This window comes from Cygnus atratus, chromosome 4 (assembly GCF_013377495.2).
Source record: "Cygnus atratus isolate AKBS03 ecotype Queensland, Australia chromosome 4, CAtr_DNAZoo_HiC_assembly, whole genome shotgun sequence".
NCBI classification, from domain to species: Eukaryota; Metazoa; Chordata; class Aves; order Anseriformes; family Anatidae; genus Cygnus; species Cygnus atratus.
The window spans coordinates 57,358,747-57,430,835 of NC_066365.1; the positions used below are offsets into that span (position 1 = coordinate 57,358,747).

General features: G+C 37.6%; 1 long non-coding RNA gene across 1 annotated transcript; it reads right to left on the bottom strand.

Annotated features, from left to right (window-relative positions):
• Window positions 1-33,482: 33,482 nt before the first annotated feature.
• Window positions 33,483-38,115, bottom strand: LOC118251540 (uncharacterized). The gene is made up of 3 exons (XR_004779854.2): window positions 38,038-38,115; window positions 36,099-36,164; window positions 33,483-34,970 (listed from the first exon to the last, which is right to left on the bottom strand). It is a non-coding gene; the product is annotated as an uncharacterized LOC118251540 (long non-coding RNA).
• Window positions 38,116-72,089: the final 33,974 nt, after the last annotated feature.

Consider the following 72,089-nt stretch of genomic DNA (forward strand, 5'->3'; position numbering starts at 1 on the left):
GCATGTAAGCCTGCAGATACTTACAGAAATAAGATACTTTCCAGAGACGGGAATTAGGCAAGTTGATGAAGACTTACAAATTTTGTTGTAAAGAAATATTAAGATGGAAGTTTGAGGAACCTAAACATATTATACTATTTGAATCTTGCTCTTCTTGCAAATATATCTTAGAAATATATGAATACAGAATATATGAAATAATAAATAATGTTTAGTTATGAAGTCACTTTTTTATGAAAAAACAAGCTTTAGGAGAAAAAGTATGGGTTCAAACAGGAACGTGTGTCCTTTTAGATATATATCTGAATGTCCCAAAAGAGGACCAAAGTCTGTGTAACTGAAACTACATAATAGATATAATAGGAATAATAATATCCATACTAACATTCATCTGCAGAATACATTTTGTTCACACTTCAAAGTTCATCAATAATTAGGTAAGGCTTTAAAAGGGTTGATAGTTTTGCTACTTATAATTAAGGACTGTTGCCCCTCTTACCTTTACAAAATACTGAACAGTGAAATAATTTGGAATTATATTCCTTATCAAAAGTGTGGACTAAAGCAATAAAATTGTGTTTAGTTAATATTTTCAGGACACTTTCAGTAGATCTCTTCTAAATACTTTCAAGTATGTTGATATATTTAGAAAGGAAGTTTAAGTAAGCAAGAAAAATGTATTACAATTGTTAACTGAACCAAAGATTTTTTTATATTCTTTAAATACCTAACTTAATTGTGCACCTTTTTTTTTTTTTTTTTTTTTCAATGTGCTAGACAGCTTCAGGAGAAAAAAAGGCAAAAGAGTAGTTACTAGTGCTGCAATTTGTATGTGCTTCTCTAGAGGCTTGTTAAGTAGAGGCGTACAAAAAAAGGAAAAAATTGTAACTATTGCAAAATAATTTTTCAGGTAATAAACATTGTATAAACCTTCAGAGAAATATGTGTTGATGTAACTGCAACACAGGAATGCATTTTTTTGTCTTATATAAATTAGAGGATTTCAGAACAAAATTTCCATATTGAGATTAGGAATTTAGCAGCTTAACTGTATGTTTAGTGTACTAATCTTAATTTGAAATATTTTGTTTAGATTGTCTTTTTGTTTCATAATATCTGTATTTTATCATTGTACTCAAAAGGTTAACCTATATCTATCTCCACTGTAAAATAATTTACAGAATTCCTGTGAGAACTGGTGTATGCTTGCCTGTGATAATTGTTGCTTTTATTTAAAAGATTATGCCAATTGAAAGCACAGCTATGTGGGTGTTTAATACACATACAAAATATATTAAAATTCATTACTCTTTCATAGTGTTGAAACGTTTTTGAATACTCTTAACTGTTTTTCACTGGTCAGATCACATTTTTTCTTTAAGTTATTCTCAGCATTCCTAAGCATCTCTTTTGTTCCATTTCTCTCTTTTTCCTTCAGGGAAGAAAATACTAGGGAAGAAACTACTGTATTGTGAAGGGTTGTAAATACATAAAAAATAAAGTAAAAAAAATAATAATAAAAAAAATCCCAATAAATAAATAAAACACAAAAGGCCTGAAAAATAGAAAGATGCATCAGAGTTTATAAACCTGACAAAAAAAAAAAAAAAAGCAATGAAAGGTCACCCCATTATTAACAGATAGTACCTTCCTAAGTTTGCCACTCTCTTAGCTACTAAAAGCTGAGACCATGTTTCTCAATTTTAATGAACTCCATGTAAATACAATTTTCTATTTATTTTATTTTGACCATACAAATTCTTCACAATTTCCTTCTCTTCCTAATTACAATTTTATAACTTCATAACCATACATTATGATTCTGTTTTCTGGGTTTCTGTGTATGTGTGCAATATTTTGTGTTTAAAAATAGAAAAAGATAAATGAGAAAATAATTCCATTGTATGAAGTAGGTGAGGTTCAGCACAGAACAGAACTATTCAATCCTAAATGTTGGCCTACTGCAAACACAGGACCTCAAAAACTTGTTTGTGAGATGCGAAGTCTGACAAAATGTCTGTACTTTGAAAAAGTAAAGAAAAAGCTAGCAAAAGTGTATTTTATTCTTTCAAAATTTTAGTGGAGACTTTTTTTCTTTTGCCTCTCCTCTCAGTCATCCATGAAGAAGTAAGATTTTTCAGTCTAGTAGGCCAAGTGATTACCAAAGAGTAGGAAATACCAGCTTATATTTCTTTAGGAGCTGGATGTGATCAGCTTCTCCATTAGAACCACTGCAAAATTTGCTATGGATTGAGAAAAGAGAAACCAACTTCACTGGGTTTCTCTCTCTGCACTTTTATGGATATGAAGGTGGGAAGAATGGAAATAGACGAACTGCACAATTTAACATTATGCTATTGGAAGGTTATATTCCTCTTAGGACTTGATTTATATTGTTGACCAAAACAGTAGAGGATGTAGTAGTCCAGGATGTGATACAGAGCAAAAATATCCTGAGCACCAATATTAATTACATTTCAACTATGGTAAACTTCTTTAAAATAAAGAACTTTATGTCTGCTCTTATAAAGCGTACCCTATAGATTCAAATAGATTAAAATGTCAAATGCTTTACAGATTATTTTATTTCCCAACTGCCAAGCACTTGCACTGCATTTGACCCCAGATTGGAAATGTTTTACAAGTGATTCAAGATTAGCATTCTAGACTGTTCCTTTTTATATTTATTTCCACTTTTCTCCCCCTCCCTCTCAGGTTGCTAGAATACTATGTAAACTGACACAACTGTTTCAGTGGCATGTCTTTGCTTTTCTTAAAATACATGACAATATATTTTGTTTGATGCATGGGCATCAGAATAATTTGATGAAGTTCCACAAAGGCTCATGAAAGTACAGTTCGTACATAATTTGTAAGATAATATAACTACATACAGATGTATGGGTTTTTTTTGTGTGTTTTTGTTTTTTTGTTTTTATGTAAAAGAGATAAATTCCAGGACTGTGAATTAACTGACAGTTTTTAATTTCAAACAGGGAGAAAAGTATTTTTGTATGATAAAAGAAAACAGATTATTCTAAAATGTCATAAAAAATTTCACACTCTTTTCCAGGCAAAAATAAAGGATAAGCACCAGTGAAAGTACATGTTACCTCTCTCCCACCTTTTGCTTCCTAACTAATAAGGCATTTGTGCTTCAAAATATGAACAGATTGCAAATAGATGTCGTAAATAAGATATTTCTTGGAAGTTTAATTACTTATTAAATAAAAAACAGTGGAAGTGAAACTTATGCAAACTCAAACCAAGCTGAACTCAGAAAGTTTTAGCTGCCTATGCTTCATTGAATTCTTTACTTTAGAATTCTTTACCATTTCATTCTTTACTGTTTATGCTCTTGTTTATGCTTAGGCACTGCATACATGACTTTCTTGAGCCCAGTGGGAATCCAGTAACCAGATTTCTAGTGTAGTCCTGTGCAGAAATAAATTGGTATCTCTATGCAGAAGAGTCAAATGCTACGCAGGGAAACTAGCTTGGTCACAGAAGAACAGGAGCTGCAGAATAGCACCATGCTATTTATGCCCTATTTATGCAGTTACAAAGTTCTAGAACTCTTGGGAATCTAGAATCCTTGGGAACTCTTTGATAATACTGGTATTGCACACCAATGCCTTAAAAATGATTTGGAAAAAGCTAAATTCCCACTGGTTCCTCATCCTCCATTCTCAGCTCTGTCCAGCTACAAGCTTGGGGTGAATTGGAGTGCGGGGAGGAAAGATCAGCTGAGCTGGGAGTGTATTTCCCCTGTATCCTTCCTCTCTTCCTCCTCCTGAGTCCACTAACAGCTATGCTTGTCAGGCTGAAGCTTCACAGCACTTTTGTATAACCAAAGTATAGTGACAGGGAAGCAGAAAGGGAGATATCTGAATTCACACCTCAAATGTTTTTTTTCATTTTAAAACCTCATAGGGAGATCCCGATGTTAGGAAGATGTCAAACTTAGAAACCTGGATATTTTGCTTCCAGGCTGATCATCATAAGCAGGAAATAAATGTGGCAAAGAACATGAAAAGTGTTGCTTATTGTTAAGATGGTAGCTTAAAAAGTTTGTTTCTGAAGCTTTATTCTACTACTAATTTTGAAGCAATGTTGAATTTACTAACCAAAAACAAACAAACAAACAAAAAAACAAACAACAAAAAACCCAACCCCAAAAAAATCTCTCCTGAGGGGAAAAAAAATAATAAAACAGTCAAATATTGTGTAATAGTTTTTTTTTTTTAGTTTTTTTTTTTTTTAGAAAACAAATATTTTTCTGGCTCAAATTGGCATTTCATAGTCATTTGTATTAAAAATATATTTAGAAAAAATATACAAAAAATGTTACTGTACTATTTTTTATCTTTTTTTTTTTAATTCAAAAAAGCCTAGTTATGAAATTTTTGAAAAGCAACACTTTCTTCAGGAAAATGTATTAAGAGGTGAATCTTGATTAGCTCTAATTATAATGCAAGAAAGGAGCAAAAATTCAACCCAGAGTTCTTTTTTTTCTTTTAGATAATGAGGAGCTCTTCCATTCATAACCCTGTATACCTGCCCAGCTGAAATCTGCTTTCTGAACTTACTAACACAAACAGGAATTATTTTTTAATGGTCTGACAATATGTTGAAAAATCACAGATATGCATGCAGATAGTAAAGGGGCAAGGTAAATTTAAAATTTTTAAGGAAATACAATTTTATTATGATGATTTCATTGTTTTTATTATTTGTGTTGTCCCTTTTAACAGTTAATAACCTCAGAAATTGTATTTCTGATGATTCAGAAATACATTTTTCCTTAAAAATCTCACACTGTAAGTAACAATTTTTAAAAGTTCATTTAAAACAGTTGTTTTTATTTTATTTTATTTTAATTTGGAAAGAAAATGAATTCTTTGGCCTCCTGTAGAGCTGAAGTCCCAGCTTCCCAGATATCACTGCAAAACTGAATGAGTCTATGCCCAAAGAAACCTTACTCAAGCAGATGCTGCCAGAACATCAGAAATGCAGAGCTCCCTGCCAGCTCAGCTGAAGAATTTAGGTGCCGTGAATATCCTGACAAGAAACCCTCTCTTCATGGAGTATCCTGGCTAAAGATAGACATACTAGGTAGTGAGGTATCCAGTTTTATGGCAGATAGCCGACATTTTCAGATTGCCAAAGAGATAGGCTTTCTGGCAAGAAGCTTTATCCTGGGAAATCTGCCTGGTTTCTGTCAGGAGATTCAAGAAAATCAACACCTTCCTACAAAATATAACAATTTTGTCAAGCTTTTTTTCTGGCACTTTCTGATAGAAAAACAGGGGGGAAAAGTTCATTTTAGTCATAAGTATTCAAAACTAAAAGTGGATTTGAAAAAAAAAATATAAACACACACACACACACAAAAAAAAAGTCTGCTCTTTTAGAAAGATGCCTAAGTATGACGCAATGTCCAAGCTGCCACTCTGAACACTGTCCTTAATGTTGGCTCAATTACATACCTTTAATGAGGTAAAATATGTTGCCTCATATGTATAACTCCAATTTTTCATTATCACTTAAGAAATCATTTAATCATCAATACAGTGTGCTACAATAAATTATTGTTATGCCATTTTTATGAGGGCATAGCAGTTCAGTTGGGAGGGGGGAATTCTTATTAGTTCTTTGGAAAATTATATGGGACTGTCCAACTGTTACAAGTATATCATAAAATCATCAACATAATAAAATATCTTTTTTGATTAAGCTATTTATCTGCTAGTACAATAAATTTTCACAGTACTTCACCCATTGTACATTCTAGCTACCATTGACAGTTTTTCTAAGGTACATCTCAGTCTTCAGTGGAGGAATGTATAATTTCAAATGGATCAATTTAAGCAACATGATTTGGGAAAGAAGGACAACATGAAATCAAGAACAATTTCATAGTCCATCTGGAATTATAAAATAACTTTCATTAAAGTAGTGTAGTTACCACACTTTTCCCAGGCAAAGTAGCAATCAAAATAATTATACAGGGCTTTCTAGATTCTCCATTTTTGATCAAAGTAAAAGACTAAGTGACCCATTAAATTATTGTATCTGTCTGCTCCCCACCCCCCTCCCACCCCCCCCCCACCCCCCATTGGCAAAAAGAAGTGCTTGCCAATTTTATGGTCAATATTGTATAATTTATATTACGTACAAGTGGGTGAACTTTGGATATTGAAGACATTTCAAACCAAGAAAATCCAAAAGTAGACATAAATACTTTCAGAAAAATAACTTTGCTATTTATAATTAGTTCTTCGTTTCTGATTTTGTTCCCTTTCCTAGTGTTAGATGAATTTAACGTTCATAGAATAGATTGGGTTGGAAAGGACCTTGAAGATCATATAGTTCCAACCCCCCTGCCATTGGCAGGGATGCCACCCACTAGGTCAGTCTGCCCAGGGACTCATCCAACCTGGCCTTGAACACCTCCAGGAATGGGGTGTCCACAACTACTCTGGGTGACTGTTCCAGTGCCTCACTACCCTTTCAGTGAAGAATTTCCTGCTAATGTTTAGTCTAAATCTCCCCTCTTTTAATATAAAACCATTCTCTTTTGTCCTATCATCTGCCCAAATAAAAAGCTGCTTTCCATCTTTTTATAAGCCCCCTTTTAAGTACTGAAAGATTGCAATGAGGTCACTCTGGAGCCTTTTCTTCAGGCTGAACATCCCCACCTCTCTCAGTCTTTTTTCACAGGAGAGGTGCTTCCACCCTCTGATCATCTTCATGGCCTTCCTCTGGAACTGCTCTAATAGGTCCACATCCTTCTTGTGCTGGGGACCCCAGACCTGGATGCAGTACTCCAGGTGGGACATCAGTTCGCCTTCTTGGCTGCAAGTGCATACTGCTGGCTCATGTCAAGCTTTTCATCCACCCCAAGTTCTTCTCCACAGGGCTGCTCTCAATGAGTTCTTTTCCCAGTCTGCACTTGGGGATTGCCCCCACCCAGATGCAGCACCTTGCACTTGGACTCATTGAATCTCATTGGGTTCCCGTGGGCCCAATTTTCTAGCTTGTCTCCGTCCCTCTGGATGGCATCGCTTTCTTCTGGTGTATTGACTGCACCACACAGCTTGGTGTCATCTGCAAACTTGCTGAGGGTGCACTCAATCACATTGTCTGTTGTTGATAAAGATATTAAATAGCACCAATGCCAAGATGGACCCCTGAGGGACACCACTCATCACTGTCCTCCACCTGGACATAGAGCCATTGACCACAACTGTGTGTGGCCATCCAGCCAATTCCTTATCCACCTTTCAAATCCATATTTCTCCAATTTAGAGATCAGGATGTCACGTGGGGCCATGTCACTCTCCTTTTCGAGTTCAGTTCCATCCATGCCTTCACTTTCCTGATCCCATCCCTACACAACTGGACTGCATCTGTGTACTCTTCCCTGGCCACGTGTCCCATCTTCCACTGCCTGTGCATTTCCTTCTTACACCTCAGTTTGACCAGCAGGTCTTTGCTTAGCCATCCCAGTTTCCCACCTTCCCTGCTTGATTTCTTACACATGGGGATGTAGAGCTCTTGTGCTCTAAGAAAAGTGTCCCTAAAGAGTTGCCAGCTCTGTTCAGTTATTTTATTATTACATTATTATTATTATTATTACATTATCACAGGATGTACTGTCCTTGGTGTGTTTATTTTGTAAAGAACCTGATTGTGTTCTTCATGAAATTTTGTATGTTCAGACAATGTGTAGGGACAAACGCCCTTTAAGAACTCCAGGGAAGAATTGCAGCATCAATAAGGAGGCCTCATTTACTGCAATATTTGTTTTGTGATCACAGCCTGTGCCAATGAAACATAAATGCTCATAGTACCGAGGACATGACTCATTTATAACATTTAATTCCTTTAACAAATAAATTACAGACATTCAGCTACCCACAACTCCAATAAAGGATGGGAAGATTTTGGCTTCAAATATTCCTGGGCTATCAAAAATAATGTATTTCTCATTTTATTACTTCACTCCAACGTTTAAAATCAGAGACTGTAAAAACAAGCAAACAAACAAACAACTATATAGATTGTATAAGTAGTTCAAAAGTGAAAATAAAATGTGGGTCCATGTCAGATCAGAGGCACAAGGATTCTAGATGATTTATATGTTCCTCATATTGCAGAAATAGGTTTGAAAGATAGACTTTGGTCTTCACGTTTCCTATATGGTATAGGAAAGCCCAGCAGAGTGTGGAGTTCCACAGAGTCGAAAATATATGAATTTTCTTAGGATCTTTAAGTGTGTTTATTCATTTAGTTAATCTAGCACTCCATTTTAGATTGGCTTGTCTTGAGCAAGGGCTGTAATAAAGTTATACAGTGAATTATTCATTTGATAGTATTTCTTTGAAACTATCTAATTCAATTTCCAACACAAGTTGCCAAAATACACTCTATGGTGATCTACAATACTAACACTTGTTCTTCGAGTCTTGCCTTCAGCTTCACCAGGTAGTCTTTCAAATCCTCTTTGACCTACCACAGTAGGCATCTCTGATATTCTTTGTATCAACAACAGTGTTAATTTGACCCATTAATTTTTCATTACTTTCTGCACTGTTCTTGGTTTCTACTTTTCTACTGGAGAGCAATCTCATAAGATACCATTCTCTAGTAAAACTATATTTAATCCTCTGTTGTTTCACTAGGTAGAGGATGTGTTCAGGGCTGGTAAGTGATAAGACCTCTATTACTTTGAAGGAAGAAAGATAAGACGGCCAAGAGTCTTTTGGTATGAGATCATGTTCATTAAAGCTTGAATCTGCTGCAATTTTCTTCATAAACCTCATACCAGAACAAATATATATATATATTGAATAATACCTCAGACCCCCTACTAACAATAAAAGTAAGAAGAGGAAGCTGCCATTTCAAAGTGCTTTCCTTTCTTCAAAGCTTCTGTACAGGTTTAATAAGGCTTAGCAAGCTTTAAAAAGCTGTTTTTTAATATAAAAATGTTTCTTCGGTCTTTTCTAAATTTAGCTTTTTCTTCCTAAAAGATAGTTGATTATTCAAAGAAAGAAATTCATTCTTTGATACCCTTTTATTCCTGAATTCTTTATTACTTTATTTTTCTATTTTAACCTCACTTAAAGTGACCAGTATGATAAAATGGCAACACAGCTTTCCAAGAAATCAGATAAATAAGATTAAAATCCTGTGTTTTTTCATGTACTAATGGTCTGAAGTTATAACAATTTAGATTCTGAATTGTGAATCTGTTCAGAGATACACATGGAATCAAAATGACCTTATGTTAGATCCTAGTGAAGGAAACAGATATCAGAGTTAACAAAGAGTATTGTGTTCCTTTCCACAGATGCACTGGATAAATATTCTGGTATGGTTAGGAGGAAGGTTCTGGTTATGGAAATAAGAGTAATGAATGCTGTTTTAATAAACTGTGAGCAGAATTCACTTTTTGGTATAATAGTAGTGATAAAGTACCATTTTCCACAGAAGAATTTGGCATAAACAGGAAATGGCATGCTAACATTGTATTACAATTAAATAACTGAACTTATTTTAGTAACTACTTTTGTAATATCCTACTGATGAGACTTTCATAATTTTTACAGTTGGAAAAGTTTATTTTATAATTTTAAAAATACAAGTGCTCATTATTATATTGTGAGTGTCCAAGTATAGGTTGAATATTTAGCATTAATTTTCTTTCAGGAGATCTTTGGAGGCAGTAAACTTAAGAAGCTTATCATTAGGCTCCTTTTAATTGCTGTTGATACATAGGTATTAAAAAATGTGTAATGGTGACATAGAACATTACATATAAAAAAGTACTCCCAATCCTCTGTACACTGTTAAGAACAATAGAGTAAAGTATAAAGAACTTATTAAGGAGAGGGACAATCTTTTCTATCTTTCACTATACATGTGAAGTAAAACTGCTTGGCTTTACTGCATCAGTTATTAATGATTTCTTTCTATCTGTCTTCTAAAAAAATATTAGATTATCTATGCCTTTTTGCATGCATTGGTTCTTCTGCCAGCACCTTTCAGTCTATTGCTTTTTAGCTCTCCAGAGTTTTTATATTATTTTAGGGGGAATTTATATAAATAATAATAATAATAGAAGACGCTCTTTAGGTCTTTACTTTGGTCATATAAACCAAGACAGTCAATCTCCTCTCCATTCTCTTGGCAATCCTCAGAACTCTTTTCTGTGTTAGTTCTTATAAGACCTAACATGAATTTTAAGTGAATCTTTCACGAAAATGGTGACCATATGGTACATTGTACTGTGGAGGATGTATTATGAATATGGCTTCATATTAATGTTCTGAAATACCTCTCCTGATATATTTTAGGGTTTATGTTTATACATTTTACAGTTAGCACCTTTACAACTTTGCATTAGAAAGTCATACAGTAAGAAAAAATCTGTCCAATTCATCATACTAATTTTTGGTTTTGCAGTCTGCATGAGAAAGCATTTACTGACATCAGGAAAATCATTGTAAAATGAGAATGCTATGAATATAAAGCTTGATAGGATTTTGAAAATACCAGCAAAACTATTAAAATCTTAGAACTGTATTTATATTATTGGGCAGTACTCCTCTCCTAATAAATAATACTGAAAGAAATAGAAAACTTCTAAATATTTACAGAAAGTACAATGTTTGTTGTTGTTGTTGCTGTTTTATTATTATTATTATTATTATTATTATTATTATTTTACCAGCAAAAAAATCACAAATCAAACAAGACAGATTAATTTGGATACTGTAGAAGGAAGGCCTTTTAGGACATCTGGCATGTCAAAGCTGAGAATAAGTCAAAGCTAAAATATAAAAATAAAATAAAAATCAAAGTCAGCATAAAAAATATGTATATAAAAAATAAATAGAAAAAGGCCAGTAGGTCATTGGCTTCTGCTACACCTACGTATGCAGCACACTAAGTTAATTCTACATGGGCTTTTGCTGCAGATGAAATTATATATTTTGCTCATAAGAGAGAAGCAGCAATGTATTTATTGATCTAATAATTGGTGTGATTTAATAATATTGCTTTATTAGTGTAGTGATCTACCAAAGTTTGATCATAAATAAGACGTTGACTGTATAGGGGATACAGTAAGTCAAACAAGTCAGGGAGACCCTCCCATCAAGTCAGAGTGCATCCTCTTCCTTCCTAAACTTGAACTGAAGAGGTAAGGAGCCTAGGTATGGCTGAATCCACTCCTAGTCCCAGGCTTGGTCAATGGTTTATGTCTAAAGGTTTGAGGATTATACATGCACAATCAAACTAAGATATAATCTTAGTGAAGCTTACAGAGTTTAGCAAGCTATCAATCACTTACCAAGGATCTGTTGCAGCAGGGAATCTCTGGTGAGGAGTAAGGGATCTCTGCAGCAGGCGTGACCTTGAGAGGTGTCCCTGCCCAAGGGAAGGTCCTGTCCTGTGGCCTGCTGACGTGCAGAAGAGCTTTAAGGGCTCTTGGCCTGCTTACTATTTATGGGGCAAGATGATGGACTAATAGTCACATTGTTTTTTTTGTTTGTTTTTTTTTTTTTTTGGTACATGATCCATCAGCCTTCAGCTGCTGTCTCCGCTTCTCCAGCACCCGGGTTGAGCCAGTATCTTTTGGGTCAGCCAGTATCCTGAGGTGCAGCCAGGACACTGGTCACCATCTGCATGAGCAGGGCCTTGCATGCAATGGCCAGTGTTTGAGCAAGGCAGGGGCCAGACAGGAGGCAAGAGGTGTGCCTGTGGGGAGGGGGGAAGCACACCATCACAGTTTTACAATCTAAACAAGACAAACTTTTAAAAACATATATACATTGCAAAGAAAATAAAGTTTGAGCATGGATGTTAATGCCTTTTTGTGGTGGTTTTACCTTGCTGGGCAGCTGAACTCCAGCACAACTGCTCTCTCACTCCCCCTCCTTAGAAGAAGAGCAGGAGAAGAAGGAGTGTGACACCACATGGTTTGGAATATCCCTTTGGTCGGTTTAGGTCAGCTGCCCTGGTGATGTCCCCTCCCTGTGTCTTGCCCACCCCCAGCGTGCTGGCTCTAGAGGTTTGGAAGGAGTCTTGGTGCTCTGCCAGCACCGCTCAGCAATAGACAAAACATTGGTGTGATACCAATGCTGTTCTAGCTCCAAGTGCAGAGCACAGTGTTGTATAGGCTGCTGCAGGGAAAGTTAACTCCATCCCAGACAGACCCAGTACGCTTTTACTGGATTATAATACCAGTTAATTTCCTGTAATAATGTGAGAGCTGATTTCAGAGGCTTTTAAATGGTGTAGGGTGTTGTGTGCTTGCATGCGTGTTTGTGTGTTGCAACGGGTCAAACTCAATGTAGCTCTAAGCACAGTTGGTCATCTAGTGATTCATAAGCCATGAAAATTTAGGGGCAATTCATATACATAAGTGACTAAATCTTCTGTGATTTCATAGTTACATAGTTCTATTGGAAGTCTTAGGTTATTAACTGTTTTGAAGTTGCAGCTGCTCAGATAATTTCTTAAAGAAATTATCTTCTTAAAGGAAGCCTAGAAAAGTTGGGAAAAGTTTCAAATTTGTCAGTACCAAAAAGCAAGTGGAAAATTTAATTTGTCAAAAAATTTATATTTAAAACGATCTTACTCTTTTTTTTGTGAGTTTTTGAAAGCTCAATTCATATATTTTCCAAATCTTAAGTTTAATCATCCTGCCTGGCCATTAAGGGGAACACAAAGAAACAAAGACTCTTTTAGTAGGTATGTTTGGTTGCATAGATAGTTACAGGTAGTGAGGAAAGGAACAAAGAGTATTTCTTGTTGTTCTCTGTTCTTGGAAAATTTACTCTGCTTTCAGAGCACTGAATGAGCTTCATATATGAAATTAAAGTGTGAAATCTGGCAGGTCTTTCAAAGTCATTGGTCTAAAAAGAACCTCTCAGTTTTCAGACTACATTATATATTCTACTGCTGTTTTTAAAACTGAAAGGTTTTTCATTCTTTACCTTTTTTTTTTTTCCCCTATGAATTTTTCTTCCTTTATTCCATTTTAAATCCAGGAAACCTCTTTATTTTTTCACATCTTTGAGCACTTTTCAATCCTTACATTATGTTTCATTTATCTAAATATACTCTGTATACTTTAAGAAGCTATCTTTAGAGATATTAAGCAGCTGCAGCTCCCAATGATTTCTCTTAAGAAAGAATATTGCAAAAGTATATCTAATCTGTTCTTCCTGTCATTGTTTTTGCAGGGAGAGCTGATGTGGAGACATCTAAATTACACTTTATATGTAAAAGCTTGATTATAAAAGATGTACCAAATGCTTTTAAGGCTTTCCAGTATACCAGTGACTATGATGACTGTGTTTTAGGGACACTTATATGAGTTTTAAACTTCCCTCTCACATCCATTTTGGAGGGATGCTCTTGCATACCAAAAGTTATAAAATTTGAGGCTTCCTGGTTCCTTGTTGACATGTCTACATTATGGTAAAAACAGGCAAGTAGGTAAGCCTTGTCAGTGTTGTTTGTGCAAGTCACACCTTGACTCCTCTCCAAGATATAACTGTGCAAAAACTAAATATCTACACTAAGCTATTCTGATATGCTTCCTTCCTGAAGCTCTCCTCTTCCTAACACTTCTTACATATTGAATTTGTATATACGGTCCACTATATATTTATATATATAGTCCATGAAGATTCAGAGACCTCCAGGGCAAACGGCGATTTGCTGTTTATATGTTCATTTTACTGTCAGTCTGTGTCCTAAGCATTTCCAAACAGATGAGACAGGTTACAAACAGGTTAAAGTGAGGTGAGGGATGCTATGTTTAGACAATTTTTATGCATTGATAGACATAGCAAAACATTTTTTCTCACCATTGACAGACTGTAGGTTACTAATAATTTGTTTCTAATTTTAACTTTCTTAAAAAACATATTTCATTGCAATTCACATCTTACAATTGTATAAAATTGGCAGGTGAAGAAACTATAAAAACATGGAACTTATTGTAGAAAGAGGTATCAAGGCCTCTTTAAATATATTTTAATTGTCATTTTGCAAGGCGTTTGTAGTTCAGGAAGGGCTGTTAAACTGTAAGATTGGAATGCCTGAAGCAGACTAAGTTCAGAGAAGTTTCTGAAATAAAAATTTAAATCCCTGCTTAATGTTTTTAGTTAGAAGTGTAAAATAGGCTTCAAGTTAGGTAATTAATACTGTATAAATAATCATCTCTACGGGTCTCTTTTTTTTTTTTTCCAAATAGTCCAGCACAGATCAAAATTGCTTCCTCCACCACCTCCACCTCCTTTCAAGGAGAGGTTAAGGTAAAAATTCTTACTGAGCCCCTTAGGGTTCAATTCACCTGAAAAGTAGCTGTGAACTTCTGTACTGAGCAGGTCTATAACAAAGAGGCAGGTGGTGTTTCTGTGGCACTTTGACCTGTTCAGCTGCAGTGTTACTTGGCATGCAAAGTACGCGGGTGTTATATTGATGTAGGCCAGTCTGATCTTGGTGAGGGGAAAGGGAAAATAGACTGAGTTGTAGAAAATGGGAATAACAGACTTTTTACCAATGCAGTTTAAGGAAACTCTTAATATGGAACAAATGGATCTTAAAGCCCCTCTTATGTCTTTCAGCAAAAATAGATTGCCTTAATTTTTAACAGATTTTATGTAAATGTTTGGCTCTGCATGGATGACTAACAGTAAACCATGGAAGGAATGGGGTGCAACAATACATACAGATATGACCTCTGGTGGACCTGATCTAAAACATACCAAAATAACTAGGAATCTCTTTGTTCATTTAATGAGCTTTTGCAATAGCTAATGTGTCTTTTAAAAATGCACTGGCTATTCCAGAATACAGCATTAGAGGATTCTGGCCATGTGCCACAGGTACAGGTCCAAAACAACTTTTAAGCCATCTTTGTGGTAATGTGTCCTGTTCTCAAACAAAAAACGGTCCTGTAGTAGTGAAGATGTCCACTGCTGTTTGAGTGCTCTGCATTCATTGTCCTGCATAACATACATTATAAAAAGGAAAACAAAATATCTCATACAGCTTTTTTAGATGAATTGGGCATAGGATTGTAGCTGTTGTACAGTCAAATGACGTGATTATTTGCAGAAGTTAAACTTTCAAACCGCATTATTTAATGGATCTTTCCTGAAACAGTTAAAACATTATATGCTTAACTGCTATAGAGCATCTTTTTAAATCATAGCTGTGAAAATAATGAAAAGGAAAACTGTTGTTGTTTTGTTTCCCTGAGAAAGAGTTTTCTCAGATAGATTATGTGGTTCTTGCACAGCGATTTTAATTGTATTGTTCTATCTTAACAATTCTAGTTTATCTCACTGGAAATAAGGCTAAATAAATATCAGATTAATTTTGACCCCCCTACTGTTCATACTGTTCATGCCTGAGCCATTACTTGGAATCACAGTATTTATACTTTTGGACTGTACATCATTATTCTAGTTCTAGTGGAGATCCCTGGTATTTACTGGGGGGGGGGGGGGGGGGAGGAAGCAAATTAAAAAAAATAATTATATATATATATATTAAAAAAAAAAAGATAAGGAACAAGTCACAGTGATGCAGCAGCTGTAGGCAGAGGAAGAAGATCAGAAAAAAGAAGCATCTCTATTTGATCATCATTGCTAGCTGTACATAATGGTAATCTCTTTACTGTCTTAACATGTTTTATTTGCTGTTTACATATCAAATCTCAGAATTAGTATCATTGAAAATACAGGAGAAGGGAAAGAATGACAGGGGACAAAAAATGTCAATGGCATAAAGGGTGTATTTTTAAGAAAACACTAACATCATCATTACAAAGCTAAAGTATGAAGATCTTTTTTATCTTTAAAAGAAAATAACCAAAGTGAATGCTAATTAAATATCTAATTTTTCAAATTATGTTTCTATTAAGCAATTATATTCAACTTAAAATAAGGAAAGTGCCTTGTAGAATAACTCAGAGCAATTTCTTACTGTTACACTAAGTTTCATTTTTTATTTGTTGGTACTCACACAGATATTTGAAATACAGCTTCATTATGAGAAAATATTTTCTTTACATGCAAGTGTTTTAGTGAAAGAAAGTTGCATTACTTGACAGCTTGATATTTCTGGTGAACGGGAACCAGTAAAATAAGTATATATAAAAGAAACTTTCTTATGGCTGGAAGCTGTGGGACTTCTCATGAGAAAAGTTGCAGCACTGAGATCACTGCCAAAGCTGATTGGTTCTACATTCCTCTTTGCTGGGATGTGAAGAATCAATATACTTCTAGGTCAGATCTATTTTAGCAAAAGGAGAAGTGGAAAAGAAGCTAGAAAAAGAAATGACAGAAGGCATGAATTTACCAGTGAAAACATAAAATCCAAGGTTTATTTTTTTTCTGAAAAATATATGCACTTATCGTAGCTGAAACCATACATTTCTAAATATGGCATTTGGTCAATCTTCCTTATCTTAAACTCATGCTTTTCTGAGAGCTGTTCCCCACCCCCTCTTTTTTTTTTTTCCTTTCCTGCTGTTAAGACTGGATTTTTTGGAGATTTTTACTAGCTCATTGAAATGAATCAGCTGCTGGTATACAAAGCTTTAATATGGAATTAGCACGGGGTAACCTTTTACCAGGAAGACTTTATTGTTTTGCTGTAAATGTGTGTTCTGATAAGGTCTATCATATTTTGACCATGTGGAGATAGAAACTAATGAGGATTAACACATAGGTACCATAGTGTTGATGTTGCAAGATGCAGTCCCCATTTAAGAAGAAACTGAGAACTTGCACACTTTAGTATGGGATGTACATACTAAAGTACATTCAGTTTTTACATTTGGGATGTAAAATATGCTGAGGTGCAAGTATGTATGTCTGTTATAAAGCATAGACATCTCTGATAATCTTTCATCAGCAGTGAATGATCTTATAAGGATTCTAACTCCAACAGTGGTGTCAGTATCCTTTTAGTTTAGTCACCATTTCATTAAGCTTCCTGGGAATGAATCCCAAGTCCTCAATCACTGGATGTTTCTGACACATAAATCTAGGGAAAGAGACCTAGACAATTTCAGGAGCTTGATAGACACTGCCCTTGCTTCTGAGCATGAAGACCAGTGGAGCTTTCTGAAGCCTGTCGAGCAGTTTTGTTGAGTGTTTTGGTTGAACCATTATTTTCAGAAAGGGAGAGCAAGGCAAAGCAAGACTGCCTCCAGTCTAGGGGTGGAAGAGAGGTCTCCTTCATGGGGAAGGGGACAGTGAAAAATTTGAGAAGGATTTACTACATTGGGAAAAGGTAATAAAGGAGATTATTAGACTACATAAGAATACCTGCTGAGCCTTGATCAAAGTTAAATGATCTCCCCCCTCCCCCCCCCCCCTTTTTTTTGTTTTTAAATGCTTACTAATGAAATAACAAGGAAACAAAGGTCTTTTAAGAAGTCTTTTTGTTTGTTTGCATAAGTAATAATTGCTTTATGACCATAATAAACCTTTCCAATCCTAAGATCAGCTGTTATGAAACGTAGAATAGGGTTTATTGAGCATTGTTCAAGTCAAGATAATACTAAGAAACCTTAAACAAATAATGTATTTTAATACTTCTCTGAGTAGCTTCAATTTAATGCCAACCATGTTCTTCTGCATTTTAGTCTAAAAGCATTTATTTTTAACAAGAATTGTAAATTCTATAAACTCAAAAAGCTTAATTTATTTTGGAACAAAATATTTCATATTTTTCAGAAATAATTTAGCCCTTTTTTTTTTTTTTTCCTGGGTTCTTGTTTGTTTTATGCTTATTTCTGTAAAGAACAAAGACATTTTCAAAATAAATAAATAAATAAATAACATGCATTTTCAGGACATGAAAAGAAAGCATACCAGCATTTCCAAATAGAGTTGTTTTATTGAGAAAGTAAAATGTTTTGATATATGATCTGAAGTGCTATGCCTTTTTTTTTTTTTTTTTGTGGAGGGTCAGCTGAAGCTATTTATTGAGTTCAGTATATTTCATAGACAAGTCTAATTAACTTCTGTTTTGGTAGATTTAATTTTTATTAAAAAATCAAATTTTAAATCTAAAAGTAAGAAAAGTGTGTATATACTTCTTTAATTATTAAAGCACAGCAACAGTTTCATGTTCTTATATTTATCACTTCAATAGTACTTCAATAGTCGATCTAATTCAAAAATAAATCTTCACATTCTGTTTTATGCATGCTACATATATCATACATTACTCTCCGTATGTAAATGATTTACACATTCTTCTCAATCATAAAATATTAATTAAATATTCAAATAATTTTATATTGCTTTTATGGCATTGTAATTTAGTGTTAAAGCAATTGCAAGCACTTATGATAGAAAATATGAGTTCGGGAAGGAATAGATGGAAATTAAAAAAAAAAATAACAGTAAAGCAAATTATTATTCTCCTTCTCTTTGTCTGGCATATAGTTGATATTGTTTGTGAAACCCCATTGGACTGTACAGTAAGTACTGATTTTGTGTCTTTAATGGCTTCTTTAATTCTTTTAACTGTATCAAGAGCATTAGCCAAATTTAAATCTTACTCTCTTAATAGGTTTTCTCTTTCTCTCTCTAGGCTTGAAGTTATTTGTCTTTTCAGTTATTTAAACATGAATCATTCTATAAGCCAGTGAACTAAAAGTCCACATAAAGATAAATTCCTGCAAAACAGTTTCCTCCTTATCATTTGGTTCTCAGGGGTTTTGCTTTCCAAAGGCAATAACAGTTTCTGCCAAAATATTTGTCCCTAGTCCAAGTATTTATCAAGTGCAGCAAATGTTTTATCCAAAGCTGTAAAATTAGGAAGGACATTTGATATGGCAGGTAAGTTATAAACAGTCCTTTCTTGATCCAGACTTCCAAAAGTGCAGAGGAACTAAAAGTGACAGAAATCCCACAGAAATGATTTTGATTAAGTGAAAAATCAATTAGTATATTCCCAGGGCTAGTATCACTCATCCATCTGTTGAATAAGAAAGCTCATAACCATTTAATGGAACTTCCAATATTTATACCTTGCTATGATGTTAATACTGCTGCATATGAGCAGGACAAAAGGTGCTAAAAAGGGTAAGATTCAGAAAACAGATTAACAATGCATAAAAAAAAATGTATTTAGGAATTGAGAGTATATATATATAAATTATGATTATTTATGATTTTTCATAAGCAATTTATTATCATAAATCATATGGTAACATTATTTCGATATATTATTACATTATTAATAAATTAAATCAAGATGAAAACATGATTGTAGCTCTTGTTAATACATGTATTGGTAGTGTGGATAGGCAAGATTGGGTAAGTGACAAACCATGGCATGTTAGCAACCCAAACATCTCACAAAATTATGGTACTGATCTTTATCTCCCAGGTTTGTCATAGGACACATGCTACTCTGTGGTGGTTTTACCTTCCTGGGCAGCTGAGCTCTGCCACACCTGCTTTCTCACTCCCCTTCCTCAAAGAGAAGGGGGGAGAAAATACGATGAAGAGGGCTCAAGGGCTGAGATAAGGGCAGGGAGATCACTCATCAATTATCTTCATGGGCAAAACGGAATCAGCACAGGGAGATTAGTAAAATTCATTACCTATTACTAACAGGTTAGAGAAGTGAGAAACAAACAAACAAACACATTAAAAACACCTTTCCCTCATCCACCCTCTTCTACGTCCTCCCCCCACCCAGCACAGAGGAGCAGGGAATAGGGGCTGCGGTCAGTCCCTAATGCTTCATCTCTGCTGCTACTTCACGGTCACACTCTGCCCCTGTTCCCCGTGGGATCCTCCCACGGTATGCCATCCTTCCCGAACTGATCCTGTGTGGGCTTCCCACAGGCAGCAGCTCCTCAAGAACTGCTCTAATGTGGGTCCATACCACGGGGTCCATCCCCCAGGAGCAAACTGCTCCAGCACGGGTCCCCCACAGGCGGCAGCTACCTCCAGACCCCCTGCTCCTGCGTGGGCTCCTCTCCACGGGCTGCAGCTCTGGCCCGTGGCCTGCTCCTGGGGGGGCTCTCCATGGGCCGCAGCCTCCTCCAGGCCACATCTACCTGCTCCACCGGGGGCTCCTCCACGGGCTGCAGCATGGAGATCTGCTCCATGTGGGACCCATGGGCTGCAGGGGGACAGCCTGCTCCACCAGGGGGCTCTCCACAGGCTGCAGGGGAGCTTCAGTTCCAGTGCCTGGAGCTCCTCCTGCCCTCCTTTTTCACTGACCTTGGTGTCTGCAAGGCTATTTCTTTCACTCCTCACTCTCCCAGCTGCTGTGGCACAGCAGTTTTTTCCCTTTCTTCAATGTGCTCTCCCAGAGGCCCAACTAACATCACTCACTAGCTCGACTCTGGCCAGCGGCGGGTCCCTTTGGAGCCGTCTGAAACTGGCTCTGATCTGACATGGGGCAGCTTCTGGATTCTCCTCACAGAAGCCACCCCTTTAGCCCCCTTATAGCCAGACCTTACCACATAAACCCAATACGTACTCTTCTGTTTTTATGGATGGAGACTCTGAGAAAAAGTCTTTTTGAATGTTTTTTAAGTGTGATTTTAAGTGAGAGTGAGAGAAAAAAGAACTTTTCTTAAAAGATGTAGAGGATTCCTGAGGGAGCCCATTGATGAAATAAAATGTTATATCACTAACAGATAAGTGCAACAATTTCATTAGTAATGCCATGTGACTATAATTTCTCCCTAGGTTATATTTAAAAGCTGATTTTACCTTAAAAAAAAAATCAGAAAGAACAAAATGTTTAATCCCCAGATACTTAATGTTTACCTCAAATAGCAGAGAAAAAATAATTGGAACATTAGTGAATAGGATGGCAAACTATGTATGGTGATATGAATATTAAATATACCTAAATATAACGCTTAGATTTTCAACAGGACTTTAGCAAGAGTTATTTAATGTAGCCTGAATCTTTACTTTCCCTATGAAATCTAGAGCAGATACGTTACTAAGGACCACAATATAAAATATTAGCCTTATCATAAAACAGTGAATTGTGAAAGAGCACAGCACAGGTTGAGCTTGACATATGAATTGTAGCCTCGTTTTGTAACTTGATGACTATTGCTATTTTTAGTAAATAGGATTTAAGCACCTGCTTTGCTCTCTCATAATTTCAACATCTGTGGAAGCTTTTTTGTGCTTTATAATTCAGTAAAAGTCCCTAGCAACAGTCTCTGACTGCTTCATTTATCACTGTAACACTTAGTACTGCATTTTGAATTGATTGTTTCAAAGATGCAGCCTACTTTGAGTTCAGTAGGTAATTTTATGCATTGTTTGAAATGTCTTGCTTCATGGTAATAATGAATTCTTTTTTTTTTCTAAGTTATTCATTAAGGTCTAAGTAATAAAACAGTTTGGAGTAGGCCTCAGCCTCTAAATTAAGATACATACTATTTTCAACAGAGACTGAAAACCCTGTATGGTGTTCCTCTAAGGAGCATCTCAGCTGTTTGAACTACACTGGTTAATTTGCAGCAGAAGTTATGATTTCTAAATTGCAAAGGAGAAACATGTGCACTATAGCACTGACTGATAATAAAATTCCTAATATGTTCCCTCTTCATAAAAATAAAGAATTTCTTACAACTTAATTGACTTTGTCATCTTTTCAAGCTTCTCTAGAGGCTGCTTTTTAAACCTTGAAAGTTTGCCTGCTGCAGAGGAGACTGTTCTTTGTATATTACATATCACAGAAAGAATATATATTTTTTGGAAATATACAATGCAGCATTTTGTGCTGAGGTGAACATTTAGAAATATCATACCCATAATGGTGCAAATTGCCAGAACTGTTTTGGATATAGGAATTTATATTCATTAACCTTCAAGAAACCTATTTTTAAGTCTAGTTGTACAGGCCAGTCATATTTTTCAATGTTATTGAAGAGTCTTTTCAGTTGAGAATTACAGGGGGTTTGTGTGCTTGAGAAAAAGATGTCTCCTCACCCACCTCACCCTGTCCTTGAATCCTGGTCTTGTAAAAACTTGCATGTTTATGAAGCACTGTGTGTTTGCAAATACTAATCAACATATATTAAAGAGAGGGAGGAAGTAGGATGAAACTGACAGTTTTAAATTTTAAACTTCCCTGCCTTTTTTATGATAAATAGTACTTAAAAATATGAATAATATTTTTATCTTTGACAGCAGGTAATGGTTGGTTTATTTGAGGCATTACATTAGTGGCAATAATATCTTCTATGGAAGTCTCAAAGTTGTGATTTTTTTTTTTTAACTTTGAAAAAGAAAAAAAAAATTCATTCCTTAGTAATTTGTTATCAAGCTATTGCAAAAAAAACAGTCTTTCTGTAGGACTTACAGTTCCTAAGAAATCAAATACATGGTAAAAGTTCCGTTAGCAAGGAACACTTAATATACTTCTCAAGTCAGGAACAGGAAGAACATAAGATTTGGATATATCTTTCAAAGAATCATAGAACCATTTAGGTTGGAAAAGACCCTTAAGATCAAATCCAACCATCAACAATCAGCCATTAATCTTTTCATATTCTGTCTTTTTCCTGATGCTAGGATGGTAGAATACAGATGAAGGACTAGGTAAAGTTAATTCAGGGTTCACCAGTGCACAAACTTCAGAACCATTCTTAAGTATTAATAAATCACTGTGAGTTCAAATGAAAGTGGAATTACTAAATTTAAAATGTAGGAAAGTATTTTGCTTCAGAATAAAGGTCAAATTGTAGAATAACTAGTTTTCTTTTATTAATCTTTAATCCAAAACACCAGACATAATATTCTGAGGAAAAAAAAAAAAAGTAGCCAAAGTAGATGTTAAAATACTTAAGCACTTTTTTGAAAAGCCTGTAGTGTTCTATAGACATTGGAAAAGGGTGAATAAAAGTTAACCTACCAAATTCATAATTTATTATATATATTTTTATTTTTATTGTCCAGGACATCAGTATGAGACATGACATAATGTAGTACACCCCTTCCCACAAGATAATGCATAAAAACAGTAATTATAAAAGAGTGAAAGATTTCTTCCCAACATTGCTATTGCAGGAAGGAAATTAGTACCGGAGAACAAAGGTATTTCCTGTCTCTGCTATTTTACCTAGAATTTCTGCAAAGAACTCCACTGCTCTGTTTTCTGACTATGAGTTCAAAACATTCAAAATGACTCCATAATTTTATTTTTATCAGTTTAAAGGCAAACTAACCCAAATTAACCATACACAAAACCATCATTTTTCAATATTTTCAGATTTTATCCTATTTCTTTTTCTTTAACAGTACATCATAGCCCATTTCACTAGATTTTATTTTAGAAGATATAAAAACATAAGTGTTCTGGTTTAACCCAGCAGGGTTTAACCCAGCAGGTTATCACACAGTCATTCATTCACTCCCCCCTACCCTTGCAGTGGAATGAGGGAGAGAATCAAAAAGAAAAAGAAAAAAAGAAAAAAAAGTAAAAACCTCTTGTGTTGAGATAAAGTCAGTTTAACAGGACAGAAAAGGAATGGAAGATAATTGCAATAGTAATAATAATAAGATATACATAAAACAAGTAGTGCACAATGCATTAGCTCACCACCCACTGACTGATGCCCAGCCCATACCCAAGCAGCGGTCCCCCTGCACTGGCCAACCCTCCTAGTTTTTATTGTTCAGCATGTCATATACTAAGTAATATCCCTTTGGCAAGTTTGGGTCAGCTCTCTTGGCTGTGTCCCCTTTCAGAAACCTGTGCACCCTCAGCCTTCTCACTGGCAGGGCAGCACAAGAAGCTGAAAAGTCCTTCGCTCTGTGCAAGCACTGCTATGCAACAACTAAAACATCGGTGTGTTATCAGCATTATTTTTCTCATAAATCCAAAGCACAGCATGTACCAGCAACTATGAAGAAAATTAACTCTATCCCAGCTGACACCAGGACAATAGGCAAGCATACTGGGTATTGCTATCATGTAGTTCCAGCTATTGCAAGAAACCACGTGATATAATCCCTTTTGGGGAAGAATAAAAATAAAATCCATCCTCAAAATAGCTAGCTTTACGCCCTCCCATTCAACATTTCCAGAGCATGATTATACTGATGGGTAAATACCATCTTCCTTCTAAACTAAATTTAATGATGGGCAATATATGTCAACTTGTTCCTTGTGCTGGTGCAGTTCTTTTTCTTAAATAGTTCTTCTGCCTCTCTAGTCTTTGCCTTCAGAGAACAATCATATTTCCTCCAACCATTAATTTTCCTAAGCTACATGAACCAATCTTTCCACTAAAACATGATTTGCTTAGCTTTATCTTTAGCTTTAATGACGTAAGGCTTGAATATACATAATGACATAAGGCTTTATTTAGCAGGGAGATAAACTGCAGGAAGATCCACCCGTGGTCCCAAGAGCTGTCTGATCATTATCTAGAGATGAGATCTGGGGCATCTTGTACATTTTTTTTTTCTTTGAGCAAAACAAGCAGAAAAGGACAAGGAGTGAATGGATGTACTTCTATCCTTGAGAAGGAGTAGGAAGAGGAAGGCACAGATCTGCAGCTTCGGAACAGGTTCATTGCCCTGGTAGAAGATAAGGGAAAAAGACTCTGTGTAGGATAGCATCAGAGTCAACCAAGCCTGAAATACAAGTCAACATCGAGAGCAAGCACCAGGTAGATGGAGACTCCTTACCGTGGAGAATGGCGGTCCCCATCTGCCAGTCCCATTTGCTGTCTGGGGAGGCTTGTTGCTAGCCAGATGCTCTGATTCTAGATGTGGAGAGTCTGCTGAGGTTTGTCCAGTAGTCTTGCTGGACTTGTCTTGCAGACTTGGGCTATGTCTTGCTGCTGCACTTCCATGTAGGCACCAGTGCTACTGCAAGGAGAGATGTTATAAAGATCAAGATGTGATCTTGATATGTTATTAAGAATGAGTACACAGCTCTGAGGGTGAGGGTGAAGGCCATGGGAGCCCAGGTAGTGTCTTTTCAATCCTGATGGTGAAAGCGAAAGGCTTGATTAGGAGCAGAGAGATCCTGCAGGTTAATTACTGGTTGTACAGCTGGTGTCAGACAGACATTTGGCTTTTAGATGACATGACCCTTTTGAAGGATTGAGGATAAGGCTGGGGCAAGCTTAATTTTTAGGGTCTCAAAGTGAAAGGAAATAGGAGTGGAGGAAAACTGGAAAGATGTGTGACCCCATGCTTATACTATGCCATTTTAAAATGACAAATTGTTGAAAATTTCCAAAAATCAAATGCCTTCCTGTTTCATTAAAAAATGTATTTCCCACAACAGTTATACCTTTTATATACCATTCAAAATATATCATTTCTTTTTTCTCTGCTTCCTTTTTCACGTAGCTGGAGTGGAAACCTAGTCTTCCAACAAATACCTCAACAGAAAGTGTGTATTATATGGCTTATAAACATTCAAGGATAGTATCACAATTTACCCTTGATGAACAGTGAGAAAGTCATATATACTGGTAATTAGTGAAGATTCTTCTTGTTGGGTATATGATAATCATAAGTGCCTAAGGGTGGATGGTGTGTTGACAGTCACAGGAATGTGTTTAATACAAGCAGTGAAGAGAAGAAGTACAGAGATAAGAAAGAATGCAGATTTAGAGAATTACAATGACATGAAGGAAGGTGCATACTTTCATCATTTGACAGGAGGATGGATTCTTTTTCAACCTCATCTAACTCACATTCTCTGCTGATTCGCTGGTGGAGGGTGCTTGTGGGGAGGCATCTATACTCCACTCAAGGCTGCATACTTCAATCTGTAAGTTTTCCTCAGGGTATCATGATATTGTCCATTTTTTATATATTTAACATGGACAATGCACAATCCATTTAAAAAGGCAATATGTCTCTCCTCTTGCTTCTATGTATCCTACCCCACTCTCCGAAATATCTCTCCACCAGAACTTTTGACCATGAAACCCCTTGTGGGCTTCCAATTGTAGAGATGTTGGCAGCATTGTTTCAACAGAATGTTGATTTTTAGAAGTAACTGAGGACAAGAAAGCAGTGGGTGTGAGAAGCTGTCATGGTATCAATCTGTTTTAACCCTAGCATCTACATAAACCACAATATATATTCATAAACTGAGACAAATGAATTTAACAAGTAAAGATAAACGATCATGTGAAAATTGACTGAGCCACCAGAATCAAAAGGTAGTGATCAATGGTTTGACATCGTCAGTGACTTTTAACGAAAGAATACCTCAAGGGTCAGTGCTGGGACCAACAGCATTCAGTATCTTAATCAATGGATGATGACATGGATTTCACCCTGAATAAATGTGTAGATATTAATATACAAGGGGAATGGTTGATATTCTAGATGTTATAACTGCAGGTCAGAGGGACCTGAAGAAATATGACAACTGAGACAACAGAAATCTGTTGAATTTTAGCAAGTCGGATGTCAAACTTCAGACAGAATAATTACAGTGCATCAGTACAGGTTAGAAAACCATCTGGCTAAATAGCAGTATACCATGCATATAGTTATGATTCCCTGTTATCATCTGCCTGTCTCCAGTTCCTTGAAGTTTAGAGATTATGTCAGCCAGCAGTTTAATCTTTGTGTAATCCTCCTGGAAAGAGTGGTGGGGAGCTTACTGCAGCAGAACTAGCTCCAGGCAAAGTGCATCAACAGTATCCTGAAGCTTTTGACGCCTCTTTTGCTTCAACAGAAATGGGAATATATATGATCTCACAAGTGATGGCTCTTCTTCATTGCCTACCTTCACTTGTTAGAAGAGATACTGACTTAAGCTCAGCTTGGGGGAATTTCACAGAATTCTTATTAAAATATAAATTCTTGCAGTAAATCTCTAACACCAGCAGCCTGATTCAAAGACCACTGAAAGCAGTGTACAGGAACTGGAGTGAATTATGTTCAGTGCTAGTTTCAGTTCATTATTTATATGCATAGACTGGTCAGTAAATCTGTAGTAGCATCAATAAGATGTATTTGTATACATTCATATGCAAAGGGGGGAGCATGCTCAGAAATTGACTGAGGAACCATGATACAAAATCAAAATAATCAAATTACATCCATGTGATATCTTCAAAGTAAAATAACAAATGCATGACTTTTAATGAAAATATTTCTTCTGGGTTTATGATCGGAATGAGTTTTACCCTTTTAGCTAAGTGATCAAGGATATTCTTCTGAAGAGATGAAGAGGGCTAGTGATTGATGTACACTGATCTGTATCAGTGGATTGAATGGGGAAAGCAAGCAAACTGTTTTCTAGTATGACTAAACCTCAGTCATATATCTAGTAATGTATAAAATGTAATTCATGATGGGAAACTCCATGTATTGTTTCTCAAAAGAACTTGGAAGTCACAGGGAAAAGTTAACTGAAGAGTAAGTTCCCGAGGGAACACTGAACAAAAGCATTAATACTGGTTGGCAGTATTACATAATCTGTTTATCTGCTGTCAGTGAACACTGTAGAATATATGTAGTTAACAAGCATGAATGGTGTGAGAAACTACGATGTTTGCAGAAAAAAAAAAAAAGAAAAAGAAAAAAGCACAGAACTGAAGATTGAGTCATTCTGAAGTACTAATAAAATCACTACAATCATTATGCAAAATGAATTGGTGGAATTAAAACATGACTGGTATAGGCTATATTTGCTTTAACAAATACTTTGGTACAAAAGGAGTCTATTGGTAGATCAAAGTTGATTCTAAGGCTTATTTTATTTCCATTCTGTGCTGTTTGGAAGATTTTACTTCAGATTAGGCTTAATCTTCTCTCCTGAGTGGAAAGTCCCCACTACACATACAGTTGGAAGCATTCTGTAGAACTATCAAACTTCTGCTTTTTTGAGTGTAGGTCCTCTGGGGAATCCTCCAGATGTATCACACTGTTTTGTCACCTATATCATGAAGATGATGGCAGCAGATGAGCAGCCATATGTTGGTTGCCCCCACCACCTATATAAAGAACCATGTATAGAAACTTTAATTGTATTCCTGTGCAGTTTTCAAGTGGCACCATGTCCTGCTGCCTGCTCCAACTTCCCTCTGAGTTTGGCACAGGGGCATTTCAGGATGGCTTTCCTGGTGCAAACTACCTCCTTCTTGCAATAACATGGGGACAAATCAACAGGGAGCACATGGATGCTGCAAAACCTCTTCATCAGAGGAGGGTAGAAAAACAAGCTTGTCAGTCCTTGAGTACCAATGAAGATGCAACACAACTTTCTGCTTAACATCATCCTTCCCACAGATCAAAGCTTCTGAAGGACACCATTTCTGTGGAGTATGGGGTCATAGACTGCTTCTGCCTGCATCAGTTTCTGTGAGGGATGGCTAAAGATAAGGTCTGATAGGGATAGATAAATCAGGAAGGATACGTGGTACCTCAGAGAGCTGAGATCCAGTAGATGACAGCAAAGAAAAAGGCATTTGGCCCTCTACAGAAAAGCACTCTGCAGTGTCAGAGAAGATTTTGAAGTTCCAAGAGCTGTGCATGATAGGTGTGAAGTAATTTGATGTTATACAGATCGATGAAATGAGGCATCTCTTGGTTTTTTCATTTCCTCTGGAAGGATTCCAGTGTGGGTGTCCTGAAGCTGATTGAGAAATAACCCAACGTGTAATAAGTGGAGACAATCAAGAGATTTTCTTCAAAAGCTAATTAATTACTGCACCCATCCAGATTGCATATGCAGACACAGTCTTAGAAAACTAGTATAATTCTGGAACTCTTAATGCTTGTATTCTATTTCCTAAGTCTCTGGTGTTCTCTTGTCTTTCTTTCCCTAGCCTATCTACCACTGTGAAGGGTATAAATCACGCCTGAGTTTGTGTTTTTAGTTGCTTGTTTGTCCATTTTAAAAGTTGATTGATGGCTTCATTGATTTACAATAAATATAATCAAGCAACATGTAGGTATTTAGTTAAAAATTGAAATGACTTCTGGAGGAAAAAAAAATAAAGAAAGAAAAACCTAAAAGAATTCCCTTGTTAGCCTTGACTCTATCAGGGGGTTGTTAATTTGTTTGTTTAATGCTGAGGGTAAATAAGCCTCTTCTGCAGTGCAGGTAATACCAGCATATGTACCTGCACTAAATGAAGACGAAGTAGAAGGAAGTAATCAGAAATTGTCAGGATGTAAATTAAGTGTGCCTCTGGGTTAGTAATACAACCACATGCTATTCAAATTAACCAACAGAATATTACAATGCCTTTTGTTAAGTGTTTTGGAAAATAGAAGCTTGTGGGCTGTTTGGTAGGGGTCAGCTGTGAATGAGACATCTGAGAAAAAAAAAAAGTGAACATCCAAAACTTAAGTACCATTTGTTTTTCCATTTCCTTCCAAACAGCACCTTTTAATTTCAAACCACTAAACAATGACATACAGATATGTAAAAATATGTGGAAAGATTGCACATGTATAGAAAGAGTAAATATATTTGAAAAGGTTTTAATGCTATATTGCCTCTTTGTTTATTTTGCATTTAGAAATATTTATTTTGCATTTCTTTTTAAAAAAAATATAATTTCCTCTTTCTTTACAGATTGCTACGTACTTACTGCACACAATCAAATTCATCACACTTTGAGGGGAAGGAGTAAATGTGAAAATAAAACAGGACAGGTTGTATATTGAAACAAATTTGAAGAATCATCTCCATTGGAAAAAAAAAATTAAAAGCTTTAGAGCTTTACAGTGACAGACCTCATAGGCCACACAGCCTGTGTGAAATTGGATTCAGTGTGATTATTTCTGGGCAATAATTCAGAGCAAATAACATCAAGAAAGGCTTGCATAAATCCTGACAGAAAAAGTGGATTTAAATCAAACTAATAGGTTGCAAAACATATGAAATATGCTTTGTACTGTGCCTTGGAGACACATGGCCAAATCCATATTCGAAAAGTAAAAACAAACCAGAGTGATTTGAAGAATAAATTACTTGTCATCGTGATCTTTAAAAATGCCAGAATTTAATGCAAAAATATAATCCTAACATTTATTGCAGCAAAAATAAATGTCAACATATTAGACTTAACTGGCTAAGCCTTGTGGTAGCATTTCTACAAAGTGAAAGGAACATGACAAGTTGTATTTCACATTTATTAGAATGAGATTTGGTCTTCTTTATCATAAGCAGTAGATTTAAACACTTTATTTTAATTTACTTCACAGTATTGAGAAAAACATTGACTCAGATAAGAAGTGGAATACCATATACTCTTTTCTCTAAAGCTATCAATCAATTTTAGAAGCTAAATATGTGATATGACAACACTAGAACTTTGCAGTAGAATACAAAATGTAACATAAAATGTTTGTGACATATCGCAGACACTACTTAGAAGCATATCTGCTTTATGTAGAACATGGTAAAAGTTAGTCTACTATCAGCTATAACAGATATATCCTCATAAACATGTAAGTCCATGTTACTTTAGAGAAGGACTCTGATAGCATCTTTTGACTGCAGCATGGTACCTATCCAGAAACAATCATTACTCTAGTTCCTTCTTAAACTTTTATGTTATGTAACATCTATGTGCAGTTCCTTTCCTTTCATTATTTATGACATTATTTATACTTTGCAAAGTATATTCTTAGACATCATCTTTCCATTACTAAAATACGAAACTTCAGCATCACACATACGAAACTTCAGCATCACAGAGATGATCACTGATGATCAGATGATTTGTTCTTAGAAAACTCATAGGAATCCTAAGACAAGGCTTAGAAAATCCTGTCTTAGGATAGGATTCCTTGTTTAGGATAGGAAACCATCAAAATTCCTTGGAAATATATATAATTCTTCCTGTTATAATAGTGGCAGCATAACCTTTAAATGTTTTAACTTATTATTCACTGCCTCACAGGGTTAAAATCTTTAGATCACTTCCTTTCAGATAACAAAGAATATATATGTAAATCTTTTATCTAGGGTAATAAACATAGATATTAAAACATTAATATCATAACTGCATTAAATAATGCAAAATAAATCTGTGGAAAAATGTTTTGTAATTGACACTTTAAAATAAATTAAATATGTTTAAATAAATTGCAAAATTAAGCGCTTATGAGATGCCAAATTTGTACTTTTTCATTCCTATATCTCCTGAGTGATTTCTACCTGACAAGGAAAGAGGTAGGTAGTTCTTTAAGAAAACAAAACAACACAACAACCAAATGCAAATAATGGAGAATGTGGTCATATAACTGATGATCAAAAGCATGCAGCCTGTCAGAATACAGTGTTGTCATCTGTATGTTTATTTCTATTTTGTACAAGCTGTTCACATTACAGCTTTAAAAAAAAATATTTATGCAGTGATACACAACAATATCTGTAGATAACTTCTAGTTATTCTTGTTTTTGGTTATTATTATTATTATCAATGCTAAACATTCTACTTGTTTTTCAGAAGACATTAGCAGAATCAAGTATGTGGACAGGCTGGAGAAGGTCCAAAGAAAAGCCCATAAGACGATTAAAGGACTGGAGTGTCTGCCATATGAGGAAATGCTGAGGGAACTGAGTTTGTTCAGTCTGGAGAAAAAAAGACTCAGAGGAGATCTCATCCCTATGTTCCACTGTTTAAAGTGTGTCTACAAACAAGATGGAGACTCCATTTTGACAAGCAGTCACATGGAAAAGACAATGGGCAATGGGTACAAGCTGCACTGGGAGAGATTCCATTTGGACATAAGAGGAATTTTGGTAGAGCTCACTGTGAAACCTAGCCCATGAATTGGGGAATTTTACTGGTTTACCAGAGTGCATAATAAAGGAGTTGTACAGGGAACTGGATGTTTTCAACATCATACCTAGGGGCTGGGGCAAGCTTTCTCCTTTCTGGTACTTACAGGCAGAAAAGTCTGTTACAAACGAAGTGCTAAGTCTAGTGGAAAGCATCTGCAATCTATGAAACTTTATATAGCACAGATCATCTCCTATCACTCCTTTGGCATTTGGTAGTGGTCAGCTTTGGCTCTCAAGCATTTCAATGGATTTCACTGCAAGTAAATGTTTCTCTTGGAAGACAACTGCTAAAATGGGCACAATGACTGACATAATTTCTATTTTCTTTGTGGGGATGCTTTAACACCCTTATATGTAAGTTGCTCCCTTCCTCCTACTATAAATGTTTTCCATCATTTGAGCAGACAGACAGTATGTGTATAACATCAGTAAAGGGATGTCTTTTAAAGGCCTGATATTACAAACCTAAGGTCTATCATACATTACACACACAAGCCACTATATGACACAAAAGTATATGCTATACACTCAATGTCTTAGTAAGCTAAAGAAGTGGGTAATATTTAATTTGAATGACAAAAAGTACAATTACACATTTTATCTCTGAAATATGGGCTGTGAAAATGAGTTGCAGCATATATGGATAATTGCATTTAAATTTGAAACTAGTTAGCACTTTTGATAATAAGTAAGGCTCCCAAATGTCTAAGTACTACACTGTTTTGTATAAATAAGAAGAATGACAAAAAATGTAATTAAATACACTAAACATATGCTGCAATGAAAGAGTGATAAGTTATTATAACATGCTTTTTTTAGAGGAAACCAAACTTCTGTTTTCAGCAGAATCTTATTTCCATAGAACTTTCATATAATTCAGCTTACAAATACTAGAATATGTTTATAGACCTGAAACTGGTAGCCACTTAAAAACTTTGAAAGATTTCTATGTAGCATATTTATTGAGCTTCATACATATCACACACTATATATACCTCTGGTCATATACTTTAGTAGGTTACATGAAAAATTCTCCTTTCTCATCCTCTCCAAAAAATCCCCATTGTATTTTTATCTGCTCATAAAACATTCACTAAAGCAAACAGAATGTTCAGGTAGTAATATTCTATTTTATGTTTCATCTGGTTTGTAAAGAACCTTTTTTATTTTGATTTATGTTTCATTGCCCCCTGCTGTTTGAAAAAGTCCTTAAGTCCTTTTTTTTTTTTTTTTTTTTTTTTTTAAGTCAACATCTCTATCTACTTTACTAGTGCATAAGGGGTTGGGTTTGAAATTATCTTTTTCTGCTATGGTCTCAGATTCAGTATGCTATTCTTTTTTTTTCACCTGAAGGACTGAAGTACTCAAATAATGCAATAAATGCAATTAAACTATTATGACAAGGCTGCAAAATGACAAAGATGCTTTCAAGTACATTTCCTGCCTTATAAGCAATATTGACAAAAGTTAATATTATTTTCATATGCAATTTCTTTTCTATTTTTAGTTACTATCTCAGGACAGAGAATGCCTCACAGGACCATGTGTGAAGAGAGCTTTCCTTACATATGCAGCTCTTCAATTATCCCCTATTGCTTGAAGAGGATTCTCAGTTGCTTGATGAAACTATTCATCTAGACCTGCTCATCACTTACCTGAACATAGTTCTTTTGTGTTTTTCAAAACATTTACCTAGGAAAGCTGAAGAAATTAGGAGTAAGCATTTTTTTTTCTTCTGGAAGCTGTGCAGAAATTTTGCCCAAGCTATATTTGTTTGTTCATGTGAAGACATTGAAGGTTGGACAGGAAGACTTCTCCAGTGATACCTAATATGACACGTATTGATTGTGTCTGCCAGCAGAAAATCCATGCACCCTAGGAAGTTCTCCATTCTATAAAAGTCTTTTGTACTAGGGAAGGCTCTGCTGTAACAGAATGAGATATTTTATGAATGAATGCATAAGTTACCTAGGTAATAACGGCCAAAACTTGACGCAAAAAAAGCTTCCAGAAATCAGAAAGTCATGTCAGTGTCATCAGAATTGTGGGACAGCATGGAAAAGTTGTGGAATTGCTTTAAGAACTGATTTTGGAAATGTTACTTGGGCTTATTTGCTGTGGTTTTTAGAATTTTCAGGCTTCTGCTCTTTAGCTTTTCTCTGCGACAATAATGCAAAAAGAAAAAAAATCTTAAAATTATATTTTTTAAATACAAACCCACAAAAATTTCATAGGACTATTGGAGCCCATGCAGAAGAGCAGTGGCATTTGTACCATTGTCACTACACCCAACATGTAGGTCTCTACCTACCTGAAGAGTAGCCTTAAGGCATATACTAATGTCTGGTTTATCTCAGCTGATAAACTCGTCTGACTTCAAAAATCTGGTATCTGGCTGTACGAAACTGAGAAAGCATGTCTTAACTTCTTTCATTGAGATGCCATTTCACTTCACATTTGTCAGAGATGAACAAAGAACATGGACAATTAATTAGCTCAGGTGACTCGGATGGCTTGAATGTTTGTCTGAGCCCTGAAGCTGTTCAGTAAATATCCTTATAATGAAGCACAGAACTGGTATACCCAAACCAGATCAGGTGCTGTGTAGATGAGATACATCAGTATAGATCCACAGCTCTCTACAAGCTAATTTAGAGTATTCAAAGCTTAAAGAAAGAAGTAGCTACAGATAGAGCCACAAATGAATTGCTCTGCTTCTCAGCTAACCAGAATCATAAGAGCCCCCCTCCCCTCCTTTTTTTATATTTTTTAATAAAACAGATTAACTGCCTCTATCAGTCTATCAGTCTATCATAGAAGAGTGAGGAACTAAGTTAATTGCACAAAGAATTAATCATCACTCAGTCAGCATCTATGCTTGGTCTGCAAGAAATGAAGAAAGGAGCTCAAGGCAAACTAACTAAAATAAATGAGAAAGAGAGGATGAAATAGAGGAGAAAAATAAGTATTTAGTCTGATGGAAGACTGTAGGAATGTTGTTAAACATGTTGCTTTGTTTGCAAACTTACTGGACTGGATCCAAACCTCATATCCATACAAATAATAATAATAATAAAAAAAAATGTCTTCCTCAGAACTTCCTCCAACAGTTTTTGGTCTGGTTTGGTGTTGCTTTGATTTTCCTGCAAAAGAGCAGAATGTGTTATTTTTTCTCATGTTTGTTTAAAATATCTTGATGTTATTACTAAGTTTGTTTGCAGTCTTGTCAGAAGCTGGAGATTGTAGCTTGCAAAGCTTGAAAAGACAAATTATGTGTGTTACTTGTATAGAAAACTTTAGCATATTATTACAAATCAATGATGTTACTGTTTTTCTTTTAACATTCTGGGTGTAGCATTTATTGTTTTGACATTTCTTGACTCTTAGTTTAGAGTCCTGGAATTCATTTATGCAAGTATTAAGTGGTATAGCTATTGGCATTGGAAACTTGACTCACTGGCATAAAGGCTTCCTTTTGGATTATTCGTAATTAATAAATGAACATCATGTTACACAGTGTAAGATAGATGTGTTTTTCCACATTTGGGATAATTTTTCAATCGATTCTCTTCCTCAGTAAATCTATGACACATTGCTTTTTTTCATCCTGATCATTCTGAAGCAGCCTTCACTGTATTACACTTTTTTTCTTCCTATTTTACTGGCAAAAAGACAAACAAAAATCCCTCACTTTCTGTGCTGCATAAATATGATATATATGCACTAGCATATGATACATATTTTTTGCAAAGAACATTGCAATAACATAGAGCTAATAGAAGTTCCTTCCATGTTTTCAAAAGTACAGTGAAAGCAGAATGTATTTCTGGGATACAAAAAAGATATTTCTAAGGCAGGAAAAAAATAAGAAAACCTATTATTTCAAAACTATCTGTAAAATGAAATAAAATAAAATAAAATAAAATAAAATAAAATAAAATAGTAATATTAATAAAAAGTATTTGAATTACTACCCCAATAGGTATTCAAAAGATGTGTAAATGTGGTGCTTAGGAACCTGGTTTAGCAGTAGACTTGGCAGTGCTAGGTTAATGGCTGATGATCTTGAAGGTCTTTTCCAACCTAAATGACTCTGTGATTCTATGATTCTATCAAAATAAAATAAAATAAAATAAATAACGAAAAGGAAAAAAAAAATCAAACCTTTTCAATGAAACCAAAGAATTGCACATAGAGACTTTGACTAGAACTTAGAATCAATTATTTGTGAAGAATTGTGATTTTGTGATTTTGAAATATTCAAATCTTACCTCCTTCCAGGTGGTTTCTGCATTCCAGGTCTTTTCAAAGTTGATCATGGCATGATCCCACATATTCTGGAATACAATTTAGCAGTCTAATACAGTTCTTGGTAAACTCATTTTCTAAGAACATGAAGGAGTCAAGTTAAATTCAAGGAATGCAGGCCCACCATTTATTTTAAAGTGACATCTGATTGAAAACAAACAAACAAACAACAACAACAAACAGTAAGAAATGTGTAAATCTTTCATAACTTTTTAGAAATATGTGTTCTGTCTGATTGGCCTTTCCTGGATGCTTGACAGCTTTCCTGAGAATTATTTTCTCAGCAAACACCATTTTGTGCCACTTTCATATCCCAGTCTTTCTCTTTTGCCTCTCTTAAGGTTCTGTGCCTCTCAAAAGAGTTGTCTATCTTATCTTTACATACTAACTTAATGTTTTGTTTTTATTATTTCTAGTTAGTAGGGCAAGCATCAGAGATTATTGCCTTCAACTATTATACAGAACCTAAATATTAGGTCAAATGTGTGTCAACTGTGATACTAAGCAGTGTGGAGACTTGGTGTCTGATCATGGTTTACAGCAGCTACAGACAATTCTAAACAACACTTTCTTTGATGGCAGCTGAAAATGTTCCTATTTTCTAACAAAGCCAGTTGAATGAAGTAGGAAAGCTTTCTATTTTCTATAGAAAATGAGGAAGTAATCAACAAAATGGCTTCTGTATAGGTTTCATTAGGGAGGTGATTGTCCCCCCTACTTTGCCCTCATGAGGCCCCACTGGAGTACTGCGTCCAGACTTGGGGCCTCCAGCACAAGAAGAACACGGAAGTATTAGAAAGAGTCCAGAGGAGGGCCACAAAAATGATCGAGGGGCTGGAGCATTTCTCCTATGAAGACAGGCTGAGATGGATTGGGTTGTTCAACCTGGAGAAGAGAAGGCTCCAGGGAGACCTCATAGTGACCTTCCAGTACCTAAAGGGGGCCTACAGGAAAGCTGGGGAGGGACTCTGTCAGGAAGTGTAGTGATAGGACAAGGAGTAATGGCTTTAAACAAAAAGAGTGCAGATTTTGATTAGATATAAGAAATAAATTATTCCCTATGAGGGTGGTGAGGCAATGGACCAGGTTGCCAAGAGAAGTTGTGGATGCCCCATCCCTGGAAATGTCCTGGAAGTGTCTTTGTCTGAAAAGCAGATCCTTAATATAGTTACAGATATGTCAGTACAAAAGAGTTTTCAGATTAAAATTTCACAAGACCAGCTAAATATTCATTTAGAATATATCAAGGGATATATCTTGGCAAGTTACTCTATTTTCTTTAAGTGAAAAATCCTACATAGCTGGATATCTTGATAAAATAAGACAAAAGACAAATATGCTTTATTATTATTGTTTTAAAAAATTTCTAGTCTAGATCACAGCCTTACTCTTCAGATCATAATGTATTTGACAATGGGGGGGGGGAATGTATTGTTACTAGTAAGGTTAAGGAGAAGTAGTTAGTCACATAAAAATAATAAAAATATATGCCTTCTTCTTTATATACCTTCTGTTTTTTTCTTGCCTCCAGATATTTCAGTTCTAAAAAACAACAACAACCAACCAACCAACCAACCAACCAAAAAAAGACAATCAAACTAGCTCCTTTTGTGGAAGTTAACAAAAGTATTAATTATAACAAGTATTATAACAAGTATTATTCCAAAGCCAATATTGAGTTCCTTTTTTTTTTTTTTTTTCTTCTTCTTCTTAATTTACATGAGAACAGCAGGGATATGAGATAAAGATAAAGCACAAGATAAAGTTTTGATGGAGAGCTATTCCCTACTCAGGGAGAGTCTTAAACAGATTATAGGTAGATATTCCAGATGCTTAGCTTTAACTCCGTGAGTTTGGTCTTAAACTGTTAATTCATTTTTAGGGATTGAAAGTCCATATTACCTGGATTGACGTTTACAGTAATGATAGCCTCTCTTTGTAATATTTGCAGAACTGGAGTAGATGGATGCTCACAAGATTTGGACCAGGATGCTCTGGGAAATCCAGGCACCAAGCTGAAAGAAGAAAACCTTTTCAGAAATGTCTGCTTCTTTACATTTACAACATTTCTTTTTTTTTTTTTGATTGTTTATTTTTTTGTTGGAGATTAGGTCTCAGTTTGTGATAGGAACTTTTTTTATTGTTTATTTTGGATTTGGTGTGGAAAATAGATCTTTTTCTCTGGAATGTATACTATGTGTGCCAAAAAATAAAGGGAGTGTATCTGGATACTACACATGTATGTAAGATCTGTAGATACATGTATAAATATATATAGGTACTTTCCTATGTGTACAGACACATAAAGTGAGGGAAACATGGTTTCTGTTTGAATATAATAAATAATGTAATAAATACTGAGAAAGCAAGGCAGCTGAATAGTGTTTCTCATTATCTTCACTATTCAATGCATAATTCTAATGTGTCTGCATGGTGTCAAAGGTCTGCCCTGAGTGCAGAATTATTATTTTATTCATGAAGTTCTCCTTTAGCATTATATTGTACGAATTTTTGCCATATCCTCCCTGTGAGGTAAAATACTTACTACAGATACAGAAACTGACAAAAACCTTTTGCAAACTCACTGTCAGAGCGAGAGTTATGCTTCCTGATGTTCTCATTCCTATGTCTTTATTCTCCAGACTGCCAGTCATGCAAACCATTGGTTATACCCATTGGTTATGTTTGCTGTGTATTATTCAGGAAAATTTCTCTTGGGTGTGGCAATCCATCCAGGAAAACGTAGCATAGATACAACTTGCTAAAATTTTTATTTAGATGACTTGACTAGTCATGATACCGTGACAGATTTTTATGTGACATCTTTCTATCTGATTTTAACAACTGGATGTGTTTGTTGTTGGCTTTTATATACCTGCTACATTCTCTATGCAACTCTCTAACTTCCAAAGGAAAACCTTCAGTACTTACAAAGCTGTGTTGGCCAAAGGTCTCATTTCGCTTTCATCTCAAATTCTCTCAGCATTGTGTCCTGATAGAACTCCAAAGAACAAATTCTGTGATATCCACTTCCTTTCTTTTATGAATGTGCTGGGTTGACCCCAGCCAGCAACCAAACACCCACCTTTTCTTTGACTCACTCCATTTTGGCAGGGAGTCAAAGAAACTGAAGGAAGGCAAAAAGACCTATGCATTGAGGTAATGAATGTTTAATAACAAAAACAAAAACACTTTCCGGAAAGCAGGACCTCAGCATGTGCAATGGTTACTTGGGAAGACAAATACCATAACCACAAATATCTCCCTTTCCTCCTTCTTTCCCAGAGCTTTTATTGCTGAGAATGATATCATATGGTACGCAATACCACTGGAACTTTTTTATGGAATACCATTGGAATTTGGTCAGTTTAGGTCAGATGTCTTGGCTATGTCCTCTCCCAACTTCTTGATCATCCTTAGCCTACTTGCTCAGAAGGGGGAAGAGATAAAGAGTAAGTCATGATCCAGTGCAAGCACTGTGCAAGTGCAGCAATAGTCTAAACACTGGCATGTTACTGACATCATTTTAGCCACAAATGTGAATCACAGCAGCATATAGGCTACTATGAAGAAAGTTAACTCTATAACTTCATCCCAGCCAGATTCAATGCAATGAACAATAAGGTCCAAAACTAAAAGTGCAATGAAATTCTGCATATACAGAGACAATATTCCATCCACAAGAAAAAATATTTAGAATATTATTTTAAAATGAAATGTGACAAGGCAGTCAAGACACATATTTTTAGAATCATAAAATCAGCCATTAGGAGTTATTTTAAAAAATGTTAAAAACAAGCAAGAATGTTCTTCAATAGTTAAGTTTAAATAGTTTAGTTTAAAAACTGAAATTGAGATTTTCAAAATTATTGATAATTCTCATAACAATGAGTACTTCCATTAAGATGGTGAAGGATTGGGTCTTTTGTTTTGTTTTGTTTTTTGGTCTATAACCAGTAAAAAGAATAAATTGTAACTGACAAATTATCAAAATTAGTTTTATCATTGTTGTTAAGTATGTTTAACGCTTCAACTTTTTAATTAATTATTTTTTTTTTGAGATATGGAGATTTCTTGACCTTCAGAATAATCAGAACACTTGTACTGCTATGCTGAATTACACATTCTTCATCATCCCACAGAATCATGCAGTATCACACTTGGAATTAAACTGACTTTAGTAGGTAGCGTATGCTAATTTTTAAGCATAGTTTTAACTTAAGAATATTTTGAAGGTGACAATTACCAAAGATAAAGTATGGAAAATAACTTAAGGTCATGGCTGATAACAGTTGAACATGTGATCTTTGTCTCATGCTGTAGCACTGAATGCCAATGCAATTTCTGAATTATATTTCTAATACCCTTGCATGAAAATGGAAAGTAAGCATTCTGAAATTCTATTACCTCTGTACATTAAATTAATGAAACCAGTATGGGATTTGAAATCTTGAGGAACTGGAGAGGTTTCGATACAAGAATTACAGCAATAATTTGAAGTTAAGGAAATCATGTTTTATAGCAAGAAACTAAGACATTTAATTTACATTGAGATGACTTTATCAATGACTATAAGAACCCACAAGAACCAAGGACTGCTGACAGCATGCTGGCTTTTAATGTAGAAGAAAAGAACATGACAATCCAACTCCAGAAGGTAAACAAATTTCAGTAACATCTGCTAAATAAGACAAAATGTTGTAATTAATCGCTGAAATAGCTTATCTGGGAAGTAGTAAAATATAACTTATTTGAAGACTTTAGATGCAGATGGACTGTAGCTGAGACAGATATTAGAAGGGCATGACACCAAAATCACTAGACATGGGTGAACAGAGTACATTATTCAGGTCACCATTCAGTGGCTATAACTATTATACCCTTGGAATGTCTAACTATGTGAAGACATTAATTTTCCATGTACTTTAATGGACTTTGCCTTACGCAATTTCAATGCACTGTACAAAGATTTGATTATTTTGCAGTTTTCAAGTTTTCCAGTACCAAAACACTGTATTTTTTCTGGTACTTTTAAAAAGAATAAAAGTATATAACTACAAAACCCAATCACAGTATTCTTTGACTTCCACTTCATATCACACCTAATATGTTCACAGAGTGGTCTTCTCATAGGATTTATACAGAGCTCCTTGAGTCATCATTTGCTAGTCTCATTTTGTATTTTCCCCATTAACTGCAGTGTATCTCTCAGTGCTTACTGAGTTCTTTATATACTGACTCACAGAAAACTTGCTACATAATCATAATTTACTGGTCTTTAATGACAGTTTGGATGCATACCAAAAGTATACTTTCACATTTGTCATGGTGATATGCTTTTATGCCTGATTTTACATAGCATTGATTTGATTTCCTCTATTAATGACTGAAGTCACTATAAGAATCCATGTGGAAGACAATAAACCAATTTTCACATTTTTTTTACCAACACCACTCTGTCCTGAGAGCTCAAAAAACATTTAAATATATAACCAAATTCTGTAATTAAATCACACCATCCCTCAAACACAGTAATCAGAAGGAGTTAGTAAAAAGATCTCACTGTTATACTCACATATGACCTGTCAGTCAATTAGAAACAGTTGTTTTCCAGGAAGAATGTGATTAAAATAGAGAGAAAAAAAAAATATTCCAATATAAAAGCAAACAGAATGCATGGAAAAACTTTTTGTGGAGAAGCACTGGAAGTAAGGTGTTTTTTTTTTTTTTTTTTAAAAAAAGTAAATGGGCTGTAAACGAGCTCAGGCTCGTTTCCCTTTCCTTGGAAATAAAGAGCTAGAAAATGTAACTCTAAAGTGACATCAGAGCAGGGAGTGGTTGAGGAGCAGACAGCAGGCTCTTTAGAGTTAGTGGCACGCATTTAAGTTTCCTGCTGTCTCACAAGTTATAAATATGTGCATAGCTTCAAACAATTGTTCTTTATTTTATTTTATTTTATTTTATTTATTTTATTTTATTTTATTTTTATTTTTTGTATCAGGAACACTTTCAGTTGGTTAAAATGTAAACCATGTAAACCAGCTCTTGTCTGGAAGATACTTTAAGTGTATTAAGGAAATACACAGGTGATCCTATGCATCCTATGTCTAGTGTTCAGCTTGGTATTGCTTCATTGGGGTCAAGCTACTTTTGGACTGGTGCTGGCTCATAGTTTAGTTGGAGAGCTCTTAAGATAAAACTGCTACTAATTTCCCTGATGTGTTTCTATGATGGCTTTCAGCATGATAACTAGGAAAAAAATCACCTGTCGTACTAAGCAACTGTGGAACTTGAAATTCTAATGAAATTTGATGTTGCTGGATCACCCTGAAATCTACAATCAGGAGGTGCTCTAGAAAAGTCAAGTGGTATTTTTATTCTCATATAGAAATACTGAGACTTATTAACAATACTTAAGCAACTTAATATAAATGTCTGTTGTGGTTAAAGAAAACTACCATAGTTTATAGAATCATAGAATATTCCAAGTTGGAATGAACCCACAAGGATCATAGTGGAGCTCTTGGCTCCACAGAGGACCAAAAATCAGACCATATATCTGACAGTGTTGTCTAAACTTAATAATAATAATAATAATAATAACAATAATAATAAATAATAAATAATAAATCAATAATTTAATAATAATTTGATAACATTATTATTATTGTTATTGTTATTGTTATTGTTATTGTTATTGTTATTAAGTAAAACTTCCTTACTCTTTAATGTGATATAAAAATGGGGAGGATCATTGCAATTTATTCATGGCTTAAGCACACACTATGCATTTCTATATGCCAAGCATGGACAAAATACAGAAAGATAACCAGTATGATATAGGCTTGTATGTATAAAACATCGTAACGTTTAAAAAAAAAACAAACAACACTTTGTAGTTGTTTTTCTTTTTAGAGACACTTAAATGTTTTATCTTTTCCGTGGATAGAGTTGACCCCAGCCTTTTCAGTGAAAAGTCTCAAGTGAATAAGGAGAAATCAGCCTATATTTCTTCACTGCACATAGCTACTGTTGTTAGAGAATCACTAGTTAACTAAATCATTATGCTATGTTCCTCTCTGGTGCAATGTCATTCATAGTATGTTTTAGATCTTGACCACAATTATCTCTGTAAGTGTATGTAGAAGGAAAGTGTCTGCTCCTTTAAGGGTATCTGGTCAAGGGCCTTTTCCAATGCAACAAGGGACAATAAGAAAGGGAGGCAGTGATAGGAACCAAGTCTGGGCAGTCATATTAACTGATAAGGAAAGAGATGGAATTTGTGAATATTAATTCTACTACATACCAGCTACTGAAGAGACCTGTCTGTGTGTGTGTGAGTGAAACTGGCGGCAGCTACTGGAGTTAGGCCAGGTGTGTAGGGCCACAGACTGCTGTGCCAACTACTGAGTAATTAAGGATCCTAGCATCAGCACCTGCAGGTGTGTGTGGGGGCATAACTCTCCGAATCTGAAAGGTCCTACAGACTTTGTGCCCAGAGTGCCAGCTACTGGCGTGACTGGCATGTGTGGACTGGGTGCCAGCTGCTGAGTCGGTCTGGGACATAGCCCCTCAGACTGTGGCGCCAGCTACTGGAGTGAGGTGGGGGTCTCAACGCCAGCTGCTAGAGCGAGTGGGATTTTCTAGTCCCAGCCATTGGAACAGCGATGGTATGTGCTCCAAAACCAGCTACTGGGGAGGGGAGACTGGTATGACTGTGGGCTTGTATGTGTGTGTGTATATGACTTGAAAGGATTAAAAACCAGCTACTGTGGGGACTGAGTGTCTGTATCTTCCCCAAACCTGGTATGCATGGTGTGTGTGTGCATATTTGCTAGCAAATATTAAGCAGGACCAGCTGGTGAGTAGCAGGGGCCTTAGGTTCGGGTTGGGACATCAGGCAGGTGGTATGCCCATGCTGGTACACCCACGGGGACTTGCAAATGTGTTGTACATGAGGGACAAGAGTGTGAGTGCTGCATTTTTGCAGTGAACTTCAAGCCAGACCAACTGGTAAACAGAGGACCTGTGAAATACATAAGAGGGCCCAGGGGTGCTAGGTGGACAGAGGGTCCGTGCCGGTACCCAAGGGATCTGGAAATACGTATGTGAAGCAGTGGAGTGCTGTGTGCCTGCGCCAGTGTGTGGCCTGTTTATCTGCCAGCTTGAGAGGAGGAAGTGGTCTCTGCTGTCCATGTCTGTGTTTTACACGAGTCCCGGGTGTAAGTGCTGTTTAAGGCAGTTTTTGGCTGGGGCAGTCTGTGTGACCAGCTGTGTCAGTGTGCTGTATGTGTCTCTGGGACATGCTCAGCTTCACCACTGGTTGAGTCTGCAAAGGGGAAAGCAGCAGCTGCTCCCACCTGGGCAGAGACCCTGGGTCCCCAAGGCACTGGGCTGGGCCCCATCCGCCAGGCAGAAGGGGCCTGGGCTACAGGTGGCAACTGCACTCTTTACCTCACTTAAGCATCTTTCTTAGCACTTAAAAGATCAAATTACTTTAGAAAATACTTAATAACCTCATGCCCAACTTCTTAACAGACATAGATGTATTTTGTTCCTTCAAAAAACAAGGAACAACTAAAAACACAGGTTAATGAAGTTTATTTTCAGTGTTGTGCTGTTATACACTTCAATATTCTTTAAATCTTAAAATATGTTTATTTTTGGAGTGTCTGTAGACTATGGATTACAACATACTGCTTGGGAATAAGAAAACAATGACTTAAAATGGAGATTGTTTTTTCTTCTGTTAAATGCGGTGGGATCTTTTACAGGTGGAATGTGGTAAGGGTGGGGAAGCACAGTGTCCCTCTCCATTGCTATAATTGAAATTAACAGCTGTGTTAAATGCAGAGGCATTCAAAAATTGATGGTCCAGAGCCCATGTGGGGCTTTTTCTCAACTTAAAATAAACCTGTGACTTTTTGATTTCTTAGTTTTAAGACTCCTTTCTTTATTTGTCCTGTAGAACTTGAAGATTCATGGGGACCTATGTTCCTTCCAGCACACTCCGTGCACATCTATTGTACTTTGAGCATGGATTAAAGTCAGGTCTGTGCCTAAATCCAAACCTTTTGCTCATTCATGCTGGGTGAGTATAGACACATTTTCAAGCATATATGTGTGAGGTTAGTCTCAGAGTGCCATACGGCACCCCAAAGATTTTGCATCAATCTCATCTTTTGGAAATGTCTAAAAAATAATGGAAAAATCAACTGTCGTGTGCCAATTCACATCTCACCAGGGATCTCTTCCTATATTTGTAGAAAATTCTTTTTGTTGGTGTTAAATAGATAAAATCATCTGAGCTCTTTTTCTGGAAGTTTATAAACTTTGTGTGGTGTGAAAAAAAAAGTAGAAACTCAAGAAGTATGAAGGCCTTTAGCCCACTTTCTCATTAAGAAGATGAGGTATGGCATAATTATTGATTTAGATTTACAGAACTTTATGCAGTATTAATATTTTGTTATCCATTCTCAGGTTACTATCTAGTTCTTTGTCATCTATATGCAGAATACACCTAAGAAGCTAATTTTTGGGGTGTGCATAGAAAACCTAGCAAGTTCCCTTGCATGTAGAAAATGATAATGAAGAGTGAAAGTAAGAAAATGGAAGTTTAAAAGAGGCTGAAATATTTAACACTTCCCTTTGGATTTCAAAAAAAATGTGAAAGCATACAATTTGTAGTCAATGCTGTCTTTCAGGTGCACAGTTATAGAACAGCTGAATTATGACAGGGTAGCTCTAGATGACTAATTTAAATCCCCTGTTGAGTCTGAGCTAAAAGTGACCAAGATATACAGTTTTTTGGGCTTGTGAGAGGAAGGTGATTTGGAATATGGTAGTGTTCATAAAATTGTCTGATATTAACTGTATGCCACTTTGATAGTTTAATTATAAATCTATCACTTAAATCTTTTTGGAAGAAGAGTTGTTTTTCAAGAAAATTCTGACTCCTGATGGTAATCAGGTATTTTATATTTTTGCACAACTAGGGCTCAGACTGTCTCTAACCCTTTCAAAGCTATCTCAACTTCTTGAATATTTGTTTAATCATAGGAGTTTCATACTATTCTTTAAGGAAATCATTATTTACTGTGATAACTTAGAAATTTGAACTGATGCTAATTAATATAGCAAAGACAATGTATCATGACCTGGCTTTGATTCAAGTCTGGAAGCTTTGTAAGCAGTGTGTTACAAGAAGTGGGTTGCTGGGAAGGACATGCTTTGATGGTGCATGCTGTGCAGAATATGTCACCAGTGACTTCAAGACCTTCTCTTAAAAGTTGTTGGAAATCTGGTCAAGGTGACTCATACAAGTACTGGAGATTTATTTACTGCAATAATACCTTTGTAGTGTTTTAAATACATAGTATGTATTTTATTTATATATACTATTTACATATTTATCTTTGTATGTGTATTACATATATATACACATTCACATGCACACACAAGTTTGTATTTCAATTAATTTTCTGAAGCAAGACTTCCACAGAGCAGTATACTAGGATTCTGCTAATAGGCAGCTCTGAGGCTGCCTGTTAGATAACTAATAGCTTGGCTACTTAGTCTTGTGTGTGCCACACGCTTTCTGTGTGCTTGGGAAGTGTTGTAATTGCCAGAATTCAGTTGACTGAGGACCTTGATCCAAACTTTTCCTCAAAAACGATGAATTCTCCCAGGTGCTCTTAAGGCTACAACTCCAAATCTTCTAGTACACTTTCCAATTATTGAGTTTAACAGATGGCCAGATATCTTCACATTTAACTAGGTCTTTGGATTTTCCATCCAAAACTGGAAGTTTTTAAGCTAGTGGATTTCTTGGAGGAACTGAGACACCAGGTCTAAGAATGGCTAAGGTGCCTGTGGCCCATGTTTTCAGTAACAATCAACAGAAGTTGTCTAGGAAAGATCATAATGGAACAAATTCCATGATGTTTTCCCATGATGTGTTCCTGATTTTAAACAATTTTTGACTAGGTCTTTTGGACCAGCTCTAGTGTTAACTTTTAGGGGGGATATACAGTATCTAATATTAGAGGTTAATATTAGATATTACCAGTTCAATAGCAAAATGAACTATAAATTTCAACATATGAAAGCAAGGACTCCCAGGACAAATATTGTTTCTGTCAGTGTCCATTCACGTAACCCTTTATTGCGTGAGGTTCTTGTTATGCCTTAAAAATAGTAGAAAATATAAAAATGTTCACTGTGTCTGTTTCATCTATGATGAAAAGCAAGGGCAAAAGCTAAATAATGATGAATTCATTTGCAATGCTTTCTGTGTCTCTATGGAGTATTCTTAGTACAGATCTAACCTTTCAGTATGGTGATACATTGGATGAGAATGTCATTCTTTATAAAAAATAAAAACCTAACTGCATGATTTTAAAGAAAGGCTATTAGCATATCATAATTACTGAAAATACTTTACAAATGTCTATTTTTAATACTTGAAACTGGAACAATTATGATATTTTCCACCAGGAAGTATGAAAGATTGACTAAACAAAGAAAAACTAAAAGACTTCAATTCTTTCTTTTCTATCTCCGCTGCTTCCCTTCATAAAGGAAAAATTGTATTGATCATTGACATTCTTCTCTCAAGAGATGCTTGAAATGTCTGTGTCCTTGATAGCACTTCTCCTAATTTGAAGTCTAATTAAGAGCCACATATCTATTCTTTACTCTCTCCCCTTTATCATACTTTTAGTGGTCAGGGCTCGGGATATTAAAGTTCTTATCTCAGAAAGATAATGAAAAAAAGAATAATGAAACTTTTTTCAAAAGCAAAACAAGCAAACAACAACAACAAAAAATCAACACTTGCCCCCAGAGAAACAACACTGACAAAAGTAAGAGTGGAAATATCTGCAAACAGCAGAACTTCTAACTAAATCAAGTTGGTTAAATTGCTATATATCACGTTACTCTCTCCATGATGCTGCATTAACAGGAACTATAAATAAGCACTTCCATTGGAAAGTTGGCTTTACGGAGTTTTTTTCAGGTCAAAAATTGGCACACACTGCCGCATCCCTTGTATTGGATTCATGTGGCAAGGTTTAGGTACCAGAGGATCTGCAGGAGCTGTCCCCATGTTGGACACAGCTGGTTCCAGTTGGCTTCAAAACAGACCTATTGCTGGTCAAAGTTGAGCCCCTTAGTAACACTGGAGGCACCTCTGTGATAACACAGTTAAGAAAGGGGAAAAAATGTTGTGCAGCAGCTGTGAGAGAGAGGATTGAGAAAAACATATAGAGAAACAACCATGTAGACACCAAGATCAGTGAAGAAGGAGCAAGAGGAGGTCCTCCAGGCACCACAGGCACCCTGCAATCCATGGAGAGAACCATGGTGAAGCAGGTTGTCCCTTATGGAGGACCATGCCAGAACAGATACTACACTGCAGCTTGTGGATGACCCCACGCAGTATGGCTATGGCTTAAAGGAGTTATATTACAGCCCATGGAGGAGCAGGCTCCTGGCAGGAACTGTGGCTTGTGGAGAGGAGCCGAAGCAGGAGCTGCAGGAGCTCCAGTCCATAGGGCGCTTATGCTGGAGCACTCTGTTCCTGAAGTTCTGTACCTTATGGAATGGACCCACACTGGAGTAAACAGTTCTTGAACTGGAGCACCTCCTGCCCTCCTTCTGCACTGACCTTGGGGTCTGCAGGGCTGTTTCTCACTCCTCTCTCCAAGCTGCTGTTGCACAGCAGTTTTTTCCGTTTTCTTCAGTAGTCTCTCCTAGAGGCCCAGCCAGTGTTCCTCACTAGCTCAGCGCTGGTCAGTGGCAGGCCCCTTTTGGAGCTAGCTAGACCTGGCTCTGGTCTGACATGGGGCAGCTGCTGGACTTTTCTCACAGAGGCCCCCCTGTATCCCCTCTGCTATCAAGTCCTTGCCATGTAAGCCGCAAATTATGAAAGTGCCTCAGTTCTTAATAGTTATAATGAGTTGTTGGTATGACAGAGCAGGTCTTACGTTTTTTTTACCATCACTGTCAAGTTCAGTGATCAACAAGAGTGTTCAGCTGGTCTCATCTCAATTACTGCAAGCAGTAGAAGAGATGTTGTTACTGCTGGAAGCCAGCACCTGTAATATGTGTATTTCAAAGAATTTTACTTCAGTCTACTTTAAGTAGCTGAATACTTGTGATCAGTAGATGTGCTTCTGGAGCATATCTATCTGGAAGGAATCTATTTCATTCATTGTAAAACTGAAAGCTAAACACGATAAGTAGGAATGATGACACACAACATCCTCATCTCTAAATTGAAAAGATATGGATTTGAAGGGTGGACCGGACCATCTGGTGAATAAGGAATTGGCTCGATGGCTGCACCCAGAGAGTAGTGGTCAATGGTTCGATGTCCAGGTGGAGACCAGTGACAAGTGGTGTCCTGTGGGAAAGGAATTCGCAGGTGGCTTTGCGCTGTTTCACACGTCCCTGAATTAGAGATAATGAGGAAACAAGTGGTAGAAACAAAAACTTGAGCAAGGTTGAGATAAAGTAAATTGGCTACATTGTTAAATATGACCTTTGGGCAGTGGCCAATGTGGCTGGCTCAAGGCACGTGTCTGAGGATCTCTAACCAATTGTATGACAGATTCGGGCACATGGACAGCACGTGGGGCTACGGGGAAAGTATATGTAGTAGTGAAAAAGGGCAATAAACGTCTCCTGTTCAAGAGCCATCAGGAGTCCATGTCTTTCATCCCCTCAGTGTCCCTCAGGGCTCTGTCTTGGGACCAGTGCTTTCCAATATCTTCATCAGTGACATAGATGATGGGATTGAGTGCACCCTCAGCAAGTTTGCATATGACACCAAGCTGTGTAATGAGGTTGATACCAAAGAAGGAAGAGATGCCCTTCAAAGGGACTTGGACAGGCTGGAGAAGTAGGCCCATGTGAACCACGTGAGGTTCAACAAGTCCAAGTGCGAGGTGCGGCACCTGGGTTGGGGCAATCCCACAGAGGAATATAGTCTGGGAGAAGAACTCATTGAGAGCAGCCTTGCAGAGAAGGACTTGGGGGTTCTGCTGGACGAAAGGCTCAACATGATTCAGCAGTGCGCGCTTGCAGCCCAGAAGGCCAGCTGCATCCTGGGCTGCATCAACAGAGGTGTGGCCATCAGGTCGAGGGAGGTGATTGTCTCCCTCTACTCTGCCCCTGTGAGGCCTGACCTGCATCCTGTAGTGCATCCAGATTGGGGGCCCCCAGCACAAGAAGGATGTGGGCCTGTTAGAGCAAGTCCAGAGGAGGGTCATGAAGATGATCAGAGGTCTGGAACACCTCTCCTATGAAGAAAGGCTGAAAGAGCTGGGCATGTTCAGCCTGGAGAGAAGGCTCTGGGGAGACCTCATTGCAGCCTTTCAGTACTTAAAGGGGACTTATAAAAAAGATGGAGAAGGACTCTTTACTTGGGTAGATAATGATAGGACAAGGGGGAATGGTTTTAAACTAAAAGATGGTAGATACAGATAGATATTAGAAGGAAATTCTTAATTGTAAGGGTAGTGAGGCACTGGAACAGGTTGCCAAGAGAAGTTGTGGATGCCCCATCCCTGGAGGTGTTCAAGGCCAGGCTGGATGGGGCCTTGGCCAACCTGATCTAGTGGGTGACATCCCTGTCTATGGCAGGGGGGTTGGAGTTAGATGATCTTTGAGGTCCCTTCCAACCTGAGCCATTCTATGATTCTGTGATTCTATGACATAGCCTTTGACATTGTACCCGGTAAGATCCTCATACAGAAGTTATTGAAGCATGGAATGGATGAGCAGACAGTAAGGTGGACTGAAAACTGGTTGCATGATCAGGCCTAGACAGTAGTGGTCAGTGGTGCAAAGTCTAGTTGGAGGCCAATAACGAGCAGAATACCCCAGGGGTCAATACTGGGTCCAGTCCCGTTTAATATCTTCATTAATGATCTGGATGATAGAGTAGAGTACACCCTCAGTAAATTTGTGGATGATATGAAACTGGGCGGAGTGGCTGACTCACCAGAGGGCTGTGCAGCCATCAGAAGGATCTTGACAGGCTGGAGAGGTGGGATGACAAGATTCTCATAAAATTCAACAAAGAGAAATGCAGAGTCCTGCACCTGTGGAGAAACAACCTCAGTTACCAGGACATGCTGGGGGTGACCCAGCTGGAAAGCAGCTCTGCAGAAAAGGACCTAAGAATCCCGATGGACACTAACTTGAACATGAATCAGCAATATGCCATGACTGCTAAGAAGGCTAATGGTATCCGTGGCTGTATTAGGCAAAGTATCACCAGCAGATCACAAGAGGTGATCCTTCCCCTCTACTCAGGAGTGATGAGGCTGCACCTGGAATACTGTGTCCAGTTCCGGGTCCCCCAGTACAAGAGAGACATGGAAAGCATCCAGCAGAGGGCCACCAAGTTGATCAAGGGACCGAAGCACCTCTCCTGTGAGGAAAGGCTGAGAGAGCTGGGACTGTTCAGCTTAGAGAAGAGGAAGCTCAGGGAGGATCTCATCAATGTACTGATGTACTTTAACGGAGGGTGCAAAGAAGATAGTGCCATACTATTTTCAGTGCTACCCAGTGTAAGGACAAGAGGCAATGAGCACAAAATGGAACAAAGGAGGTTCTGTCTAAACATCATCAGGAAGCATTTCTTTACTGTGTGAGTGATGGAGCACTGGAACAAGTTGCTCAGAGAGATTGTGGAGTCTCCTTCCTTGGGGATCATCAAAAGCTGCCCAGACGTGGTCCTGGGCAAACAAGCTTTAGGTATTCCTGCTTGAGCAGGGGGGTTGGACCTCTTATTCCACAGGTCCCTTTCAACCTTCACCATTCTGTGATTATATGATTCCATAATTCTGTGATGAGGAAACCTGCTTAAAAACTTGCTGATCTAAATTCAGAAACTTGTATAGATACAACTTGACTGAGGGTGAATCTAAGTGTATAGTTTGTTTTCCAATGTGTTTTGTACCTCATATTTCTGTTATATGAAATAAGGTACTGTTTGTCTTTCACACATACCATGGGTTAGTCTGTGAGATGATATCAAAATATCATTGTCTATGAAATATCAGAAGGATTATATGATATTTCACGTCTGATTCACCTGGGCAATCTTACAAGGCCTGAGCTTACTGCTACAAACTGAGATCCATAGACACGGCATGTAAACCGTACAATACTAAGTTTACATATTTCTCATGTTATATTTAACATTTGTTCTGTGGTCAGTCTGATTTCTTCATTTACAGTGAAATTATGTCATCTGTTTGAAGGCTTGAATCTTTATAACTTTAAAATGGCTTCTACAAAAGTAGAAACATCTGACATGGCATAATAATATCTCAATAATATATCACTTTGATAGAAGACAATAAAGCTTTCTTAGCTTTACATATGTGTACATATTAGACTATGAATGCAATTTTATCTGCATGAGTTTTCTTATATTCTTTCTATTCCGTTTTGAATTGTATTTTCTTCATCTTCTCCTCTTAAGGGAAGTTCTCCAATCCTCTGACTAATCTGTTTGTTGTTTTTTTTCCCCTTCATCTCAAATCCTTCAAGTCTTCCATTGCAATTAAAAATATGGAAGCATGAAACCTATGTTCTTGATCTGATGCAACTATCCATCATTCCACACAGTAAAATCTCACTTTCTCAATCCTTATCTTCTTGTAACTTAAAGAAATTCTTGTATTCTGTAAGCTTTACTGAATAACTGCTTTACTACTAAGCAAAATGTATATAACATTTTTGCATAGCATATAGCAGTCTGCAACCCATGACTTCATTCTATTAATGACAGACAATAAATAGAACTATTAATATTGCATGCTGATCATGAATAGAAGACTATTTAATAAGGATCAGAAGTTTTAAACACATCTAAATATACAGGAACACTTTCTTAATGGGCAGATGTCTCTATATAATCGCTTCAATGTTCTTACCTTACAGTTCTGTACGGAAAGTTTTTACCCTACTTCTCCCAGAGTCCCTTGAGTACCTTTTTCTTCTTTCAATTGCATCTGAATGGAGGGATTTACATATTGTTAATTTGTTGTTTGATTTTTTTCAAGCTTCTTGATTCTCCCTGAACAATACTTCTCAAAGTAAAGAATGGAAAGAGTACAAATTGGCAGAGGTTTGGGACTCTTCTTCCAAAAATTAGAGACTTTGCAGTAGGAGAACATAATCAAGTATCATCCTCAGGGCATAATGTTCAAAACTTCATTTACTAGCATTATAAATGAATTCATTCTCTAATTAGCAACTTGGAGTGTGAGAAAGAAAAAAAATTACATGATTGGTAACATATGATGGAAATGAAATATGATTTTTTTTTCTGAATTAATACTGCTGATATATGAAAATCTGGTACTATAGGCTGTTACTTCTCCTGGATCCTGCAGCTGCAGGCTGATTAAAACCCAGCAGGAAGAACTATAATAAACAAATAACACCTGCTGCAAGAACAGGTGTTTGTGTCTTCATTTAGAAACCAAAGTAAAACAGAAGATGCCAAGGGGCTGAAGTAGATCAGTATTTGGATTGACATAATTTGTTACTACTTGTCCTTGAACTTAAAAGCATATTATTCTGCTTTCAAGACTCCTTGATAGGGATGCAACACTTGCTTCTAGTAATTAAGCAGCTCTCTGCCTTCTCTGTGCAGCTGTCCATTTTCCATACTACGTGCATTCACTGAAAGCTGAAAATGTTTCTCCATTCACTGGTGTATAATATAATGTATTTGACTGAGAACACTATATGCACAAAAATAAGGAAAGACAGAATTTATTATTTTATTTTATTTCACTAATCTCATCAGTGATTTGTTTAAGATTGTAGTCCAAATAAATCAATACTGTCATAGAAAACTATCATATCTTACTTGTTCCTTGATGGATTGTATACATGTTAACAAAATAAATTATATATTTTTAAAAGAAGTAAAAACCATTCTGCTCCTGATATTTACCTCAGTGGCACCTCTGATGCAGATGAAGCAAATACTTACCTCTCAATAAAAGTGAAGTTTTGTTCATTGTCTTTCATGTTTGCAGCTTCTGGGTGGTGATTTCTAATTGCAGAATACTTTATTCATAATAGCTTAAGCAATGACTTAAGCAATAATAATCAGAGTAGTTTAAGTATCCACATCCATTTTTCATAAATTTTCAAGCTATGTATTTGCTCTTGCAAATGAAAAACATAGTAGAGCACTTACCAATGATTGTGATAGGCCTTTAAGGAAACCCAGTATCAATTGGACTAATTGGGTTCAGTCTGTTTCAAAGAAACTACCAGGCAGTGACTTCCATGTTATAATCATAGAATCATAGAATATCCCAAGTTGGAAGGGACCCACAAAGATCATCAAGTCCAACTCCTGGGTCCCCAAAGGACCACTCAGAAAATCAGACCATGTGCCTGAGAGCATTGTCCAAAAGCTTATTGAACTCTGGCAGACTCGGTGCCATGACTACTGCCCTGGGGAGCCTGTTTCAGTGACCAACCACCCTCCCAGTGAAGAGACTTTTCCTGATATCTAACCTGAACTGCCCCTGTTGCAGCTTCAAACCATTTCCCTATGTCCTATTGCTGGTCACCAGAGATCAGCACCTGCCCCTCCACTCCCCCTAGTGAGGAAGTCGTAGACCACAAAAGAGTTCTCCCCAGTCTTCTCTTCTGCAGGCTGAACAATCCAAGTGACTTCAGCCACTCATATATCTTGCCTTGTACGCCCTTCACCATCTTTGTAGCCCTTCTTTGAACTTTCTCTAGCAGTTTTCTTGCTTATACTGTGGTGCCCAGAACTGCATACAGTACTCTAAGTGAGGCCACACCAGCACAGAGTAGAGCAGGACAGTCACTTCCCTTAACCAGTTAGCAATGCCGTGCTTGATGCACCCCAGGATACAGCAGGCCTTCCTGGCTGCCAAGGAACACTGCTGGTTCATGTTCAGCTTGCTGGTCGATCTCCAGCATCTCATCCCCCAGTCTGTACATATTGCCAGTGTTGCCCCTTCCCAGGTGCAGAATCTGGCAACTGTTCTTGTTAAACTTCATACAGTTGGTGTTTGCCCAGCTCTCTGATATGTCTAGATCTCACTGCAAGACCTCACTACCCTCAACAGAGTCAACAGCTCCACACAATTTGGTATCATCCTTGAAGAAGTCTCAAGATATTTGGTAAAAGATTTTTCTCTTTTGAGACCGTAGCTAACAGTGGATGGCTTTAACATAGTTCATGGCAGCAGATAATACTCAGAGCCAGCAGGGAGAGAACTCCAAGGTAACAAATAAAGTTTCTAATGGCTCTATTTTTTTTCTCTTTTGCAAGCAATGTCACACATAAATAAGTGCTGAAATCCCATAATACCTAAAGCGGATGTAAAGAGTTATTACTGAGTATAAAAGCAATATCACAAAGTCATTTAAAATCTACACACTGCCAGAAGTGTGGATTATAAAATAAGCTGAGAACTGGAAAACTGTTGGGAAGATTTTGCATATTTAAGATGTTAAAATTACTTTCCTGTCTTATTTAAGGAGCCTGCATAGGTTCAACAGCAGCTGGAGCAGCATCCTGGTAAAGGTAGGATTTTCTGGGTTTTTGATATTGTTGTTGGCTATTTTTGAATTTCTGACAGTCTAGATGCTTAATAATATTGGAGGTAAATGATGTGTAAATCATTTCTAGATCAATATCCTCAGAGGAACAGTAGAAAGTCTAAATTATTTGCTAGAAGAGTGGGTTTGATAAGATGATAACTGGATCTCTCTTATGTTATTGGGTATTGGAGAAAAATGTCCCTCAGAGAGAAAACAGGCAAATTTCATCACATGGGTAAAATGTACTTATGCTAATATTAAGGATTCCCAAAACTTATTTTAAATGTCATTTTACATATTAAATATAATAATTTATTAAAAGTTGAATAGGTGAGAAGGTATTTATAACAGAACTAAATACCACTTATAATTCTGTTAATAAAAAATAATTGCTATTGTTGTAGATTCCTTAGAAATTTACAGCTATTATAGTCAAATTAATAATGTAAACATATTTTCGAAGAGGGTTCTTTTTGGGGGGAGGGGGGGAAAGGGGGAATAACATTGCTAAATATAACTATTAAACAAAGACCTGTGATTGAACTTAAATAGATTTGGAAAACTAAGGCGTAAAAAAAATAATTGTTGAAATTGTTCTGATATAGATTATAGAAGGATGTAGCTAAACTGAATGGAGATTCAAATACATATGGAAATATAAGATATAAAAATGAGACTTTTAGTATTGAAATCAAACTACATGTTTAGTTTAACAAAATGCAAGTTAAGAGAAAGCTCTGTAAATTTATGAAAATAAGTAAAACTGATCTGTCAAAGAGCTATTCTGTAGGCAGAAACTTAAAATAGATGTGTCATAAATATGGTTGAAACTTTTAATTTTAGGTGTAGTTAACTATCAGCTGATTTATTTTTTTGGTAGATAAAACTTTTACAGTGACATGTAAAGTTGTTGCACAATTTAACTTAGGTCAACACTTGTGTAACTTATGATCTATGGAACTTTGAAATAATTTATTGGAAAATTAAGCTTCCTTGAATTTGTAAAATGATATTAGTAGGTAGATGAACAGTATAAGACACTCATACCACTCTATCATCTAATGGAGTACTAAGAAATATCTTGTGCCCACTGCCAGCATATTTCAAATGTTGTATATTTTAAAATCACTTTTTATGCTTCTTGCCAATATGTTTTCCCCAATTAAGCTTCCTCTTTTGCTCTTTTAAAGCTATCTCGTTATTTCTCTGAAGCTCTTTTCTGTGTTATGTATCAAAGAGGATTTCAGAGATTTGGGGATAATGGTCAAGGGTCTGGGGGTCCAGGTCATTTTCTCCTTGATCCTACCAGGATCAAGGAGAGTAGGAGGAGTAGGTGGATTCCCCAAGTAAACAACTGTTTGTGTCACTTGTGTTGGCAACAGAAGTGGAAACAGAAGTTTCTATCAACATGGGACCCTGTTTGAAGGTTGACTACTGATGGGGATTTATGGGATCCACCTGTCTAAATGGGGCACAAGGACCTTTGCCTACAGACTAGCCAACCTGTTAAGGAGAGCTTTAAACTAGGAAAGATAGGGAAAGGTAGAGTTACAGACCATACAGACAGAAAAATAAGGCTCAAATGGGGATACCTCCAGCAAGTGCATGCAGCCAAGGAAAAACCTACAAGACATGACTATGGGGTATCCTCTTGCACCCCTCCTGGGAGACTGAATACCTCTCCGAAGTGCCTGTACAACAATGCACGTAGCATGGGCATAAACAGGAAGAATTAGAGATCTGTGTGCTGTTGCAGGGCTTTGATGACATTGCACTTATGGAGACAGGGTGGGATAGCTCACATGACTGTAATGTTATCTTGAACGGATACATGCTTTTTAGAAAACACAGGCCAGGTAGGTGAGGTGGTGGAATTGCCCTTTATGTGAGAAGTAACCTGGAATGTGTGGAGCTCTGCCTCAGGCTGGATGATGAGCAAGTAGAGAGCTTAGGGGTAAGGATTATAAGGATAAACAAACAACAGTGACAACTGTTGTCAGTCTTTGATACAGGCCACCTGAACAGGAGGATGAAGCCTTTTACAGACAGCTGTAAAAAGCCTCGCAATCACAGACCCTGGTTCTCATGGGGAGACTTCAACCACCCTGACATCTGCTGGAGGAGCAACACAGCAAAGCACAAACAATCCAGGAGGGTCCTGGAAAGCACTGACTATAACTTTCTGATACAGGTGGTGGAGGAGTCAATGAGGAAAGGTGTGCTGCTGCACCTTTTACTAACAAACAAGAAAGGACTGGTTGGACATGTGAAAGCTGGGGGCAGCCTTGGCTACAGTGACTACAAGATCATGGAGTTCAGGATCCTGCGAGGAAGAAGCAATAAGATCACAACTCTGGACTTTAGGAGAGCTAACTTTGGCCTCTTCAGGGGAGAGAGGGGACCTTCTTGTAAGAATCCCATGGGAATGGGCCCTATAAGGAAGAGAGCTGGTTAATATTCAAGGATCACTTCCTCCAGGCTCAAGAGTGATTCATCTCTATGAGCGAGAAGTTGAGCAAAGTGGGCGGGAGACCTGCATGGATGAATAAGGAATTCCTGATAAATCTCAAACATAAGCAGGAGTTGTACAGGATGTGGAAGCAGGGACAAGCCACTTGGTATGAATATAGGAATGTTGTCAGGATATGTGGAAATGCAATGAGGAAGGCCAAGGCCCATTTGGAATTAAATCTGGCTAGGAATTTCATGGACAACAAGAAGTGCTTCTTCAAATACATCAATAACAAAAGGAAAACTAGGGAAAATGTGAGCCCATTACTGGGCTCAATGGGGCAATGAAGAACACAGAGAAGGCAGAGATACTGAATGCCTTCTTTGCTTCAGTCTTCATTGCCAAGGTCAGCCCTTGGGAATCCCTGACCCAGGAGACCAGGGAGAAAGTCTGAAGAAAGGAAGACTTTCCCTTGGTTGAGGAGGATCGGGTTAAAGATCATTTAGGCAAACCTGACATCCACAAGACCATGGGCCCTGATGGGATGCTCCCACGAGTACTGACAGAGCTAGTCAACACCATTGCTAGGCCACCCGCAGTTGTCTTGGTAAGGTCATTGCAATCAGGAGAGGTGTCTGAGGACTGCAAGAAAGCAAATGTCATCCCAGTCTTCAAAAAGGGCAAGAAGGAGGACCCGGGGAACTACAGGCTTGTCAGCCTCACCTCAATTTCTGGAAAGGTGATGGAACAGCTTATCCTGGAGGCCATCTCTAAGCATATGGAAGTCAAGAAGGTGAACAGGAGTAGTGAGCATGGATTAACCAATGGAAAGTCACAGAATCACAGAATCATCTAGGTTCGAAGAGACCTCCAAGATAACCCAGTCCAACCTCTGACCTAACACTAACAAGTCCTCCACTAAACCATATCACTAAGCTCAACATCTAAACGTCTCTTAAAGACCTCCAGGGATGGTGACTCAACCACTTCCCTGGGCAGCCCATTCCAATGCCTAACAACCCTTTCAGTAAAGTTCTTCCTAATATACAACCTAAACCTCCCCTGGCGCAGCTTTAGCCCATTCCCCCTTGTCCTGTCACCAGGCACATGGGAGAGTAGACCAACCCCTACCTTGCTACAGCCTCTTTTAAGGTACCTATAGAGAGCGATAAGGTTGCCCCTGAGTCTCCTCTTCTCCAGGCTGAACAATCCCAGCTCCCTCAGCCGCTCCTCATAAGACTTGTTCTCCAGACCCCTCACCAGCCTCGTCGCCCTTCTCTGGACTCTCTCAAGCACCTCGACGTCGTTCTTGTAGCGAGGGGCCCAAAACAGAACACAGTACTCGAGGTGCAGCCTCACCAGAGCTGAGTACAGCGGGACAATCACTTCCCTAGACCTGCTGGCCACGCTGCTTTATACAAGCCAGGATGCTGTTGGCTTTCTTGGCCACCTGAGCACACTGCTGGCTCATATTCAGCTGGCTATCAACCAGTACTCCCAGGTCCTTCTCTGCCAGGCAGCTTTCCAACCACTCATCTCCCAGCCTGTAGCACTGCTTGGGGTTGTTGCGCCCCAGGTGCAGGACCCGGCACTTGGCCTTGTTGAACTTCATACAGTTGACCTCAGCCCATCGGTCCAGCCTATCCAGATCCTCCTGCAGAGCCTTCCTACCCTCGAGCAGATCGACACACGCACCTAACTTGGTGTCATCTGCAAACTTACTGAGGGTGCACTCATTCCCCTCATCCAGATCATCGAGAAAGATATGAAAGAGGACTGGCCCCAGTACTGAGCCCTGGGGGACGCCCGTAGTGACCGGCCTCCAACTGGATTTGACTCCATTCACCACAACTCTTTGGGCCTGGCTATCCAGCCAGTTTGTAACCCAACGAAGCGTACACCAGTCCAAGCCACGAGCAGCCAGTTTCTTGAGGAGGATGTTGTGGGAAACGGTGTCAAAAGTCTTACTGTAGTCAAGGTAAACCACATCCACAGCCTTTCCCTCATCCACTAAGCGTGTCACTTTGTCATAGAAGGAGATCAGGTTCGTCAAGCAGGACCTGCCTTTCATAAACCCATGCTGACTGGGCCTGATCGCCTGGTTGCCCTGCAAGTGCCGCGTGATGACACTCGACATAATCTGCTCCATGAGCTTCCCTGGCACTGAGATCAAACTAACAGGCATATAGTTCCCCGGGTCTACCCTCTGACCCTTCTTGTAGATGGGCGTCACGTTTGCTAGCCGCCAGTCGACTGGGACCTCTCCTGATAGCCAGGACTGCCGATAAATGATGGAAAGTGGCTTGGCCAGCTCCTCCGCCAGTTCTCTCAGTACCCTCGCGTGGATCCCATCTGGCCCCATCGACTTGCATACATCCAAGTGCTGTAGCAGGTCACCAACCATTTCCTCGTGGTTAGTGAGGGCCACATTCTGCTCCCCATCCCCTTCCACCAGCTCAGGGTACTGGGTATCTAGAGAACAACTGGTCTTGCTGGTAAAGACTGAGACAAAGAAGGCATTAAGCACCTCAGCTTTTTCCTCATCCCTTGTAACTAAGTTTCCCCCCGCATCAAGTAAAGGATGGAGATTCTCCTTAGTCTTCCTTTTTGTGTTGATGTATTTGTAAAAACATTTTTTGTTATCTTTAACCGCAGTAGCCAGATTGAGCTCCAGATGAGCTTTGGCCCTTCTAATTTTGTCCCTGCACAGCCTCGCAACATCCTTATAGTCCTCCTGAGTGGCCCGCCCTCTTTTCCAAAGATTATAAACCTTCTTTTTTCTCCTAAGATCGAGCCACAACTCTCTGTTCAGCCAGGCCAGTCTTCTTCCGCACCGGCTCGTCTTTGGGCACGTGGGAACAGACCACTCCTGAGCCATTAAGATTTCCTTCTTGAAGAGTGCCCAGCCTTCCTGGACTCCTCTGCCCTTCAGAACCACCTCCCAAGGGACTCTGTCAACCAGTGTCCTGAACAGCTCAAAGTCAGCCCTCCGGAAGTCCAAGACAGCGGTTTTACTGGTCCCCTTCCTGGCTTTGCCAAGAATAGAGAATTCTACTATTTCGTGGTAACTTTGCCCAAGACAGCTCCCGACCACCACATCTCCCACCAGTCCGTCACTGTTTGTGAACAGAGTCATGCTTAACCAACCTTTTTTGCCTTCTATGATGAGGCAACTGGATGGATGGATGGATGGATGGATGGATGGATGGATGGATGGATGAGGGGAAAGCAGTGGATGTAGCCTACCTGGACCTCAGCAAGGCTTCTGACTGTCTCCCATGATATCCTAACAGGCAAGTTCAGCAAGTGTGGGCTGGATGAGTGGATGATGAGGTGGATTGAGAACTGGCTGTATGGCAGGTCTCAGAGGGTTGTGATGAGAGGCACAGAGTCTAGCTGGAGACTTGTAGCTAGTGATGTTACCCAAGGGTTGATACTCAGTCCAGTATTGTTTAACTTACTCATCAATGACTTGGATGAAGGGATAGAGTGCCTCCTCAGCAATTTTGCTGATGTCATAAAACTGGGAGGAGTGGCTGATACACCAGAGGGCTGTGCTACCATTCAGAAAGATCTTGACAGGCTGGAGAGATGGGCAGAGAAGAACCTCTTGAAATTCAACAAAGGTAAGTGCAGGGTCCTGCACCTGAGGAGGAATAACCCCATACACCAGTACAGGCTGGGGGCTGTCCTGCTGGAAAGTAGCTCTGCAGAGAAGGACCTGAGGGTCCTGATGGACAACAAGTTGACTGTGAGCATGTGCCCTTGTGGCCAAGAAGGCCAATGGTATCCTGAGCTGCATTAGGAAGAATATTGCCAGCAGGTCAAGAGAGGTGATCTTCCCCCTCTACTCAGCCCTGGTGAGGCCTCACCTTGAGTGCTGCATCCAGTTCTGGGCTCTCCAGTACAAAAGAGAGACATGGAGCTCCTGGATGCCAACAATTTATTTTTTTTTAATGGTCTTAAACATTAAAGCAGTTGCTGCTGGAAAATAGGCAAACTTAGGCAGTCTAGGAATGTAGTATTGCACACTTACATCACTAAGATAGCTGGACAGAAGAGCCCACGGTGAAAGCAGATTACCCAGTGATGTGATGAAGGCTCCAACCCCAAATAAAACTGATCACAAAGAGCCAAAGGCTGTCTTGATCTACCTTGATTTTGTTTATACATGTATTTTCTTATCTTGCCTCATAGTTGACATTTTTAGAACTAGCTAGGGTGAATCATTCTGCCTGACTTTATATCCAGTGGTGTAGTTGGACAAGGTTATAAAGGATTCTTATGATAATACAGCTATTTAGATGTATTGGAATGTTAAACTACCTGAATGCATAGTGTTCATGACAATGCAAAAGTACCAGCATCTTATTTTACTAAGCTTACTTTTAGGGAACATCAGAAAGCTTGATCTCACAGTTAGATGGCTTATTTTCAGTTTAAAAGGCTGTAGCAAGTTTCATTTTAAATGTTGTCGTATTGTGAAACCTAAGGTACTGCACAAACAAATGAGGCATTGACTAGCCTACCAAGTCTAACTAGATTAGTTCAGTGTGCACTGGAAAACAAAACAAAAAAAAGTAATAGACACATTTTTTTCTAAGTGATTTCTGCTGACTTCACACCTTGGTGACATATTTGAGTCTGCAGAGCAGTAAGTGAGAGAAAGGCTGGTGGAAATGGTTACAACTGCTAATTGGTGTCAGATATAGAGCAAGTCAAAGACAATGGCCTTGGGCTACAGGATTAGCAAGGCCATTTGCAACTTGTGCTGATGATCTAGTTTATAATGCAATAAACAGAGAAGACAATTGCCCAGTATTACGCTGAGAAAAGAACACCACTAGGTGTGGACCTCAGACACCATAGGAAGAGCTGAGCCCAAGGTGGAACTGGTTTGCACAAAGATATACATTACCACCCAGGAAGCGGTATTACAAGTGCAGGGTGGTGTTTTTTGTTGTTGTTTTGTTTTGTTTTGTTTCTGTTTTGTTTTGTTTTAATTAAATCATACAAAAGATAGAAAATGGTGTACAGAATAGTTCTGTGTTTCTTAACCATGGTCCTTTTTCATATTCTCTTTTTTTGTCCAGAAGTTTTCATGCACTGTATTCGCTTGAAAGACAAAGCAATGAACCTGCCTCAGTCCTCTTGAAAGCACAGTGATATCTGATTATTAGGTAAAGGTTTTCTGAAAGAGTTGTTCAAGTTCTTCAAATGCCCAGAAAAGTATTCCTTCTTTTCTTCTTTATCTAAGTTTATTAAATTGACTAATTATTTTAGTCAAACTATTAATAATGACTAGCTGTTTTATTCAGCAATTGTCCCCTATGAATAAGATGCCAGATGCATTGTTTATTCTGGCAGTGCCTGGAATGCTACTAGTGTCTCATTGCTAGTATATGATATACATCCTTTTGCATGGATATAAAGGTTAACCATGTGGCTGGTTTTCCGTCAACATTTTCTGTAAGTTATCTGGGACAGAGTCAAAAAATATTATTGAAGTCTACTGTTAGAAATAAACATTCAAGATGGTGAAAGACTTTTTATCTGAATCCTATTTTCTTATCTTCTTCTGAGAAAAACTGATACCAGCTATAGTTGTTTGGTTATGGTTGCCTATGGTTTGTTTATTGGATTTGCTGAAAGAAGAAAATAAGTTAAGCTGCTAGATTTCTTCAATAATCATGTACTGGGTGCATGGTTCTAGAGTCCATTTATGCATTGGTAATGTTTCATATTTTCAGAATGTGTGTCCTTTTTGCTAGAAAGTGTTGAATTTGATTTTAAGGACTTAAAGCAAACGTTCTCGTTTTCACAAACAGCATGGAAACCTTAGGAAATATGACCAGTATTCTGGCATTTGGTTCAGTATCTGAAATTTGGGAGGGCTTCCAAAACCAGAGAATATAGTGATTTGTAAGGCTGTGGGGGTTTGTACTCATCTGGGAAGCTGAGCTCCACCACAACTGCTCTCTCACTCCACCTCCTCGAAGGAAAAGGGGGAGAAGATACGATGAAGCTCAAGGGCTGAGATAAGGACAGGGAGATCACTCGCCAATTATCATCATGGGCAAACCGGACACAGCATAGAGAGATTTATGTAATTTATTACATATCGCTAACAAGCTAGACAAGTAAGAAACAACAACAACTAAAACTAAACTAATGACACCTTCCCTCCATCCATCCTCTTCCACCTCCTCCCCCAGAGCAGCGCAGGGGAACAAGGAATGGGGGCTGCGGTCAGTCCCTAGCGCTTCATCTCCACCACTACTTCATGGTCACTCCCTGCCCCTGGTCCACGTGGGGTTCCTCCCACGTGATGCCATGCTTCTCGAACTGATCCTGTGTGGGCTTCCCACAGGCAGCAGCTCCTCAAGAACTGCTCCAACATGGGTCCGTGCCACTGGGTCCATCCCCCAGGAGCAAACTGCTCCAGCACAGGTCCCCCACGGGTGGCAGCTCCCTCCAGACCCCCTGCTCCTGCGTGGGCTCCTCTCCACGGGCTGCAGCTCTGGCCCAGAGCCGGCTCCTGCGGGGGCTCTCCATGGGCCGCAGCCTCCTCCAGGCCACATCCACCTGCTCCACCGGGGGCTCCTCCACAGGCTGCAGCATGGAGATCTGCTCCATGTGGGACCCATGGGGGACAGCCTGCTCCACCAGAGGCCTCTCCGCAGGCCGCAGGGGAACTTCAGCTTCAGTGCCTGGAGCACCTTTTGCCCTCCCTCAGCACTGACCTTGGAGTCTGCAGGGCTGTTTCTCATTCCTCTCTCCAAGCTGCTGTTGCGCAGCAGTTTTTTTCCTTTTCTTGAATCTGCTCTCACAGAGGTACAACCAATGCTTTTTTATTGGCTCAGCTCTGGCCAGTGGTAGGTCCCTTTTGGAGCTGTCTGAAAATGGCTCTGCTCTGACATGGGGCAGCTTCTGGACTTTTCCCACAGAGGCCACTCACTACCAAAACCTTGCCTCATAAAGCCAATACAAAGGTTCGTTTGAAAGAGGATTTCTCTGAGAGGTAACCACGGTTGGCTGAATAGGTAGCTTATGCCCTAGCACTATCCCAGTTGCAATTATTTTACTTTCTTCTAACAAGTTCTATATATGTATACATGTTCTATATATGTATTTATGTATATAGGGCCCCTTCTGGCCCAGGCTATTATCTTTTTCAAAGATAGAGTTTTTATTTGCTAGTATTAGTTAACTTATTTAACATTTGTCCTTCTTTTCCCCATTTGCCCCTGTTGTGATTATTTCTTAACTATTATAGGCTTATTTCTATTTAAACTCTAAGTACCCCAAGTTTTAGCACTGCATAAATATTTATTATTATTTTTTAAATAACAACAAAAATAGTAAGTGCATCAATAGATTTATGTATGTATAAAGCAACAGAAATGGATTTTTTTTGTGTGTGTGTGCATGATTGTATATCATATGATAAAAAATTGAACAAATGCATCAGATGCATAAATGTCAATAACATACCACAAAAATATCACACAGGTAAGTGAAAATATACATGGTAATATTACTGAGATTACTGCTGGGTTTGTGCTTTCCAAATCACATATTGAAGATCGAGTTAAATCTTACAATAGCATGCAATATGATCAAATTAAGGTCATAGTATTTTAATTTTGCCATGATAATGTAAAGATCATCATTGGCATGAACATTATAGCTTTTATAGAGGAATACATTGTGGAGCTAAAGATACAACATGTCTTGTCTTGTGCTGTGATGAGACACTGTGGAAGTTATTCCCCTGGTTGCCTTATGAAAGATTCAGATTTCATAACTATGAAATCTGGTGTATGTTCTAGTGGCTGGAAATCTGCCTGGCCATGGGAAGTAATGAATGACTTCCTTTTTTGCCTTTCTTACATGACATTTTTTTGCTTTCCCTATTGTTATCTTAATCCATAATCTTCTTTCCATTTTCTATGAGTTCTATGGGAGAGGACTGGCTGTAGGACTTCCAAGGAGAGCAGAAATGAGAAGGTGGCAGCTATTTCATGCATTTCAAAGAGTGCCTCTCATACAGATGATCACTATCCCTATCAAAGACAACAGCATTAATCCACAAACAAGAAAAAAAGAAAACTAATAATTCTTTAATATTGTGTTCTAGTAGTAGAACAGATCAGAGTAGCTCTAAATTATGTTCATTGTCAGTAGAGTGCAAGGGACTGTGTCTTCCCTATGGAAAGCTTAAGTATGTTTGCAGATGCTGACTTTGTAGAGCCTCTGAATTTTTCTTGTGTTGGAATCTGTCCTGAAGCATTGACTGCGTTCCCTTTGCCTTTTAGCAGCAGTATGTGTTTCCTGAAAAGGCATAGGATGACTGCAGTGGAATAAAATTTCAAGAGTTTTGATGGATATTGTTTCCTGTGTATGTATGAAATTTGATAACTAGATATGCTAATAGATAGTAGACAATCAATCTGAAAATCACTGACTTCCTTCACTGAGAAATGAAATATGATGTCAGTACTACTACCCAATGGACAACTGCATTTAACCTTCTATAATCATGTTACCTCTTCTCTACAATAAAAAGTAGATTACAATAGCTAAGTCCAAAGAGGTATTTTTACAAAATAGATTAATTGCTGACATCTGTAAGCATCTTTGACAGTTTAGACAGAAGTATTAATATATAAAGATATCTACTTATTCTATATATGTCTTTATCATATGTATATCTAAAAGGAAGGATGGCCTTTAAATCACTGAAATCAGTTATATAACAAAGCAATGTGTTAATGAAATACCACAATATTTTGACCAAATTAACCTATTTCTAGCTTTACAGAAATTCAAGCAGAGGAGATGAGATCCCTGAATGATCTAGTTAACTACAAATTCTGTTGGCATAAGGTGGCTGATTGGCACAGATAACTTAATTGGGGGCATGGTTACTATACACTGACCTTGTTTCTTGGCTGAAATGATGTATGACGCACATATTATGTTAAAAGACTGACTTGATAGAGTAATTTTTGACTATGGGCCATTTTTAAATTTAAATTCTGATGGTAAGCAATATAAATTATATTGTACGATTAATTATGATATAGTATAATTTAATATGCTTGTGAACAAATGTTTTTAGGAAATGAGATGTTACTTTCAAGTGACAGTTTCTTTCCCAGAAAAGTGTTTATTAGTTTCTTACTGTCTTCTTTTAGTTTACCTTGATAGAAAGGATTAATGATGTCTTTAACATTGTAATGCTTATATATAATCAAATAACTTTAACATTATTCCAACAGCACAGCTCAGTGAAAAAGAATGGAGAATTCCGTTACAATAACAATTTATTAAAACTGAATGTAGGGGAGAAATTAAGACAATGAAATGAACTTTCAGAAACTGAAGACCAACCAATGTCATCTACGTGGTCTTCTGCAAGGTCTTTGACATGGTCCCACATTACATCCTGATCTCCAAATTGTAGAAATATGTATTTAATGGGTGGGCCATTCAGTGGATAAGGAATTGGCTTGAAGGTCGCACCCAGAGAGTGGTGGTCAATTGTTCTATATCCAGGTGGAGACCAGTGACGAGTGGTGTCCCTCAGGGGTCTGTCCTGGGGCTGGTACTGTTTAATGTCGTCATCAATGACATAGACAGTGGGATTGAGTGTACACTCAGTAAGTTTGCAGATAACACCAAGCTGATCGGAGCAGTCGATGCAACAGAGGGAAGGAATATCATCCAGAGGGACCTGCACAAGCTTGAGAAGTGGGCCCACATGAACCTGGTGAGGTTCAACAAGTCCAAGTGCAAGGTGCTGCACCTGGGTCAGGGCAATCCCAGACAGGAGTACAGACTGGGAGAAGAACTCATTGAGAGCAGCTCTGCGGAGAGGTACTTGGGGGTTCTGGTAGACAAAAAGCTCAACGTGAGTCAGCAGTGCGCACTTGCAGCCCAGAAGGCCAACTGCATCCTGGGCTGCATGAACAGAGGTGTGACCAGCAAGTCGAGGGAGGTTATTGTCCCCCTCTACTCTGCCCTCGTGAGGCCCCACTTGGAGTACTGTTTCCAGATTTGGGGCCCCCAGCACAAGAAGAATCTGGATCTGTTAGAACAGGTCCAGAGGAGGGCCGCAAAGATGATCAGAGGGCTGGGAGTGTATAGCCTAAAGAAGAGAAGGTTCCAGGGAGACCTCACTACAACCTTTCAGTACTTAAAGGGGACTTATAAAAAAGAGAGAGAGCAACTTTTTGCTCAGTCAGGTTATGATAGGAGAAGGGGGAATGGTTTTAAACTAGGAGGGGAGTTTTAGATTAGAGGTTAGGAGGAAATTCTTCATTGTAAGGGTAGTGAGGCACTGGAAGAGGTTTTCCAGAGAAGTTGTGGATGTCACAGTCCCTGAATGTGTTCAAGACCAGGTTGGATGAGGCCCTGAGCAACCTGATCTAGTGAGTGGCATCCCTGCACATGGCAGGGAGTTGGAATTAGATGATTTTTAAGGTCCCTTCCAATCCAAGACACTCTATGATTCTATGAAATACATTGAGATTAATCTCCCACTGATGATTAAGGAGTTGTAGTATTAGATTGTACCACAATGAGGTCTTGTGTCCTGTTTCTGGCCTGGATGTCTGTATGTGCCTGAAAGTAGAAAATTGAGTTGGCCCTTTTGTCCTTTTTCACAAGGAAAGCCTAAAAAATTGTAATAATAATAATAATAATAATAATAGGGGGCAAATAAAGTATTAAATCTTTTATTGTCTCACTTCTTGTCATTTCTTCCTATAGAAACCCAGCTCCTCTTAAATTTAGTCCTGGGTTTCATTCATGTGTTACCTGGAATAGTTAACTAGAGTTTGTAGTGGTGAATTAGAATTATGTTAGTAGGCCTTAATGTAACCAGAGTACAAGTGGAAGTGTTGACTGGTGGATGATAAAATGTCTCCTTTCTCTGTTATTTTACTGTGACTGAAGTCTTTTTAAGAAATAGTAATATTAAACAGGAACTTAGAAGTAGATTTGGAATTTAGGGTTCTTTAAGAATTAGCCTAGTGCTGATCTCTAGACTGAGATATCAATCTTAAAAATACTATATTTGATTCATTCATCTCCCATAATTTACACAAGAGCTTTGAAAATACCTCAAGAAGCAATTACTAAAATAATTGTTGTACGATATACAATTGTGATAACATGCAATTGAAAACCTATTTCCTATTTTCTATGAAGTCTCTGAGGCAAAAATGGGATTAAATGGAAAGCATACAAAAAGATATAAAAGTATAACATGACTGACTAGGTCTGACCATTTACCTATATGTCTGTCTTCTACAACATATTATAAATGTCAGTTATAGTGGTATATGAATGGTAATAGCTTTTAAAAGCCTCATACAAAGCTATGGAGAAATGAATATTCATATATATTTTTTCCAGTTCATTGGATTTCTGAAAGAAAACATCATGGTCCATCAACCAGAAATATTGTAAATTACATATATTTAGAGTTGAGCAATTTTTCTCTCAGGGAAAAAAAATGGTTATCTTGGTATACTGGAGTTACTATTATAGTTAATAAAGCTGTATTGTATACAAGGTAATAAAGCTTTATTTTGTACTATAGTACTGTGTTCAGCTCTGGGACCCCCAGCACAAGAACGACATGGAAGTATTAGAATGAGTCCATCACGAGGGCCACAAAGAGGATCATAGCACTGGAGCATCTCTCCTATGAAAATAGGCTGAGAGGGTTGGGGTTGTTCAGTCTGGAGAAGAGAAGGCTCTGGGGAGACCTTAGAGTGACCTTTCAGTACCTAAAGGGGGGCTACAGGAAAGCTGGGGAGGGACTCTTTGTCAGGGAGCATAGTATTAGGACAAGGAGAAGTGGCTTTAAACTAAAAGAGGGCAGATTTCAATTACATATAAGAAAGAAATTTTTTACTATGAGGGTGGTGAGGCACTGGAACAGGTTGTCCAGGGACATTGTGGATGCCCCATCCCTGGAAGTGTTCAAGGCCAGGCTGGATGGTGCTTTGAGCAGTCTGGTCTAATGTGAGGTGTCCTTGTCCATGGAAGGGGGGTTGAAGTTAGATGATCTTTAATGTTCATTCCAACCCAAACCAGTCAATGATTCTATGATTCTATGTTATCTATGTGTACATATTGTTATTGAAATTAATGAGTGGTTTTCAAGGGATTTTTTATCAGAAAAAAAAATGCAAGTTTAGTAAGTGATCATTTACAAAAGAGTGGAAAACTATAAGGAATGTGTTACTCCAGTCAAAAATATAAATATCCTATTTTCTATTGTGTCCTACCCCAAATTAATCAAGTTGGTTAAATCTTTGGTATCAAACCCGTTTTGACCTACATATAGTCTGAGAAATAAGAAAGTGCAGGACATCCTCTGTGCAGAAAGGAACAATTGAACTCAAGCATACCATTGTGGGGAGGAGAAGTTGATTGATTAAGCTTCCTTGTAGAACAAACCTAAAGCCTAAAGTCTTCAGGGAAAACGGTAGACTGGATAGTTTTGACATACACATAAACTGTTGAAAAATTACTTTAAGCTGCTGCCGCCAAAAGTATCTTTGATAAACACTGTATTGCAAAAGCCTTTAACTTAACTACTCCCTTAAAGTAGACTGGAAACTCCTGGAGTTTTCTATAAACGTGTCTGTCTGTGTACATTTATGCCACTTCATTCAATTGCCAGGTGGTTTGATCAATAGCTGAGTCACTAAGATTCAGAAATCTGAACCTTTTCATTATGCCCTTTCTGTGGCAGTGATGAGCTTAGTATAAATGTGAACAGAAAGATAGATGGGGAAAAGCTTGGTCAGGTAGAGTTATTACTACCCATTAACCTTTTCCAAGAGAATTTCAGAACACAGCAAGTGTACTGGCTTCAGTTTAATGTTGTTCTAGAATCCCTGTGATAACACTGAGATGATGTGCTGGATTGAAAATTGCTTCCCAGAGCTTGTGCTCCTACCTTTTTAACTGTTAAATATCTATCAATAGGTCTTTTGTTATATTACATACAAAGTGATTTCCAAATTTCCATTAAAATAATTGGAAAGCCTCCTAAACGTTTCAGTGAAACTTGGCTCAGACAAACAATGCATGCATCCAACTGCACCAAAAATAGTCTTCAATATAGTTGTGGAGTACCAAACCTTCAACAAATTGAAAATCTTGGCACTTGAAACTAAATAGTTTCTCACTAGCAGATTTCATTCATTAAAAGCAGATGTGTAATGTCTTCAGCTTAACCACTGTAAAATTTTTGAATGGCATAAAACTTAATGTTTCCAGGTATAGGAAAGTTGAGAAAACATGCACAAATCTTGGCCCGTATAGTGATTCTTGCCCTTGCATTAAGACCAATAGTATCCTGTAATTTTCTCTTTCTGTCCATATTGAATGATATTTGCACATAGAAAACACAAATATGAATATGCAAGCCTTATGAATGCTTGCTAAGTACTCTAATATAAATATCTCATTTTCAGCAGGTAGAGAACATTTGTCTTAACTGGCAACTGAAATTCTTATCTAATAAATCATAACTGGCCTAAGATGTTTCACATCATCTTAGTTGTATTCAGTCCAGTAATCTAATTAAAACTAACAATAATTTAAGGTTTCTCAGCAATTAATGAATCTCTCCAGAGGGGAGAGTTTGGCCTCTCTATATTCTCAACTCTACATTGAGTGATGAGAGGAAGGCAACTACCTATGATAGAATGTCTGGTTTTAAGAGACCTGTAAAAAAAACACTGTATCCTGAAATTTTTCAAACTGAAAAATTGCCTGGCCTTATATTTTTCCATTGATAGCAAATTCTTTATCCTATCAATAAGTACTAATAGATGCTAAAATGTAGTGT